Source organism: Bidens hawaiensis, unplaced genomic scaffold, assembly GCF_021521415.1.
Source record: "Bidens hawaiensis isolate Kalapana, Puna unplaced genomic scaffold, B.hawaiensis_p1.1 tig00032833_1, whole genome shotgun sequence".
NCBI classification, from domain to species: Eukaryota; Viridiplantae; Streptophyta; class Magnoliopsida; order Asterales; family Asteraceae; genus Bidens; species Bidens hawaiensis.
The window spans coordinates 93,127-165,215 of record NW_027505267.1 but is presented as its reverse complement, the minus strand read 5'-3'; the positions used below and the strand labels follow the sequence as shown (position 1 = coordinate 165,215).

Genomic DNA, 72,089 nt, shown 5'->3' with positions numbered 1-72,089 from the left:
CACGAAGGTTAGGTCCAGCAGAGTAAGTTGTACTTCAAGGAACCTGCAAAACAGACACCGTAAGCTCGTCACTGAGAAGGGGGGGGGTTCCTCCTTGTGACCACCCTCCGGCGTGAGAATCAGTCTATATTGCTCTTTAAATATAAAAGTATATGAATACTATTAGAGCAATCATCAAGTAAGTTATACGAGATAGTAGATGATGAAATGATAATACCATTTGCTGTCTTTTATAGCCGAAGGTGGGTTTCCAAGGGGTTTAGCCGGCCCAACACGCTACCAACTGTAACCTATGCACGTGCCCTACCTGTGAGTGGTGGATAGGTAGCGGCTGACACAGAGCAGGCGTGCCGTGCACTCTTCGTCTTCTACCAACTGCAGGCTAGGCACGTGGTCTGGCAGGAGTTGGTGGGCAGGCGGCGGCTATTGGTCACAGTGCTGTGGCGTGCTGTCTGCCACGCTGCTGTCAGTGAGCTGTCGCATTCTTGGTCAGATCTTTTGTCTTTACCTCGTCAGGTATCACGCAAAAGATCCTCCATCATAGACTGGCCCATTTTGGCGGGAGTTTTCCCCCTCCCGCCTCTGCTCATTCTTTCAGGTGACACTGAATATTTGTAAGTGTTAAGCCTTATGCGTGTAGCTATGCTGTGCGGGTAGCCTTCCCTGATGGCTTGTATCCGCAACTGCGGGAACAGGCGGGTTACTTTACCATTGGGAGGCTTTTCCCTGCGTATGCAGCTTGCATACTGCGCGTAGGCTTCTCTGAGCATGGTGGGTCCTGCGGGAGTAGATGGTCTTTGCGCAGACATCCCTGTTCAAGGTGAGTCATGCGGGACCAACTGAGCCCTGCTGGGACCTACCTCTTCACATGTAGTGTGTCAACTTTCATGATTAACATTAAAACTTTGGGTTCTTGTTAACGTTTGAAAATGAGTCTTCTAACTAAGATTTCTTAGTGAATGCATAGAAGGATTGGGATCCAACTACTTCAATTGCCAGATGAGATAGTTGTAGTTTTAACTCGTCATATCTTTAGGGGGAGAGAGAGAGAGAGAGAGAGAGAGAGAGAGAGAGAGAGTGGTGTCGGACGGTGTTGGCATACAACAATCGAGTGGAGGCAGTCGCGAAAACAGGGTCTGCGGCGACAACCACACTTGTGGTACGGCAGACCAGGTGGCAGTTTTATTCAAGAAGATATCGGTCAAGTGAAACAACACCTTGATATCAGTTAAGATCTTTGCGGTACAACAGGTTTGTGGCAACAAACGAGACCAAAGATAGATTTACTAACAGTGAAAACAGTTTAAAGTGTGAGATTCTATATTTCATTCCCTTTCTAATTATGAATCGTATACATGCAAAGTAATGATTTGAAAATTTACTAACAGTGATAAAACGGTGAAGTGTGAGATTCTATATTTCATTTCCTTTCTAATGAGTTGTATACATGCAAAGTCATGATTTTGAAAGCATGCAGTGAATGCTTTAAGTTATATTAAATATTATGTGGTGCATAGGGTTTGGGTTGATTGAATGAATGGTTATGTGGATGTTCATCAGGCATGAATGTAAACGGTTTTGTGAAATGTGTTCTCTATAGAAGAAAAAAAAACAGTAAATGGTAAAAAGGATAAATGTGACATTTCAATTGCATCTTACCGAACGAAGTTCTCACATTGGTAATGGATGGACCATTGGTTTGGTGGTGAAAGATCACATTTTGACGAGATATACTATAGAACATTACCATTGACGATCCAAAGAGGTTCATGACAGGATTTGCCATAAAACTTATCGAAGCATGCCATGGGGTTTAAGGCATGCTAAAAATGTTTATACGATGTCAAGATTTTATAAATGTTTTATTATGTGTTTTTGACATAATACTATGAAAGTACGAATGTTTTGGGAGTTTTCTTTTAACTACAAACTCAAAGCCACTGAGGCTTTGGCCCAGTAGTAAGAGGTACTACCTCTTTTGGTGGCAACCCAATGTCGACACTTGGGAAGGCGTATATTGTAAATATTAAGGAGGTGGGGTAAAGACAGCGAGTTTTAGCACGTATTTGAGGGTGAGTTGTAGTAAAAAGTAAGGTCGTCTTGGGGATCATCGGGCTATTCTGGTGCAACTGTAAGCTGGAGTTTTAAGTTTTTGAAAGACTTTTCATTAGCGTGTAAACCCAACAAAAGCCACTTTAGTATGGGATAACAACTTTCAAATCTATTAGGCGTGACAACTTTTAAGTCTATACCTTACTGTAACTATAATCTAGTTGAAACAAAACATATTAAATAACTAAAATGGTAAGGCCATCCATATGATCCATATGATAAGTCAACGCAAATATATATCATTCAATCTTACACAAACAAGTTGACAATTTCCTACATTTAGATATTCAGGGTCCTTCATTTTGTGCCCCTCTCTCTCATTTCACATTTTCATTTATGGGACAAATCCTAGGCCCAAAAATGAAGATCAAGAAACTGAGGGAAACATGCTAAACACAAGGACCCTTAACATAATACATATTATTACAAACAAAAGAGTTTTAGGAGTCTTACCTTACCTGATACAAGAAACAACATTCACCTTTACTCTTCATTTTCAGCTTCCACGCCATCATCATCGACTTCATCACCATCGTCATCGTCGTTGTCGTCGGCATCTTCATCTTCATCTTCACTATCATCATCAGTCATGTTTTCATCTTCTAGAAATATCCATTGCTCTAGTTCATCAACTTCCTCATAATCATGCATATAAATATCATCCAAGTTATCCCACTTATCCGTCCCGAGCTCTTCCCCACGAGTCATCAGGTTCAAAAACGGTCTATTTAACGCTAACGAGTCAACCAGCTCATAATTGATAGAATCAGCTACTCCCAACCACCTCAACCCAGGAAAATAAGGTTTCTTCAACCACTGAAAAGCAAGTTTAGAAATCCCACCACAGTTGAACAAATCCAATGTTCTCAAACTACTACCATGCCACCTGTCACCATCCGCCATTGTCATTGACGCTAATGCTATCACCGACGTGTCACCAATAAGCGGACACTGTCTCATTCGAAGATCAACAAGCGGGATCCGATTCTTTGTAAGAAAAAGCACCCCACCGTTTGTGAGATTAGGCAGATTAGACAAATCCAATTCTTTTAACTCTCGGTTTGATCCCCCATTGAAGATAGAAGAAACACACTTGCTTGTTAACCGTTTACACCCTCTAATGGATAACTTAACAAGACTGCTTTTTGCACCCTTTTGTAAATATGATAAACCGAAATCGGTTACATCTGTTCCATCTAACAGCAAAGTCCTCAGTTTTGGAAGGTTGCTAATCGCTTGTAGTGCTTTATCACCAATATTTCTAGAATCTCTAAAATCAAGCATAATGAGATCCGTGTTTAATGCTAGTTGCAAAACAGCAGAATTTGTAAGCAGGTTGCAGCTTCTTAAGCTTACAAAAGTCAAAGCAAGTGAGGTGGCATACATGTCATGGAAGACAAGATCGGTCATACGGGTCCCGTTAAAGATTTTTAACTTATATAAGTTTGTGCAGGCATGAAGAAGAGTTTTGAAACCAGTATCTGTAACCTGGCAGAATCCTGCAAGACATATGCTTTCCGTGTTTATACAGCTGTCAGCCATAAACAGAATGCCCTGATCAGTGACTCGTCTGAAGAATGCTGGGCTAAACTCTTGGCTGCGAATAAGGGAAAGGTGTTTTAATCTTCCATGTTGGTTGACTAACTGAAGACCTTCATCTGTGAGGTCAAATGCAAACCCAGGCTCGATGACGGGCTGGTCGCGAAGGTCCAAATGGGTTAAATGAGGGAGTGTGTTTGAAATTATGTTGATCATGGTGTTGGAAATGTAGTCTACTGAAAGGCAGAGTTTGTGAATGTTTGGAAATACAGGTGGAGGGATATGATTGGGTGATTGATTTGGTGGCACAGTGGGGCTAAGTAGCTCTATGACCATTATTTGGGTTATGTACCCAATTTGAAGATAAGTGAGTTTCTCAGAAGCCAAAGTCCACACACGAGTAAAATCAAGGCGGCGGAATATTGAGGCGTCAAACATTAAGACAAGTTCCTGAGTAACAAAATAAGGTTTTAAGAATCATATTAAATAAAAGGGGAGTGAATACTAAGAGTGTCAATAATCATAAAAATATATAAAAATGAGAATGAATTAGAAATTTGGTCCTTGAACTTGCATCCATTCTGCAGATTTAGCACAAGACTTGTTTTCTTTTCCACTAACACTCTTAAAACCTAACTAATTCATAATAATCAAGACCATTACTCTAAGTCTCTAATGCTATAAGTTTGAGCCATTAAAAGTTAATGTGCTTGTAAGTTGCAACACAGCACTATAAAAGCGTAAACATCCAAACATGGGAACCTGAATCTATGTGATAACTAATGAGGGGGAGATATCTACATAAGCTGCCAACTTAATTGCCTAAGGCAGCCTTCGTGTTAATGTGCCATTAATGTCATATTATTGAACTGATTTCTTCATACATACGACATCTTCTCAAATCTTTGAACCCTCTCAACTAATAGACATTTATAAGAAAAACCACAGGTAAAACCCTTTTCTTCTCTCTCCTACATATTCAAACAAGTATGCCTGCATACATATATAGTGAGCCCGCCCATATATAAGTGCTAAATGGAGTCCTGATTTCATCCACCTTACTTACACCACCAATATCTGTTGTGATGGTGCTTACACACTATGGGAAAGGATTTACCTCATAATCAAAGCAAAAAAGTAAATAACAAAGAGACATCAAGCTAGATATCAATAAACCTTATTAAGAAAGGATTTAATGAGTTGACGAAAATAATCCTTATTTTCTACACTTGTTTAGCTTCAGTCAAAGCAAAAAAGTAACTAAGAAATAGGCATCCAGTTAGATATCAATAAACCACCCATGTCAAACATAATAGGATTTTTAGAATTGTGTTTTTGTCAAGTAATATATTCCTTGCATAGACTCAAGCCAATGCGTTGAAATTGCAAAACCAAACAAAATTTGGGTCATTTTACATATAAAAGAAAAGTTAAAAGCATAAATGCAATAGGATGCATCCAACTTGGCTACACTTTCACTTAATACAAAGATTACCAGTGCCAGAAGCTTCAACCTTCCTTTACCAGGACTACCAATATTTCTAGTCTTTGTATTTCAGTAAAAATGCTGCCAAATTGGTAGCATCTTGATGAAGATATATTTGTCCAAATAAACAGAGTAAATGATGAATTGCCCTATATCACATGAAGAATTATATGCCACACGTGAGCAAAAGATTCAAGATGCATTAGCTTGAAGTATTCAAAGGAAATGCGGTAAGTTTTGCTCTCAAAATAAACTACATTTTCCCCTTAAGAATGAATGAATGGTAATCAACTTCAGACCAAGATGGAACGCGATAAATTCTTGACACGTCAATACTCAACAAAAGCTTAGTTTTTTTTAATTGGGAACAGAACTTTCTTTAGGATTTTTGAATATCAAAAGCCGCCTTTAATGAAAATAATAAGTAAAAAAAAGAACAAAAAAGACACCCCTTGTTAACTCGAGTATTTAAAGGCAAACACTTATTAAGCCCATTACTTATCACCAGCCATTCTAACAAGTAATAAAACCTTACTTCCAACTGAGTGCAACCCCGGAGTAACTCCTCAATGTCACAGACATCATGTAACAATCCTCGATTATCGGCTACAGAACTCACATACAGCGACCTGGAGAAATGTAAGTAATGCTGCTAATTATATGTATACACTTAAAAGATTCAACATTACACACATTCGGATTCTGGAGGATCTAGCACATGATACAAAACTGAAGCTTAGAGACTGAGAAACACTGAAACCTAAAGCATAAGAAACACAGGTAATTATGGCAGTCTGCCACGTGCACGGGTACAATAGATTAACTTCATTAAAAGGTGCCACAAACTCATACAGGGCCTATATGGCACTTATCTAGTTACAACACCTAATCACCTAACAGGGTATCTAATCTTATGATAAAAGATATATATCCATTGAAAACATGTTCTCGTTGTAAATTTTCTCTCCAAAAAGACTTACGACTCGGTACTCTTAATTACCTTAAAGGCCAAACAAACTAGTTTTCCAGTTCTGAATTGATTTGGATTTTGTTACAAGCTGTTCTATTCAGAGAAAACTCGAAATTTTTATCTCAGATTCAGATGCAAACTCGAAATCAATTCAAACAAGCTATACAGAAAATTAAAATTCTTTAATCAAAAAGTGAAAGCCTAGATCTCTACCTATTCAGGTTGCATACAGATGACAAATGAGAGGATTAATAGTTTAATACCTATGCAGTTGATATCGCTGATATATCACCGATATACCAGTGATATATCGGTTATCGGTCCCTTGGTGAAATATCAGTCAAAATATCGGCCAGAATATCAATACCGATAATATCAGCGATATTGACCGATATTGATCAGATATTTGACCGAAATATCACCGATATTCCCAATATCAGTGTTTTAAGTCTTAATTATCAACTTTTAGTGTTTAATGTTAGTTTTTTTAAGTCTTAATCAATTCTTACTTGCTATGATTGCTAGTGTTTTGCAAGTTGCAAAAGGTTAATCTGTTAATGGTAGGAGACTATATTGAATTATTAGTGTTAAATTGCTATATATATGAATTTTACATGATATTAAAATTACTGATATCCCACGGATATCTCACTGCGATAACCGATATCTCAAATATCGGTCCCGATATTTTTCCGCATCGCATTAACTGCTTAGTTTAATACTGAACCAAATCCTTATAAAAAAATTCTCTGTCAATTTATTAAATGAACATTAAAGCAAAACCTAGAAAAATGTAATCAAAAATGCAGAAACCGTAAGGTAAGGAAACAGACAACAACCTTAGGTCTTTGCACCGCGCTCCGATCGCCGAAAGCAGCTTCCCGCTAAACTTATAACAATTCCGGAGCGACAGGTGAACCAATCCAGGCTGAGTAATGCAATCAATCGCCGATTCATTCAGCCTCCTGCAATCTAGCTTTAGGCTCCGAAGCGAAGCGTTCGGTAACAACAATCGCCGTAACCGATCGATCGAAGCAGCAACTTCCTGTCAATCAAAGCAATGAATGACGTCACTCTACAAAACAATTAATTAATGCATGTAAAGTTATAAATTGATTACAAGGAGGTGGAAATTAGGGATGAATTTGAAGATGTCTTGAGCGCAAACGCGGAAGGTTGTGCAAGTTAGGGTTACGGCGCAGATGGACGGAACGTCGAGTTTGGTGAGGATTGTGGTGAGGACTTCCGACGGTAGTCGATTGAGAGTCATATCTCCGGCGGTGAATTTGGGCTTCCGATTGGAGGATTCCGCCATTTTAGCAGACGGGTTTCTGAATATTCGGGTGGGAATGGATTTAGGAGACTGTATTGTATTATTATTGTATTGGATCTCAGAATTTCATTAATTATTTTTACACAAATGGATTGAGAAAGCCTGAGGATATAAAAGGGGAAGTGAATCCGTGCTTCGTGTAACCTTACACGTTAAACCTATCAAAATTACGTAGTTTTGATAAAAATTTAAAAGATTCCTAAAGTCCAATCCCTAAAACATAACAACGTCTGATGCTTCTTCTCTCTGATGCTTCGCGCAAACCCTGGGGCTCTCAGTTTACGGTGATCGACAAGCAAGAAGGACGAAGATTGATGAAGGAGGGCACAAAGCTATTAATCGTGCTCATTAAATCCTATGTCGTTTCGATCAGGTTCATATAGCAAGAAGAAGATTAATCATACAGAGACGTAAAGGTATTTCATATAGCTCTTTAATTGGCCAGGTTCATGATTATGATTGTATTGTATCTCCTATTTCTCTCTATTTACTAAATCAAAAGGTGATGACACATAACATCAGCAAATTTGTTAATAACATATATTGCGTCTTTGTGTTATTGAGAAATTCATGTGTTTTTAAATGTTTAATGATTACTTGTTAGCGACAAATGAAAAATGGATTTAAAAACGTTCGTATGTTATAAAGTCAAGTGTGGTTTATTCCTATAATAATGTTTTAACTTTTAATCAATCATTATAATTTTCTTCAAACAAGATTTGATTGGCTACGAATGAAAAAGTTGTGAAACCGGTATCTGGAACCTGACAGAATTCAATGGTTCTCTTGTTGATGGACTTCGGCCTCCAATGAAATATTAACAAGTGCAAAGCACATGACATACCTTGATGGTTTTCTATTCAAATCTATCTACTCCGTTAGTTTTGGTCTGAAAATCATCTCCGTGATGTTTGGTCATGTTTTCGTCTCCGTCGTGAGTTTTCATAAAAAGTAGAAATTCGTGTTTTTTTTAAATTCATCTGACCAGATGAATTTCAAGTGTTTTGTCTTCGGAAACGATTTTCAAAAAAACATGCATCACCACCACCATCATCATGATCTCCACTTTCCGGCAACTGGCACCACCACCACCACTCCACCGCTGGCAAAACCCACCTCAAAAAACCCATCTTTATTCTGTGGTTGTGATTGGATGAATAAATAAAAGGCTTTCTTCTAATGTAAGCTGAAACCGTTGTTTATCTTTATTGACTGTGATAACGGGGCGGCCGAAACAGGTTTGATTCAGAAGCTCGATTTGTTCCGAGTTAGCCGCAAGAACAACGCTGCAACCCGAGAGTACAGCTTGAGAATTGAAATTGATTAAAGAAGATTGAAGATTTGAAATAGAGATTGAAATGGGATTTGCAAATGCTTGTGCTTCTGACCCTTTTCCTATCCATCTTGGTGCCATTAAAATACAACCTTAAGACAAAATATAATACAGCCAGATCTTTATAATTATGTTCAAATTACAAACAACAGAAGTAAGAAAAGATACAATCTGAAGGGTTATTAGGGATGGAGATGAAGATGATGATTTGGTGGATTTTACGTGAAGAGACGAAATTCACGTGAAATTCGGTCAGACGAATTTAAAAAAAAAACACGATTTTCAACTTTTTTGAAAAACTCACGGCGGAGATGAAAACATGACCAAACATCACAGAGAAGATGGTTTTCGCGGAGACAATTTTCACACCAAAAATAATGGAGAAGATGGATTTGAAGAAAATTATCAAGTAGGGTCAGACTCTTTATACGTGTCAATATTTTAGTGACCGCCGAAATCCGTTGGGCTGGAAACCAAATGCATCGACGGAGATGGTTTTGATTGGATTATTTTTGGAAATTTTTTGAAATTTGACATATTTTGAGTTTCTCACTCATCATTTAGCCTATTTTAAGAATTTTCCCTTTTATTAAATACAAAGGAGATGAGATATGTGAAGGTGGCTCAGGGATGGCAATAAGTCTAGGTTTTTTTCTCTTGCTTCAATGAAAAAAACTTATTTATCAAAGAAGTCATCTTTCATTTAGGAATATCTTGGATTGGAATTATTGGAGTCCCTTTAAAGGTAATCGCTCTCGCTTGACGGACTCTTCAAGATCAGTTGCCTACAACCGATAATTTAATAAAGAGGAAAAACATTTTGGGCTGAGTATCTGCAATTATTGTATGGTGTTGGGCAATGTCGTGGATCGCGTATTTACTTCATGCTATGTAGCGTCCGTCATTCGGCAAAGCATTAGTTCTTGGTGCGATGTCCCTCCGATTTTTGCTTTCTATGTTACTGACATTTTGATGTCCATAAATACATCCCAGAAACCAAGCATAAGAGAAAGATTGTGCAATCTATTTTAATGATTGTGTGTTGGTGTATCTAGAAGGCGCAAAACAATTTAATATTTTTCAACCAACCCATAAAGATCGAGAATATGCTCGGTGACATCAAAGTGTTAAAGCTTCTTTGGATTAAGAATAAATCAAATTGTTTGTTGGATATAGATTTGAATAACTGGAATGATTTGTAGTTTATGTACTTATTTTATTTTTTATTTTTTACTTTTTAGGGAAACTAAATGTCACAACAATAATAAAACTTGGGGCCTTGTAATTAAAAAACTTTAATAAAATAATGATGAAATGTAATTATTATTTTATGATAGCATCTCTTAGTGATTTAGTGGATTTATATATACTTTTTGTTTATATATCACAACTATTATATATAACAATATTTTACAAATTTCTTATAAGACTCATATTTACTGTTCATTAAATTTGCTGCTTCACTTGATAATACCTTATGCTTCGTTGTTTGTACCATACTAATATTATAATATCTTTTCATGGCTTCTTTATAATATAACGATGGCAGTGGCACCGCCCCTTCACTTGATGGCCAGCTTCTCTCTCTCTACCGGTAACACTACCCTGGCTTCTCTCTTCCTTTATACCGCCGGCCACCTCGCCTCACCGTCCACACCTCACCTGCGTAGCCTAATCGTCACTGTCTCTTTCTCTCTTTTGATCCACCGTATGCGGCACCAACCAGATCGTAACAATTGTCTTTAATCGTGGTCATCCGCATGCGGTTGGGGATGTCGGGCTTCGGTGGCTGCATGGTGGTGTAGTCGCGGTGCGACATCTTCAATATTTGAAACCCCTTGATCTTTTAATGTTGCAGTGGGTTCGGGGGAGACGGCTGACCTACTGTTGTTGGCTTCCAAAGGAGTTCATTCAACTATTGTTTGGTTCCATGACATTTGTTTGAACTAAGAGGCCCTCAATTTGAACATTGACTTTTTGAAAGCATGTCTGTCAGTTTTGAATATCAAGAGGTGCTATGTTTTGGTGTTTCTTAAGTGAACAGGCCTGCTAATGTTTGTTATAATAAATGTTATAATTGATGATGGGTTTGGGGTTTAGGATTCTCCCTTTGTTTTTACTTGAATCTATTGTGTATTGCAGCTAAATGGCTTTCGGTTAGGTATTTAGTTTACTTGACTGATAGATAATTAGCTAGATATTACTTATGGCTGATATTTATTGTTGGCTTCATGGCAGGAGTTGCTGTTTTCATTCTTTGAGATTAGCTTTTAGGCAAAGTTTGTAATTCTTTTGTTGTGTGCTACTTTTATAGCTGCAGTAGTATGGTTGATTACTAGCTTTGTGTTTAGCTTTCGTTGTTCATTTGAGGCCTACAGTAATTACACTCAGATTACCATTGACATTGTTGTGTAACAAGGAGATTTTTGGTAAAACTTCAGTCTAAAGTACTATGAAGACAGTTTACTATCTAGCTCTGCAGTCTATGTTGCAACCATGGCGGATATCTGAGTCTCGAATTGTTTTCTTTTGGTTTGTGCTTTTGTTATTCTTTTGATTTTTGGATGTTGACGATACCTTCTTCAAAACCCAGCACCGCACGCGGGTCTAAATTCTAGTTATATATAACAATCAATGGATAAGTTTAGTTATGTTAAGCTCTGATTGGGTCATTTGACGACACCGTATTTATTAATTGGTTTTTTTTCAATTCCCATTATTTTTTTTTTGGTTCTAGTTTATACCATGTTTGAAATCTATGCATTGCACGAGTAATTGATAAACATAAAAATTGAAACACAAGTTGGTTTTTACTTTTTAATAACACCCATTAGTTCTCTAAAAAAATCACTATTTAACCTTCTTAGTCACAGCATTTGCATAACTAAACAATTATTATCCTTTTTGCTTCAAAGAGTAGCACAACAATTTAGTAATTATCTAATCTTGTTCTACCTAAAACATTCATCAAAAAGAAAAACTTGGGCCATGATCCAATCCCTGGTAAACCATCACAGATTATGTCCATTCACTATCAAAATCAAGAATCCATGGCTCTAACATTTCCATAAATCATTGAAACCTTAAACATCCAAACATTTTCCAGTTTCAACATGTTCCATAACAAAAACTAGAGCTGATCAAAAAAACCGGTTCCTAGAGCCGAACCGGTGGACCTGAACCGGAACCGAACCGGTTCCTACCCGTTTTTGGTAGGAACCGGACCCTATCTGATTCAACCCGATGATCCGTGACCGGTTCTTGCGTTTCTGAGTGGGGGCGGGTAGGAACCGGAACCGAACCGGAACCGGTTCCTAACCGGTTCCATCCGGAACCGGTTAGGAACGATTCTAGCCGTTGGATCGATTAAGCCGTTGGAAATCGTTTTTTTGGCCGTTTTTTGACCGTTGGGGTCAAAAATAGCCGTTTTTGGCTCCCCCAAGCACCCCACTACTAGTATAAATAGGTATTTGGTGTCATGGGTTCATCACAACACTCAAAACGCAAACCCGAACGCAAAAAAATACAAAAAAAACGCTATTACAACGTTTTGAGTTCTCTAATCTCTTGTTTTCTCTTCTTCTATATTCATATTTGTTGTTATGGCTGCCTCACAATCATCGGTTGGTCAAGGTTCCAACGCCGAACCAAGTTTCGTTCGTATTGTACCTCATAATCGTAATCAAGAGATTTGGTGCAATTGGGATTTGGTTGAATTGAGTGACCATTCATTGAAGGCTCGGTGCAAGTTTTGTGGGGTTTATTTAAACCCACTTTCGAATTCAAATTTGAAGAAACACATCGAAAAACCGTATTGCAAGGCGTTGAAAAAGAACGTCGATTCGCAACAAACGCAAATGGATAGTGAAGGCGGAATATTTACATACCAAATTGATCGAGTTCACATTAGGGATTTGGTTTTAGGGCTATGGAACCACATTATGTTCGAATCGAGACCTGATTAAGGATTAATACGTAGATTCTACAGAATTGCACATATGTATATAATGTTTGAAGAAGCAAGTAGATTATAAAGATGATTTTGTGCCTAAACTTTTAATTTCCTGTATTATAAAGATTCGGTCTGTATCTGACGTTTTTAGGGCTATGAAATTAATAGCATTGCGTTTGTGTCCTAGTTATGGATAGGCCTGTGAACGAACCGAACAAACACGAGCAAGGGTATGTTCGTGTTCGTTCATTTAACTTTAAACGAACATGAACACTTAGTTGGACAGATATTTATGTTCATGTTCGTTTGTGTATGAAATGAACATGTTCGTGTTTGTTTGTTTAAAATCTAAACGAACAGTTCACAAACATAGATGAACATAATTGAACAAATATATATGAACAAATGTAGATAACTGAAGATGTCTTCTACTTCTAATGTTGTCCCGCTAGATATAGAATTTGAAGGTAACGATGGACCACCTCCTACTCCCTGGTTTAACTTTCAGAAATGGGCTATAATAGGAGGGATCATTATGGTAGTCATGTTGATGTGCTACCTGTTGGTAGCAGTCGGCGTATTCAAATACGCAAAGCCGGCAATAGAAACCGATGTTAAAGAGGTAACTGTGAGAGATGGCTTCCATGTTGAAGATGGGCTTGGAGTGGGGTTCCACTTGCCTAGGCAACTGAAGCTCACCCCGAAACAGGCTATGTTTAAGCTCACAGCAGAAGTAAAAAACCAAACCTGTAGCTCAGTCACAAGTTTGAATTACACCATCAGCAAGGATCAAATTCAAATTTTGAAGCTTGAGTTCAAGTTAACGCCAGTGGAGATGTCATTTAATAATGAAATTATTTGGTTTAGGTTGACCAGGGGGTTCAAGATGTTGGCTGCTATCCCATCGTTTCTCCAAAACCCCATCAATCCCAAGTTTGAATGCGGTTTTGGGATAGTGCCTACCGAACATGACAATATTCATTCTAAGAGTTGTTGACCGATTGGCGAAGAAAAATAGCTACTTGATCATTTTTCTATTAATATATATATATATATTATTTTTCTTATTATATTAAGTTGTTTCAAATATCTGTGTTATCATTTGTTATAATCAAAATTCAACCTTAAACACTTGCTTTTGATTATAGCAAACAATAACACAAATATTTGAAACAACTTAATATAATAAGAAAAATAATATATATATTAATAGAAAAATGATCAAGTGGCTGTTCTTCTTCGCCAATCGGTCAACAACTCTTAGAATGAATATTGTCATGTTTAGTAGGCACTATCTCAAAACCGCATTCAAACTTGGGATTGAGGGGGTTTTGGAGAAACGATGGGATAGCAGCCAACATCTCGAACCCCCTGGTCAACCTAAACCAAATATTTACATTATTAAATGACATCTGCACTGGCGTTAACTTGAACTCAAGCTTCAGAATTTGATCCTTGCTGATGGTGTAATTCAAACTTGTGACTGAGCTACGGGTTTGGTTTTTTACTTCTGCTGTGAGCTTAAATGTAGCCTGTTTCGGGGTGAGCTTCAGTTGCATGGGCAAGTGGAACCCCACTCCAAGCCCAACTTCAACATGGAAGCCATCTCTCACAGTTACCTCTTTAACATCGGTTTCTATTGCCGGCTTTTGCTTATTTGAATACGCCGACTGCTACAAACAGGTAGCACATCAACATGAATACCATAACGATCCCTCCTATTATAGCCCATTTCTAAAAGTTAAACCGGGGAGTAGGAGGTGGTCCATCGTTACCTTCGAATTATATATCTAGCGGGACAACAGTAGAAGACATCTTCTCTCTTTGTTTTTGAGAAATTAACTACTAAAGATTGTATGTATGATTTTTGGTTTTGTTATCAAAGTTGTGATTTTTGGTTTTGTTATATATATATAACCAATAAGGATTTGTTTTAGATTGCGTAATTAACATCATTATTTCATTAAGTGATTATAGCTGTATTACATTGAATGGAAAATGTTGTTGCGGGCAAAGACACACTACATTTTCCATTGAACGAAACTTGTTCGTTATGGGCAACAAGCTACGCCTCTAACCCTTTTTAGATAGCAAAACTAAAGATGATTGGAAAATTTTAATTGATGATTTTGTGCTAAAACTTTGAATTGCGTGTATCATAAAGAGTTGAAGTCAGTTACTATTTTGTAGTACACAAGTGAAGATGGATTATGTTTGCTGTTTCTTTGATTGGTTAAAACATTGATATTTTTTGCACTTGATTTAGCGGCCTTTATGCGTGCTCGAAGTTAGGACTCATTTTTTTTGTGTAAGGCCCCGTCACCGCTAACCCTACTTTCGTATTGGATTTACTCATAAACACAGTTCTAAATATCAGAGTTAATTAAAAACTTTACGCGGAATATAAAACTTTCATAAAACATTACATATCAATTCATAATCATGTCTTAAAACATTCCTCTTGTCTTTCAAAATCAAAACATAACTTATAAAACATATCAGATCTTCAGATGCCAGGCTTTAGTCTTCTGCCATGTGTCCTCCACTCAAGCCAGCTGTCCCATCCTACTCACCTGCGTGCATACTAAAAGTCAGCTACGCTGAGTGAGTTCTAGTTAATCATACAATACCATACAATACCTTATTACATACATACGTACTTAACCTCATAAGTTTCTTTCATACACACATAAGTACTCATACCTTCATTCTTACTTACATACTTTCTTTCTTACTTACATACTTTCTTTACATTCATAATCATACGTTTTAAAGAGCCTTTCGCCCTATAACCTCACAGATATTATAAGGGTCTGGTCCCTAACATCACAGATATTATAAGGGTCTGGTCCCTAACATCACAGATATTATGAGGGTCTGGTCCCTATCCTCACAGATATTGTAAGGGTCTGGTCCCTAACATCACAGATATTATAAGGGTCTGGTCCCTAACATCACAGATATTATAAGGGTCTGGTCCCTTGTTTTCGAATATTAGTAGGGTTCGATTCCCTCTTCGTTACCATACAACCATACATCATACCTCGAGTATTATTAGGGCTCGGTACCCTTTTCGTAACCATACAACCATACAACCGTCATTTCCTTCTTTTATTAACTTTATTACGTTCATACACATAAACATACATATCATACTTACCATATTTATAACGTTACAACCTGACAGTACGTGCAATATCCGAAGATCGTTCACGTACCATCAAGCATTCATTCATACATATCACATATATCACATTTGGCATACACTTATCTCTTAGGATAAATGTATTAACAACACATCAAGTATGCACACAGCCCCGAAAACATAACAAGGAATGGGGCTATAAACTCACCCGGATCCTGTTACGCTCGCCGTTGATCGTAATTCCTTTCCTTAACTGGGCTCGGCAAACTGTATAATATTTACACATATCAATTAACTACTACTACTCGTTTTGTATTTCTATCTATATATGACCCACAACGAACGGGGGTCCGGGGGCAGCGCCCCTGGCAGCGGGGTTCTAGGGGCGGCAGCCCCTAGCGGGGTCCAAGGGGCAGAGCCCCTGGCTGGGGTTAAGCTGCCAGGTCAGCTTGGAAAAATTTTATTTTCGATAACTGCCTTAACACATTTTCCATTAGGTTTTTAATTTATTTTCTAAACGAACTTCACTTCAGGCGAAGTTAAACCTCGGGCGAACTTGGCTTCAGGCGAAGTTAAACCTCGGGCGAACTTGGCTTCAGGCGAAGTTAAACCTCGGGCGAACTTGGCTTCAGGCGAAGTTAAACCTCGGGCGAACTTGGCTTCAGGCGAAGTTAAACCTTAGGCGAACTTGGCCGTAGGCGAAGTTATCCTTAGGCGAAGTTACGCTTGAAGGCGAAGTTACGCTTGAAGGCGAAATTCATCAGGCGAACTTAATCTTGCAGGCGAAGTTATCGCGTTGCAGATCTGTTTGCCCATAAATCCTTCGTTTCTTAGCCAAATAACTCGATTTTGGTACCCACGGAATCGTATGATCGGCGCCTACAAATCCCAACCATCAAATCGGCCTAAAATCGACGTTTTAGGGGTCCGATTTGGGCAGTTTGGGTTTCGGGTCCGGTTAACCCATCCAATCCTAACCATTTTCAGTAATATTAGCTTTGGTGGATTTGTTCTTACCTTACCAACTCAGATCTATCAACAAAATCTCGGGTCTCGGCTTCGAATCTTGATCAGTTAAAATGTGTGTGTTTTGAGTGTGTGAAGAAAGAAGGTGGAAATGAAAGATTGGGTTTGGGATGGGATATTTATATCCCTCTAAGCCCACGGACCCGGGGCCCATTCTCATTTAACCCATCTTACGCAATCTAAGCCCAACTCCCTCCTTACCCGACATTAAATAATTAACAACGTGAAATCACTAAACATAACTTTCTTTATTTATAATTAAAACTTTAGGATGTTACATTTTGTTAGTGCGTTTTAAACTATGGTTATGTTATTATTGTATAGATAATATAATGGAGCATCTCTCATATGAAAACTAGGTTTCTCTTGCATCATATATGGTACATTAGTGATGGTGAAATTCGTGTTTTTACCTATGATTCTGGAAACTACTTGATACATTGCTAAGAAAGGAAAGCCTTTTGAAAAGTGCAAACGTTTTGTTAACTATCATTATCATTTTTTAGTGTGGGCTGATTATGCACTTTTGTGGTTGTGTCGTTATGAGTTATGACATCTGGTTCTGGCACTTTTGTGAATAAAGTAGCCTGTAATCATTTTTCTTGCTTTCATGATCACTTTGTTGCTAATATTTGGATTATATTTTGGAGTTCTTGAATTTTCTTATATTTTTATGTGTAGATGGCAAGATCAAGGAAGTTTTGCTTCGATTTGGGGAGATGGTGGGTGAACAACTTAGCAAAGAAGGTATGGAGGCTCGTGAAATCTATGAAAAGGTTAGTGATGAGTTGAAAGCTTTACCAGGTATCACTACGAAAAAACGGTTCAAAGCAGCTCATTTGATTGGTAAAGATGTGGATCTAGGACGTTCTTTTCTTGCGTTGACAATAGAAGAGAAAATTGAGATGGTCGAGTTGTATACCGATGGTTCAATGGGATAGTTGTGTATGGTTGAAGTATGTTTTGTATGTGAATTGGTTTTAACTATGGTTGATGTTTTTTGCTTAAAAACTATGTTTTGTATGTGAATTGGTTTGATCAATGCATATTTTGGTTGGAATTTATGCATCTTTTTATATGTTTTTTATTTTTTAATAAATATTTGTTATGAAAAAAATACTTGTGCTAATGATAAAGTTGATATAATTCACTGTTTATTTTCTATGTACCAAACAAGAGAAATGATTCTCAGCTATATTTCTCTACTGAAATCTCTGTACTACCAAACAGAACAGTCAATTCTCATTCTCCAGACCAATTCCCTTTCTCTGCAATTCCATTTCTCTATTCCATTTCTCTACAATTCCATTCTCTGTACCAAACACCCCCTTGGATCTTAACTTCGCATTGTAATCGGGAAGGGAGGGTGGTGATCTATTGTTGGGCTAGGCAGTGATGGACCCAGGTTTTTTATCCAACCGGGTCCCAATTTTTTGTTGTTTGGATTTTTCGGGTTGGGTCGAAACAAGAAATATAATAAAAAACAATATAATAATAAAAACAATATATGATCAATACTTAGTACTAAAAAACACACAAAATACGATGTCATTTAAAACGAGAAAAATAAAACATTACAAATTTTTAAAGTTGTTCCCGTCGACATTTATAGCTTGTTTGGGCCATCCTTTACTAATCACATTTAGTGTTCTTTGCTATTTACTTTTTGCTCAACAATAAAAAAATCACATTTAGTGTTATGGTTGAGTAACGTTATTAAACTGTTCATAGTTGAGCTTCATCATCTAAATAATTATTAAATAATTATTCATATAATTAAAGAAGTACCTAAATAATTATTAAGTGAATTATTCATATAATCAGGGCATAGTCGTACAATAATCGCGTGATTTAGTGTTATAATTGCAATAATGTGGATTTAGTTGTTGTATCGCATGTACATTATTATATAAGTAATTTAATAATCACCCCAAATGTACGAGTGAAAACATTATGTAGTATTATTTTAGTTAAAAATAATGATCTTATACACAGTTGATTGGTATAAGTTGTTTCACTAATATTGGGTAGGAAATTTATAAAAGAAAATAAAAACCCAAAGCCTATGAGAATAGAACATGTGGCACTCCATACGGAAAACAAGAAACTTACCACTCCATCAAATATTCACTTTCAACCGGTAATTTATGTGAGGTCCTTAAAAAATTTAATATACCGATTTTAAAAACCTTTTAAAAAATATTGGTGTTCTGGGACCCCATTCTCCTATACGTGGGTCTGCCCCTGGGGCTAGGACATATTGGTGTAGTTGTTTTGGTGGTTGTGTTCTTGTTGTTACTAGTATCTTGCTAGTATCGTTTGTTTGTTTTAATAAATTTTGCTTTGATTGGCCGGTTTGAAAAAATAGATATAATAATAACTTCATTAATATAATCATGACAATTAATTATTATGTTACGATTTTATCTCTTATTTAATTATGACAATTAATTAGTGGATTCATATATAACTTCTTATTTAATATAAAGTTAAAATGTAAAAGGAGATAAAAACGAGAAGTGTGAGAAGAATTTATGGTCACACAAAAACATCTTTAAACAAATCATAACTCAATATAAATAAAAATCAAAAAAATTTAAAAAAAACTAAAATGTTTTCCCCATCATTCCCATTCCAAAAAAAAAGATACAATACTTATAAAAAAAGACATAATGACAAAAATAATCAAAAACCACAATGATTATAAAAAAGACACAATAGATCGCAAAATATAAACAATGCCGAACAAAATATAGCACAATGTTAAATAGTATAACATAATATCAAGAATAATAAAGCGCAATGTCAAGGAAAAAATACAAAGTTAATGACGAAAATAAACAAAAAACACAATGGTAAATAAAAAGAAACAGTGATCTTTATCCTCAACATTTTTTTAGAACGAGGAAGACGGTGGAAACATTTTTGTGTTTTTACTTTTTTCTTTTTTTTATTAAATTTTGAATTATGATTTTTAAATTAATTTATTATTATTTTTTAAAAAGTTTTTTTGTAGCGACAAATCCTTCTCATTTTTGTCTTTCTTTGTAGAATAACATGATCTATATTAGTTTTATTGGTTCTATTTCCTATTTTTTATGAAGAGAATGAATCTTTTTATCGAAGGATTAGAGAAAAAAAAAGGGTTCGGATCTCCTGCGGGAATGATATGGAAGAGCCAAAACAAAAACATAGTGGTATTTGCTAGCAACAACATAATGGAGGCAGTCGATCAATATAGATTAATCCGAAATCTGGTTCAAATCCGACATAGCACCCATAGGTATATAAGAAATGTATTGAATCAATTCTTTTTAATGAATAGATCCGATCGCAACTTAGTTATATATATTTCAAAAAAGTATGTCTTTCACCTACTTTGTTTCGCTAGAAAATCGTTACAAGTGGATATCTTTCACCCTCTATCTTACCTCTCTCTTACAAGTTGGAACCACAAGTAACAACCCTCAACAGATAAAAAAAATCACTGGAGATGCTCTTAGATTATTTATAAATTAGAAAAAATCACTATTAAAGTTTTTGAGTCACAGCATTACTGCTATCTAGGGGTGGTAAATATGACCCATGGGTTGAATGGGTTGTAATAAAATATATATAATGGGTTAGAATTGGTCAAGCTAAAAAAAGAAACTGATTAAAATGGGTCAAAACGGGTTGACATTTTTTTATGGAACGAGAAAAACGGATGAAACTTTTCAGTTTTTTTACTTTTTAAGTTTTTTATATATATTTCGAGTTATGATTTTTTAATTATTTTTTTTTGAATATTTTAGTGAGGGGTTTTTGAAATCTCAACCCATTTGACATATTTCAAAAACCCCTCATTAAAAAATTCAAAAAAAATAATTAAAAAATCATAACTCGAAATATAAATCAAAAACTAAAAAATTAAAAAAACTAAAAATTTCTTCCGTTTTTCTTGTTCCATAAAAAAAATGTCAGCCCGTTTTGATCCGTTTCAATCATTTACTTTCTTTAGCTTGACCCATTCTGACCCACTGTATACATTTTATTACAACACATTCAACCTACGGGTCGCATCTGCCACCCCTACTGCTATCATCAAAAATCAATAACTTAGCAACTAATATCCTTTTTATTCGAAAGAAATAGAACACTTCATATCCGAACAAAGCTTAGTAACAATCTAATCTTGTTTTACTTGTATGTTCATCAACATTCATCGACGACCGGGGCATCCCTAATCATCGACCACTTGTGCTACCTATTCCCTCATCATGGATTCACCCCTAATCATCTACGCTACTGCTACTGATACATGTTATTTGTTCAATCAGTGAGTTTCTAGTTTGTTCGATCCATATGGGTTTAATTATACTCTGCCACTACTAATATGGGTTGAATCCTACTTTTTATTTTTTGCTTGTAGACTTGTAGTTCATAATTTGAAAGTAAATATTGTTATTGAACGGAACAAATGTACACAGGGAAAAAGTTATTTTTGCATGTGATTCTTTTGCATGCGCTGCTCTGAGTCCTTTCACGATGATAACGCATAATGACTATAATAATGTGATTATGGTTTGTAACTATGAAATAAACATTTGTAACATCACTGTTCTTTTATCCAAAATATCTTATGCTTTACGTGTTAACCTGAAAATATAAGGGTGCTTTAGTGTTATATAAGTGTGCTTGATATTAGTCGCGAATCAAATGCTTTAAACTCTGTCAACAATTCTAAGCTACCAAATCCATTGTTTTTAGATGTTTTTACATATTTAGTTTCGTATATACATTTTTAATGTATGTGGTAAAACTTTTGATACACTAAATGTTGTTTTGGAAATTTTTGTGTTTAGGTTTGAAAATTTGGGCAATTTAAGGATGGAAATTGAAGATGCAAGAAGAAAGTCCATTCGGAACTCGGAATTGATTTTAATTGATGTTATGAATTGCTTTTGTAATTTTGTGGATTTTTGTTTCATATACGAATTATGCATCATTTAAAACTTTTATGCTCGTTATAACAATCTTTGTGTCATTACACATGTATATTTATTGTGTCCCTAAACAGGTTTTTAACGTGTTAACATGCTTCTAGACAAGTTTGTGTTCGTGTTTAGGAAAAAATGACACGATTAATATTCGGTGTTGTGTTTGTGTATAACACCACATGTGTTCATATCTTATTGTGTCGTGCTAGCTCTAGATTGAGGCCCAAAGCATGTTACAAGATATGGTTGGTTAAGGTGACCATCAACCCGAGATTTGAAACCCTAAAACACCAGCTGTGTAACTGTGTTTCCGGGTTCCACTTAAAGAAATAAAGAAAAGGAAAGGGAGGGAAAGAAAGGAATGAGTGTGTTGCCGAGTTTTTTGATGGAGAGAATAGAAAAAAAAAGATAAAAATGTTATGTTCTCGAGTTTCATTAAAGGGAAGAAAAAGAGAGGGAAAGCGAGATTTTTTTCGGAGTGAATTGAGAGGGATATGTTTCCATCTAAATTGGAACATGAAGGTAAGGAAATAAAGAGAAGGGTACAGAAGAGGAGAAAGGGAAGGCTTTCCTTTCTCTCGTTAACTCATTAAGTAAACTCGAGAACAGTTGCAAACGAGCAAAAATAAGCATGAATATTAAAACACCCGTCGATTTTAGCACCGAACAATTCTCTAAAATAAGTTCACATGGACGGCCAAAAACGTCATATGAAAATTAACTTAGATGATAGATGAATCCGAAGAAATCACTATTTAACCTTTGCATCATTTCCAAAACCAGACAATTATTAGTCTTCTTGTTTAAAAAAAATAAATACAACTAATAAGGATCTAGCTATGGTTTACTTGTATATTCGTCAACATTATCACAAGATAAATAATATTAGTTTGGCTTTCTGATACTAGAAAAACATTTGGCCCGTAATCAAATCCCAGGTTAACCATCACTGACTATGTCCAACCATCATAAAAAAATGTTCTTGTATTAAAACCTTAAAACAACCGAACATTTTCAAGGTTTCAGCATGGTCTTTTAAAGTTCCATATCTAAAATTCTAAATCTGCATCAACATAAATAAAATAACTAGCCTCACTTCTAGAGAGAGCAAGTAATGCTTCTTTGATGGTGTGACCACATTTGTGCTCCAGGCATCCCACAAACCGGAAGCAGATGACTTCATTCTCTTTCTGCAGCAGCAGATTTTTTCTTAGTAATATTTTCAGTAAACGCTTCAGCAATGGAGCCAACAGCATCAGAATTGATGCAACTATTCTTTTTCGTTTTGTTTGGCCCCCTTATCAGTAATTAGTAATATCTTATATATTTCAGCCCGAACAACTTCAATCTCACCAGCAGACATTTTTCCCAGCCGACCACATCATCAACACCAACAATACCACCTTTACTAACCTTACCAATATCATTGCCATCAACTTCAACTTCAACTTCAACTTCATCATCATCATCATCATCATCACCACCACCACCACCACCACCACCACCATCCTCATCCTCATTACCAGCATCATCATCATCATCATCATCACTATCAACTTTATCATCATCATCTTTATTACCATCATCATCATCTTCATCATCACTAGTATCAAACATCTTCTCGGGGTCAAAAACGCTATCATAATCAATCATGATAATATCATCAAAGTCATCCCACCTATCCGTCTGGAGATGTTCCCCACGAGTCATCAAGTTCAAAAACGGTCTATTTAATGCCAACAAGTCTACCAACTCATGATTTTTGGAACCCCTTACTCCCAGCCACCTCAACCCAGGAAAATAAGGTTTCTTTAACCACTGAAAAGCAAGTTTAGTAATCCCATCACAGCCATACACATCCAATAATCTCAAACTACTACCATGCCGCCTGTCACCATCCGCCATTGTCATTGACACTAACACCATCACCGACATGTCACCGATAAGCGGACACCTTCTCATTCGAAGATCAACAAGCGGGATTCGATTCTTTGCAAGAAAAAGCACAGCGCCGTTTGTGAGATTATCCAGACCAGACAAATCCAATTCTTTTAACTCTCGATTTGACCCACCACTAAAAATTGAAGAAACACACTTGCTTGTTAACCCGTTACACCCACTAACGGATAACTTAACAAGACTGCTTTTTGCACCCTTTTGTAAATATGACAAACCCAAATCGGTTACACGAGTATAATCTAACAGCAAAGTCCTAAGTTTGTGAAGTTTGCTAATGGCTTGAAGTGCTTCATCACCGATATTACTAAAATGTCTAAAATCAAGCACAATGAGATCCCTATTTAATGCTAATTGCAGGACAGCAGAGTTTGTAAGCAGCTTACAGTTTCTTAAGCTTACAAAGGTCAACCCAAGTGAAGTAGCATGCATGTCATGAAACACGAGATCGGTCATGCGGGTCCCGTTAGAAACCTTAAACTCATGTAAGTTTGTGCAGGCATGAAGAAGAGTTTTGAAACCAGCATCTGTGACATGACAGAATCCTGCAAGTGATATGCTTTCCATGCTTGTACAGTTGGCAGCCAATAACAGAAAGCCCTCATCAGTAACATATCTGAAGAACGTTGGATTATACTCTTGGCTGCGAATAAGGGAAAGGTGTTTTAATCTTCCTTGTTTGTTTATTAACTTAAGGCCCTCGTCTGTAAGATCGGCATCACAACTAGTTTCAAGAATGGGATGGTCTCGAAGGTCCAAATGGGTTAAACGAACGAGAGTGTTTGAGATTATGTTGAGCATGGTGTTGGAAATGCGGTCTACTGTAAGGCAGAGTTTGTGAACATAATACAGGTGGAGAGATATGATTGGGTGATTGATTTGGTGGCACAGTCGGGCTAAGTAGATCTATGACCATTTCTTCCGGAATGAACCCAATTTGAAGATAAGTGAGTTTATCAGAAGCCAAACTTAAGGCAGAAGTAAACTCGGTGTCGGTGAATAATGTAGCATCAAACATCAAGACAAGTTGCTGAGGAATAAAATAAGGTTTTAAAAATCACATCAAATTAAATGCAGGCGTTCTAACAAGTAATAAAACCTTACTTCCAATTGAGTACAGCCTTCGAGCAACTCCTCAAGGTCAGAGCCATCATGTAACACCAGTTCTCTTTTATCAGCTATAGAACTCACATACAGCGACCTAGCATATAGTACAAAATCAAAAGCTGTGAAACCAAAAGCATAATAAGGTAATAATGGCAGTCTGCGATGTGAAATAGATTAACTTCATCAAAACGTGCGCCAAACAAATCAAACAAATTAGAGGTACAAACAATACACAAGATCGTGTTTTCAAATTAAAAAAAGTTCAAAACTTAATATCTACAATCCTCATTCATTGGACTATAAGAATTTGCAAGACACTAAAGCAAAACCTATAAAAATGTAACCCTAAAGTTTCTATTAAAACTAGCTGTATAAATTTACACACAAAGAACATGTAACAACCTTAGGTCTTTGCACCGATCTCCGATCATAGAAAAAAGCTTCCCGCTAAACTTATAGCAATTCCGGAGCGACAGTTGAGTCAATCCAGGCTGAATAATATGATCAATCGCCGATTCATCCAGCCTCCTGCAATCTAGCTTTAAACTCCGAAGCGAAGCATTCGGTAATAGCAGTCGCCGTAACGGATCAATGGGAGCAGCAATTTCCTGTAAAAACAATCAGTTAAAATAGAAATGAAACTCCTATAGCAGTTATTATACAAAAGAAGATATAATAAAATATATTACAAGGAGGTGAAAAGTAGTGAGAAAACTGAAGATGTCTTGAGCGCAAACGCGGAAGGTTCTGGAAGTTAGGGTTACGGCGCAGATGGACGGAACGTCAAGTTTGGTGAGAATTGTGGTGAGGACTTCTGACGGCAGTCGATTGAGAGTCATATCTCCGGCGGCCGGAGAGTGGTGGTGGTTCAATTTGCGCCTCCGATTGGAGGATTCCGCCATTTTTAGGGTTTCAAATTGTTAACTGAGTTGAGCGAGGGAATGAAGCTCATATAATAGAATGATAACTTACAATAGCAAACCTTCAACCATTGATGACTGCTAATTACACGCATACTTAAGAGGATATGAGACGGAAAATAAAATGGGTGTTATAATATTAGCCTTAATTACAACAAGATTATCGAAGTGATAAAGAGACAAAAGGATAGGAAAAGTGAGAATGTAATATATTTTGGGATGCCAGTACTCGTTATATATACACTCTATTTATAATGTTAGAATACTATTTAGGAACACTATTTAGGGAGACAAGTGCATATAATTGGTTTGAAAATTTCATCCATTATTTGCAAGTGTCTTACCGACACTTTTATAACACTCCCCCTTGGATGACACATTTTCAAACTTCGGGGTCTTGAAGTACTGCCTCATTAAAAACCTTGCTAAAGAAAAACCTAATGGGAAAAAAACTTTAGCTAAGGGAAAAAGAGTGCAGCATATAACTCCCCCTCAAGTTGCAGGCCGTTACATCGTTCGTACATGGCGCATGCCAATATCATGGACATGTTTTCTGAATGTTGTTGTGGGAAGTGCTTTTGTGAAAAGATCAGCTGAGTTGTTGCTGGATTGGACATATCTCATCTCAACCTGATTGTCTTTATAAGGTCTCGAGTATACTCAAAGTATCTTGGTGGTATATGCTTTGTTCTGTCACTTTTGATATATCCTTCCTTCATTTGCGAGACACAAGCTGCATTATCTTCATAGATAGGAGTTGGAATTCGATCTTTCTCTAGTCCACAAGAAATCAATATGTGTCGTGACATAGATCTTAACCATACACATTCTCTTGAAGCTTCATGCAATGCAATGACTTCAGCATGATTTGAAGATGTTGCAATGAGTGTTTGTTTCTGAGAACGCCATGAAATCGCAGTTCCTCCATTCTTAAATACATATCCAGTTTGAGATTTTGCTTTATGGGGATCAGATAAATAACCTGCATCTGCATAACCAACTAACCCTTCTTTTGAATCGTTAGGATAAAATAAACCTAAATCAACAGTTCCTTTTAAATACCGAAAAATATGTTTAATGCCATTCCAATGTCTTTTAGTAGGGGATGAACTGAATCTTGCCAATAAATTAACTGCAAAAGAAATGTCAGGTCTTGTACAGTTAGTAAGATACATAAGTGCTCCAATTGCACTGAGGTATGGTACTTCGGGACCAAGAATCTCTTCATTATCTTCGCAAGGACGAAATGGATCATTGTCAACATTGAGTGATCTAACAACCATCGGTGTGCTTAAAGGATTTGCTTTGTCCATATTGAAACGTTTTAAGAGTTTCTCAGTATAAGTTGACTGATGCACAAGTATCCCATTATGCATATGCTCAATTTGTAAACCAAGACAATATTTGGTTTTTCCAAGATCTTTCATTTCGAATTCTTTCTTTAAAAGAGCAATTGCTTCATTAATTTCTTTTTGTGTCCCAATTAAATTTAGATCGTCAACATACACAGCTATGATCACATATCCTGATGTTGTCTTCTTGATGAAGACACATGTACAAATAAGATTATTTGTGTATCCTTTGCTAATCAAATAATCACTCAAACGATTGTACCACATCCTTCCAGATTGTTTCAGTCCATACAAGGATCTTTGTAATTTGATGGAATACATTTCCTTAGGCTTTGAGCTTATTGCATCGGGGAGTTTAAATCCTTCGGGAATTTTCATATAGATGTCACTATCTAGTGATCCATACAAGTAAGCTGTTACAACATCCATAAGGCGCATCTCTAAATTTTTAGAGACTGCTAAGCTGATTAAATATCTAAACGTAATAGCATCCATGACAGGAGAATACGTTTCTTCATAGTCAATTCCTAGCCTTTGAGAAAAACCTTGAGCTACAAGTCTTGCTTTATATCTTGTAACTTCATTTTTCTCATTTCGTTTTCTCACAAAAACCCATTTATATCCTACAGGTTTCATTGACTTTGGTGTAATGACAATAGGTCCAAAAACCTTTCGATTGTTTAGTGAGTTTAATTCAGCTTGCATAGCATCTTTCCATTTGTTCCAATCTTGTCGATTTTTACAATTATCTACAGATTTTGGTTCAGGGTCATCATTTTCTTCCATGATATCGCTTGCCACAGAATAAGAAAATATATCATCAATATTTTCCATTTCATCTCTGTGACACCCGGTAATTTCCCAACCCTATAAACTAAGTAATCGACCTAATAATTAGGTGATTGTGAATATTATGCGCGCTAAATTAGAATCAGCGCGGGCACGTTATGTGCGCCATGCGCGAGCGCGCTATGTTAGAATCAGCGCGGGCACGTTATGTGCGTCCTGCGCGAGCACGCTAAATTAGAATCAGCGCGGGCAATTGTTATGTACGCCCTGCGCGAGCGCGCGATGTAAGAACCAGCGTGGGCATATGTTATGTGCGCCATGCGCGAATGTTTTGGCTTTATGTTTTCATGTAACTTAACTTTATGTTGTCTGATGGGTTGACCGTCCCGCATGATGCTAAGGCGGGTGCATCCTAAATCGTTTATGCGCGTGCGGAAGGAGAACTAACCTCCCCGCATGGCGGGAACATTGAGAGTTAGTTTGTCTGAAGCTCCAAGATGGAATTGACTTCAACATAACTGATCACTATGTTGAAATACCAAGACCACCTGGAGAATCTACAAATGAAACTCAATGTCCCTGACTGCGAGAAGGTTACGTACCTACCCGCAGCAAAGAAATGTCCTTCACGCAGAAAGCTACGCGCACAAAGCTATACGCACAGAACACTTAGCCTAATCTCCAGATATAAGGAGATTATTCCCGCCCAAAAAGGAAACAGTTGCGTGTTTCAGAGATTTCTACTTTTTAACTGTACACTGACAAAAGCACCTGAAAAAGCATACTGTAACATGAAAAGTCAACTGTCAGCCACCCTACTCTCACCAACCACAGACCTGCATGTCCTGTCCAAATCAAATCAGAATCTTTTACCCACTCCTCCACTTTTAAATAAATAATAATAATTTCCATACTTTATCATCATTACACCTAGATATGAAAAGATTACAATCCCCTAAAGTAAGGGATTGTGTTCCCTAAATCTTGCCTATAAATATGTAACCCAAATTATCACCCAAACACACTTCAAACTTCTCTCTTAAAACTGCAAATTGCACTAATCATCGTCCAAGTATCCGTTTGATTTTCAATTCCGTTCCTGTTACTAGGTAAGCCGAGATTATAACCCTGAGATCTACTTTCCAACCCTTATATTCTCCTATTTCTGGATCTTAATATATATATACTTGTTATTTAATCGTATTCTAGACCTTCAATTCCGAGGCCAACACCAAGAAAACCCGAATCTCGATTAATCCCTTAACAAGAACCACAGGTGAGTCTCACAGCCCCTATTTTCACTGTTTTCACTATTTTTAAACTGTTTTCGGGGCAAGGGACACGTACTGAAATAATGTTTTATCATGGTATACTTACAAGCTATGCAAGCGATTATGTGTTTAAATTATGTTTCATGATGAGCAATGCAAACGGTTATCTATGGTTTTCGATGTTAGTGCACCAGATTCGAGCAAGTGATCACTTTACCATTGGAACTCTAAGGGTAGGGACTGCTGGTTTGATCCGCCCACTCGTAGGGGTCGCACCTCTTACACAGACGAGTGCCTAGCATGTCACGAGGCAGTACTATGGGTTTGAGCCCGCTCGTAGAGGTCGCTCCTCTTACGCAGACGAGCGCCTTGTTTTCCGGCACAACGTCCGCGCGTAACCCGCGGGACGGTATTATTCGCTCGTAGTGGCAGCGCCACTTACACAGACGAGCACGTTTTTCAGAAATGTCCGCGCGTAACCCGCGGGACGGTATTATTCGCTCGTAGTGGCAGCGCCACTTACACAGACGAGCACGTTTTTCAGAAATGTCCGCGCGTAACCCGCGGGACGGTATTATTCGCTCGTAGTGGCAGCGCCACTTACACAGACGAGCACGATTCTCAGAAATGTTCGCGCGTAACCCGCGGGACGGATTTATCGAAGGAAACGTTATCAGAACTATGTTTTACTAAGCATGTGTTTCAATGATGCTATCAGAATTATGTTTTAGAATGATTTTTATCAAGACTATGATGCAATACGATTTATCAAGTTACTAAAACTTGTGAACTCACTCAGTTTATACTGATTCAAATATTTTACGTGTCTTTCAGGAGATAACTAGGTAGCGCATGGAGTCACACTTAGAGCACCTCACGCTGAACATCTAAAACTAGCTTTTTGGAAGATTTTAGTTCTATCCCTTCGATGCGCGCGGTTGTTCCCGCCACGCAAAAGGGATATGGCGTGGAAATCTTCAACAGTTTTTATACTTGGATGTTTTTATGTAATCTTTAAACAATGTAATGTATTTGTATTAAACATTTCATGCGCAATGAAAATCTTACTTTGAATGTTTGCAATGGCCCGTGCTTAATTATCAATCCCCACTCGCGCGCGCCCGGCTGTTTCCGCCGTTCAGGGCCGGGTGTGACAATCTCGATCCCACATTATATGTGATTTACCATAGTTTATTGACAATTCTTTATTGGAATCATTTATTTCTTCCTGAGGAAATGTTATATCATTTATTCTTTCCTGAGTGAAGGTTTTGTCAATCATTCCTTCCTTAGGGTCAGTATCCTTCTCAGAACCCTTTCTTTTTCGAGGATTTTTATCCTTTGAACCGATTGGCCTTCCACGTTTTAAACGTTTTTGAGATTCATGAGGTGCATTATTATGGTTTTGCTTGCTTGGAATCTCAACTCGAGCTGGAGCATTAGCAGCTGGTATATGAGATTTAGTGACCCTGTTTATATCAGTAAATGCATCAGGTAACTGATTTGCAATTTCTTGTAGATGTATTATTTTTTGAACCTCTGTCTCACTTTGTTTTGATCTTGGGTCTAGGTGTAACAATGATGGCACACACCATGATATATCTCTTTCTTGCTTTTTCATTTCTCCCCCTAATGTCGGGAACATTGTCTCGTTAAAATGACAATCAGCAAAACGTGCTGGAAATACATCACATGTTAAAGGTTCAAGGTATCTTATGATGGAAGATGTTTCATATCCAACATATATTCCCAACCTTCTTTGGGGACCCATTTTTGTGCGTTGTGGTGGTGCAATAAGAACATACACAGCACAACCAAAAATTCTAAGATGAGAGATATTTGGCTCATTTCCAGAAATAAGTTGTGTGGGAGAGTATTTATGATTTGCACTTGGTCTCACGCGGATTAATGATCCAGCATGCATAATTGCATGGCCCCAAATAGAAACAGGAAGTTTTGTCCTCATTATTAATGGTCTAGCTATTAGCTGTAGGCGTTTGATCAACGACTCGGCTCAGCCATTTTGTGTGTGTACATGAGCAACAGGGTGTTCTACAACAATCCCCACAGACATGCAATAATCATCAAAAGCATGTGATGTAAATTCTCCCGCATTATCAAGCCTTACTCTTTTAATGGTATAATCCGGAAAATGTGCACGTAATTTGATAATTTGAGCAAGAAATTTTGCAAAAGCAACATTACGAGTCGATAATAAAGAGATATTAGACCATCTGCTGGATGCGTCTATTAAGACCATGAAGTATCTAAATGGTCCACATGGTGGATGAATTGGTCCACATATGTCACCTTGAATTCTTTCAAGAAACATTGGTGTTTCTTTATCGACTTTTAATGGCGAAGGCCTTGTAATTAATTTTCCAAGAGAACAAGATGTACATTGAGGCATTTTATCTATTTTATGGATCTTTTGACCTTTCAGTGGATGCCCAAGTGTATTTTCAATGATCCTTTTCATCATTGTGGATCCTGGATGGCCTAATCTGTCATGCCATAAGTTTATGATACCAGAATCGCAACAATTTTCTTTGACTGCCATATGTGCTTGAGGCACATTTATATATGTATAATGCAAACCAGAATGGAGCATTGGCAATTTTTCCAATATTTGATCTTTGCTTATGATATGCAAATATTTTTCATTACTAACAGTCCTTGACTGAGTATCATATCCATTATGATATATGTTTCTGAAACTCAACAAATTTCTTGTTGATTTTGGGGAAAATAAAGCATTTTCTATTTTGAGCTTTGTACCATTTGGTAATGCTAAATTAGCTTTTCCCACTCCTTCTATCAAGTTTATAGGACCTGATATTGTATTGATGATCCCTTTTGTTGGTTTCAGTTTATAAAAATATTTTTTAGATCTAAGTATAGTATGCGTGGCTCCACTATCCGCTATACATATATCTTCTTCATTTGTTTGATCTTGTGCTCCGGTGATTTTCATTTTAAATCTTGAAAAATATTAAGAAAGAAAAAATAAGTGTATAACGAAGACATATGATATTTTAATAAGAACTTTATTTAATTGAAACACAAGTAGTACATGAAAGAGGAACTACATAATTAAAGATAATGAGAACACACTTAATAACTGCATCTAATTATAGTAGTCAAGCAACTTTGTTTCAAAGTTCTACCCCAAAGTCTTCAACGCTCAGCTCAGCATTGATATTATTAAAGTTATCAACATGGTTCACTTCTTTCTCTTTTCCTTTTAGAGAGGCTTGGTACAGTTCACACAGATGTGGAGCTGTGCGACAAGCCTTTGCCCAGTGGTTTGTACTTCCACATCTAAAACATGAAGTGCCATTGTTTTCGGACCTACCAGCTTCATTCCATTTATTTTGGTGGTTGGAATTGGTATTGTGTGGGACATGATAATTATTGGCTCTCTGGTTACGACCACGACCACGGCCACGACCACGACCGTAAGAGTTATTGTTCCATTTGAATGGATGCTTACGATCATTAAAATGCATTTTGTCAAAATGACCACGTCCACGTCCACGTCCACGGCCTCGTCCTCGAATTTGTTCCCATTTATGATCAGAATTTTTATGAGAACTTTTGTGAGCAACATGTGCTTCTGGTATGGCTAATGAACCCGTGGGACGAGATTGATGATTTTTCATCAATAATTCATTATTTTTCTCTGCTACAAGGAGTAATGCATTTAGATCAGAGTATCTCTTAAAATTCTGCAAACGATAATGTGTTTGCAAGTTTATATTTGATGCATGAAACGTGGAGAAAGTTTTCTCTAACTTTCTTCCTCTGTTACGGGATACCCACAAAATTCTAGCTTTGAACAAATTCGGTATAAAGCAGAGGTGTAATCATTTACCCTCTTAAAATCTTGGAACCTAAGACTGTTCCATTCATCTCTAGAAGTAGGAAGTAAAACTTCCTTTAGATGACCGAATCTGCTTTTCAAATCTTCCCATATCATATATGGGTTATCATAATTAAAATACTCATGCTGTAGTAATTCATCAATATGTTTATGGATGAAAACATCAGCTCTTGCTTTATCCTGGTCAGAGCAATCATTGTATTCTTGGATTGCGTCTAACACATCCATAGATTTTAAATGTCTTTTGACATTTGCTGTCCAAGACATATAATTTTCTCCAGAAATGTTGAGTGCAGGGAATTCGAGTTTTGCTATATTTGACATTTTGTTGCTAAACATAATAGAGCAAATAATAAGATAAATATTAGAATCCATATATATCAATCAACAATGAGATACAATACATTGGTAGAGCTATAAACATATAAAAGAAAAGGAAAATGCCGAAATCTTCAGATGGGAGATTAAAAATTAGAATGAGAAGTAGTATAAGCATTATAGTGACCAACATCAAAACCGGGTGAATCATTTTGAGAATTTTATCTTGGATAAATTTAATAAGAAGAATGTTTGTTGTAAATGAAATGGGGTTAATGATTGGTTATTTATAGTGAAAATTTATAACTCTTTTATAACGGTTATATTACCGTTTATAACGGTAACATTACCGTTTGTGTGTGTGTATATATATAATATATAATATTAATTATTTAAAGTAAGATAATAAATAAGATATTAAATACAGTTTATTTTATAAAATATATAATTAGTATGCACAATAATAAGAATAGAATTGTTAGTGTAAATAAATCTAACTTCTAAATGAGATATTAGTGTGCATATATAAAAAAAAGTTAGAATAATTATCAAATTTTAATAACAATGTTTATACACATTATTGCTATTACTCAGTATATTAGTTAGTATATGTATATGCATAGATATATATATCTAATGTACATAATTAAAGAAGTGTTTATGATGCTTATGTAGATACCTTTGTGTCTATTACCTTTCTTGGTTATGATATAAGCGGCTCGTGCTGATAACGTGTTATAATATTAGCCTTAATTACAACAAGATTATTGAAGTGATAAAGAGACAAAAGGATAGGAAAAGTGAGAATGTAATATATTTTGGGATGCCAGTACTCGTTATATATACACTCTATTTATAATGTTAGAATACTATTTAGGAACACTATTTAGGGAGACAAGTGCATATAATTGGTTTGAAAATTTCATCCATTATTTGCAAGTGTCTTACCGACACTTTTATAACAATGGGTAGTTTGTTTTTCGATTTGAATGATCTCATTGTCACAGTACTTGAAACAATACACTTGATGCTATAAACTAATTAACTTACTTCTACACTTCTACTAACGACTCTTACTAATATCATAGTAACAATATAGACACATATCATGGCACCCCTCCCCTCAAATTCTTAATAAATACGGTTCGAACTCCTTTTTTTTATTTTTTAAATTAACGTATTTGAATTTTACTTGAAGAAAAAACCATTTTTAAACCAAAGCGAATTAGAATTACAAACTCGAATTCGATTTTCAAAAATTTGATCAGGGCAAACAACAAATTCTAAGGCAATCAATTCTTTTTTGCCAATGTAAATATCTAATTATATGAATCATAGAACTATATTATTTAAAGTACGGGACAAGTGAGGGGTCATGTGTGCCCAGCCCAAAATTAGCAAACTCACAAGCATCTCCTCTATACAACTTATCTAGTGTTTAAAGATATAAAGTTAAGTGTAAAAATCACTCGTGTGTTAGAGAGGCATTTTGCAGGAATCGACCTCATGGTGGCAAATTACATATATCACTCATATGGTGGACATTTTTTTTTTGCAATCGACTCTGTTGTTAACTAACTGTCTCCTAGATCTGTTAAATCCAGAGGCAAACCCGTCATTTCACCAAATTATCCCAACCCGTGCAGGAACCCCCCCCCCCCCTTTTTTTAACAAGATACAACCTTAATGTCGTCGTATTCTTAACGATCAACCACTTGAGACGATCATCTTGTTCAAGCACCACGATCATCTGAATTCAACAATGGCTTGTTTAATCAATGTTTTGTGGACATGTTGGCACACACACAGACACATACACACACATGTATCTATCTAATGTGTGTGTTGCTGCAATGGTGTTATGATCAACTGAGTGAATGTCTATATGCATGTGGTAGTCAAACTGAATCGTCTTCGTATAGTATGCAGTTAGTCCATCTTGTATGCAATGTGGTTAGTTTAGTTAATAAGTTAGTGTCAAACTGTCAATCATAGTCAATCTGGTTAGTTAATCACTTAATCATGTTTAAGGTTAATCAGTTACTTCTAATTTTGGTGAAAGTCAATATGGTCAAATAAAGTTAGTTAAAAAGTCAATAATCAGTTATGTTTGAATTTGGAAGGAAAACGTTTAAAGACATCGAGGGTTGGAAAAAAGTCTTCAATCTCTTAGTCTAGTGTTGCAATCCCGCTAAGGCCTAAGACTGATGAGAATTCATGCTATGTTACACAACCACTGGGTTGCACATTGCAAGGGCATAAGAGTCTTTTTACAGTATTTTAAACGTTGGGACTTAACGGCTAAACCCGATTGCAAAAAAATGTTCACCACATGGGTGATATCTGCGCTTTTGCCACCACGAAATCAATTCTTGTAAAACGCCTCCTACCACAGGAGTGATTTTTGCACTTGAACTCAAAAAAAAAATTATCAAACAAAAGGTGAATATAAAATTTAATAAATAGAACCAATAAAACACTAGAAAAAGAAATTAATATTGAACTAATAGCATGTTTAGGATTGAGTTCGAAAAATGCTTATCGACTTTTTCAAAAAGCCATTTTGAAAAGGCAGGATTTGAGGCTTTTAGGAAACTGTTTTTTAACTTTTTCAAAAAGCTAAAATAAAAAAAAATTGTGATTGCCAAACACATTTTAGATTTTTGGCTTTTTGAAAACACCAATAAGATAATAAGCATTTTTCAAACTCAATCCCAAATGCTCTTAAAACCTACAAGGAAATTGAAAAAAATACAAAGACAGAAGACATCATACACAAAATATAGAATAAGTTAAGCTTTAAGCTTTGAATCATCACAACACCAAACGTTACTTTAATGAAGGGTCCTGCTTTTCTTATCTTGCTTCCTGCACCCTTGCAGTATACAGTTAATGGTAAACTGCAGTTAACTTTTATAGAAGAAAGCGAACTATTCCTTTGTGACGGTAGTTTACATGGTTTCAAACCCCAAAAACACCAAATTTTGCATGAGTAAAAATAAAAATCAAAACTGAAAACACCAATTGAATTTAACACCAACAAATTCTCACGGAAGGCCAAAGACATCCTACTGAGAATTACCTCAGATGATTTATGAATTCAAACGAATTACTATTTCAAGAGTCACAACATTTCCATAACTTAAAAACAATTATTATCCTTTTTGTTTCAAAAATAAATTACAACAATTTAATAAGAATCTAATCTTGTTTCACCTGCATATTCATCAACATTCATCTCAAGATAAGTAATATTAGTTAGGTTTTCTGAAACTAGAAAAACATTTGACCCATAATATTAGTTAGGTTTTCTTAAATATCCAAACATTTCCAAGTTTCAACATGGTCTTTTACAAGTTCCAAAACTACATCGACATAAATAATATAACTAACCACATTTCAAGCGAGAGCAAGTGCTTCTTCTTTGATGGTGACAACATTTGTGCTCCAGGCATTCCACAAACTAGTAGCATATGACTTTACTCTCTTTCTGCAGTTGCTGATTCTTCAGTAAATGCTTCAGCAATAGAGCCAACAGCAGCAGAGTTAATACAACTTTTCTTTCTCATTTTGTTTTGCCCCCTTATGAGTAATATCTTATATATGGCAGCCCGAACAACTTCACTCTCATCAGTAAACATTTTTCCCAACCGACCACATCATCAACAACAACAATACCGCCATTACTAACCTTACAAACATTATCATTACCATCAACTTCATCATCATCATCATCATCATCATCTTTATTACCATCATCATCATTATCAACTTTATCGTCATCATCTTCATTATCATTATCAACTTTATCGTCATCATCTTCATCATCATCATCACCATCACCATCACCATCACCATCACCATCATCATCATCTTGAAAAAACTTCTCGGGGTCCTCAACGCTATCATAATCATGCAAGATAATATCATCAAAGTCATCCCACATATCCGTCCCAAGGTCTTCCCCACGAGTCATCAAGTTCAAAAACGGTCTATTTAATGCTAACAAGCCAGCCAACTCATGATTCTTACAACCACTTACTCCCAACCACCTCAACCCAGGAAAATAAGGTTTCTTCAACCACTGAAAAGCAAGTTTAGTAATCCCCCCACAGCTGTACAAGTCCAGTGATCTCAAAGTACTACCATGCAACCTGTCACCATCCGCCATTGTCATTGATGCTAACGCCATCACCGACATATCACCGATAAGCGGACACCCTCTCATTCGAAGATCAACAAGCGGGATCCGATTCTTTGCAAGAAAAAGCACACTACCATTTGTGAGATTACGCAGAAAAGACAAATCCAACTCTTCTAATTCTCGGTTTGACCCGCCACTAAAAATAGAAGAAACACACTTGCTTGTTAACCCGCCACACCCCCTAACGGAAAACTTAACAAGACTGCTTTTTGCACCCTTTTGTAAATATGACAAACCCAAATCGGTTACATCAGTATGATCTAACAGCAAAGTCCTAAGTTTTTGAAGTTTGCTAATGACTTCAAGTCTTTATTTAGTGCCAATTGAGAAACAGCGGAGTCCGTAAGTAGTTTACACATTCTTAAACTTACAGAAGTCAAGCCAAGTGAAGTAGCATACATGTCATGAAACACGAGGTCGGTCATGCGGGTCCGTTAAAAACCTTAAACTCATATAAGTTTGTGCAGGCATAAAGAAGAGTTTTGAAACCAGTATCTGTGACATGGCAGAATCCTGCAAGAGATATGCTTTTCATGTTTGTACAGTTGGCAGCTAGTAACAGAAAGCCCTGATCAGTAACATATCTGAAGAACGTTGGATTATATTCATGGCTGCGAATAAGGGAAAGGTGTTTTAATCTTCGATGTTGGTTAATTAACTGAAGACCATCATCAGTAAAGTCGTCATCACGACTGGTTTCAAGGATGGGATTGTCTCGAAGGTCCAAATGGGTTAAACGAACAAGAGTGTTTGATATTATGTTGATCATGGTGTTAGAAATGCGGTCTACTGTAAGGCAGAGTTTGTGAATGTTTGGGAATACAGGTGGCAGAATATGATTGGGTGATTGATTTGGTGTCACAATGGGACTAAGTAGCTCTATGACCATCTGTTCGCGTATGTACCTGATTTGAAGATAAGTGAGTTTATCAGAAGCCAAACTCATCGCACAAGTGAAATCGGGGTCGGGAAATAATGTAGCATCAAACATTAAGACAAGTTCCTGAGGAACAAAATGGCTTTAAAAATCACAATAAATTAAAAGCAAGCATTCTCACAAGTAATAAAATCTTACTTCCAACTGAGTGCAGCCCTCAAGTAATTTCTCAAGGTCACAGCCATCATGTAACTCTAGTTCTCCATTATCAGCTATAGAACTCACATACAGTGACCTGAAGAAATGTAAGTTATACTTAAAACGATTCATCAGATCTACCATATGGCAGTCTTCCATGTGCATGAGTATAATCAATTATTTCATTAAAAGGTTCCACAAAAAAGTCAAAACAAATTAGAGGTTCGAATTACTTTAAAAGCCAAAGAAATTAGCCTTCAAGTTCTGTTCTGAATTGTGCTGGACTTTGTTACAAACTGTAATGTTGAGAGAAACTCTAGAAAGTTCATTTGTCAACAAACAATTTATGTGACAATCAAAGTTTTTATCTCAATACTGAAAATAAAAACAAGTTTGTTGTCTGCTGATCCTCAAAACTCAACTTTCTCTTTCAGCCATGAAATACCCTCTTTGTTTCAATTTATCTAGAAACCAATTAAAAGCTATAAGACTGTGTAGTGATTTAACTAAAAATAATAAACGTCCGCCACGTCACTGCCACACAGGAACGGAGGCTCTGGCTCTCACTAACTTGTCACTCAAAAACGCGTGACGGTTTAACTGAACACAAATACTATTTAATCTTCTTTATAAAAAAATGTGCGCGCAAAACAGATTGGTTGGATTAAAGATGTGGCCACACCTATAAAGCCCCTTGCCCCGTTGTTCGCTTAGCGCCCAAAGAAGCTTTGGATGCCACCCTACAACACTTGGTCTAACAAAATAAAATTTCAAACATCACAAAAGTAAAACCTACAAAACTGTAACCGAGAACGCAGAAACACTAACTCTATGAAATCGGGTTTATTTAGACACAAAAAATGGCATAATAATATCATAAGGAAATAGACAACAACCTTAGGCCTTTGCAGCGTGCTCCTATCGTAGAAAAAAGCTTTCCGCTAAATTTATAGCAGTTCCGGAGCGACAGCTCAATCAATCCAGACTGAATAATATGATCAAGAAGTTAATATCCAAAACATAAAAACAAAAACAGTCCCTGTAGTTATTAATTAAAAAAAATATAACCTACCAGCTTCTTATCTTCTGCTGCAAATCCGCAACCCGGAACTCAACCACTGTCGTAGGCAGCTTTTGAGGTACGCCATACAAATTTCCTTTTAAGGTTATATGGAAAAATGTCTTTTTAATTGAGACACATTTTATATTTATCCTCGTAAATAAAAGTTCCCAGAAATATCCCATATAAACACATTTTTTATGACATGTTTGGTCTCAACGCGTCTTTCATGACATGTTGGCCAACGCGTCTTTCACGACCCGTTGGAGGCTAAACATGTCGTGAAAGACGCGTTGGAGGCTAACAGATCGTGAAAGACTAGTTTAAGGAACTTTGACACACATTTTCTCTATCTTTGTCTTTAAATGGCCCAGCGACAATTGATCATACCCTGAACATGAAGTGCTCGTATCCTTGGAACTTGAACCATCCTAATTTCGTTCGGTGCTCGTTTAGGGTTTCGAGCAATGTTTTCATAACCGGATCGGGCAGGGAACCAGGCAGGCGACCGGTTCAACCGGGCCGAACAACTTTGGTAAAAAATAACGGGCAAGGCTGGAAAAAAATTTTATCAAAAAAAAAAGCAAGTAAACCGATTCAATCGGTATGGTTTTCCGGTCGGACCGGTTAAACCGGCCGGGCCAGACTTTCAACAACATTGGTGATACATCCCAACCCATTGTTAACGGGCCACATGAACAGAGGAAGACCAGCCCAGAAGAGGAGCCCATGACCCGACCCAGGAGAGAAACGAAGATTCCTAAAAAGTTGCTAGACTAAGTCAGCTAGCATGTGCTATTTGTTCCATGTTGCACGTTTCCCATTTTTAGCATGCATTTAGGAGAGTAAAACCATGTTTACCATTATTTCCATGCATTTAGGATCATGCATCCATGTTTGCCATTTATTTCTTCATTGCATTTTATATTTAACTTGGATTAGTTTGCAATGAAAAGATCAGAAAATTTGATCAAGGCTTACTCTTTCTCTCTAGATTTTCTTGAGTTTGATCCACTTACGGATTACATACCATTTGGTGCTTTCATTCCCGACTCACCTCCTAGTATGCCGCCTCGCCGTGATAACACCGGAGACGACCTTCCGCCCACCATATCCGATCAACTCTCCCAGTTGATTATAGCCACCAACAATTCATCCTCCCACACCAATGCTCAACTCTCAACTTTGATCGAGACAACAACCAACCTGGCAAACAACAATTCATCCTCCCACACCAATTCATCCGGTTACAATCCTTGTTGACAGTGGGAGTACCCACAGCATCCTTCAACCCCGTATAGCTTCTCAACTACAACTGGAATCCAAACCCATCGTGTCGTTTTCAGTAATGGTTGGGAACGGGCAATTCATTCAATGCACAGGCTACTGTCCGGAGGTAACGTTTCACATCAACAAAAGCCAATTTCAACTACCATTTTTTATCCTTCTAGTGGAAGGTGCGGGTGTCGTTTTAGGCATCTCATGGCTGAGCACCTTGGGTCGCTTGTCGGCTGATTTCTCAATCCCGGAGATCTCCTTCATCAAAGACGGCAAGCCTTGCACTAGAACCACTGACTCAACAAGTTTCTAGCAGTTCACTTTCAAACATGATTCAATTGCTTCCTTACACACCATGTTTATGTTCCATGAACCCCATCTTGTGACTGACCACACAAACCTAACCCATGCAGACCCCACTATTTGCACCTTACTCAAAACCTACACCCAACTGTTCCAACCAGCCCATACCCTACCCCCTAACAGGAACCACGACCATCACATTCCACTCACCAATGAATCCTACCCGTAAATGTGAAACCGTATCGATACCCGCATTATCAGAAGCAAATTATGACGGGTTTGATTGAAGAAATGTTAAGTGATGGCATTATTCAACCCAGCTATAGCCCTTTTTCCTCTCCGGTGCTTCTCGTTAAAAAAAGGACGGATCATGGCGATTTTGTGTCGATTACCGAGCATTAAACGTCGTCACCATTCGAGATCGTTTTCCCATTCCGACGATTGATGAGCTTCTTGACGAATTACACGGTGCTAAAATCTTTTCGAAACTTGATTTGAGAGCGGGCTATCACCAAATCCGTGTGGCAAAAGAGGACATCCACAAAACCGCCTTCCGAACTGCCGACGGCCACTATGAATTCCTCGTAATGCCCTTTGGCCTCACAAACGCGCCGTCGACCTATCAGGCAGCTATGAATGACTTGTTTCGATCGGTTTTACGCAAGTTCGTTCTTGTTTTTTTTTGATGATATATTGGTGTATAGTAGTTCCGCCGATCAGCACTACCAACATCTTCGCCATGTTTTTGGCACCCTCTTGAAAAACAACTTCAGGGCCAAACCGTCGAAATACGTCTTTGCCGTCACCGAGGTCTCGTTTTTAGGCCATAAGATTTCCGGTCAGGGGTCGAACTGGAGCATGACAAAATCGAGGCGATACAGAATTGGCCGATTCCAGATTCGTTCACAATCCTTCGTGCATTTTTAGGGTTAACGGGATATTATCGACGCTTTGTCCGTCAATATGCTCATATTGCTTCCCCGTTGACAGATCTTTTGAAGAACAAGGAATTTGCTTGGAATGACAAGGCCACCAAGGCATTTGAAGACTTAAAACAAACCATGCAACGGTTAGTTACTCTTTCCTTACCAGATTTTACAAAGTCGTTCGATGTAACAACGGATGCATCAGGATATGCAATCGGGGCGGTATTGTCACAGCAGAACCGCCCAATCTCGTTTTTCAGCAAGAAGCTCTTTGTTACCATGCAAGGTCAATCAACTTACACGAAGGAATTATACGCCATAACAGAAGCGGTAAAAAAGTGGTGGCAGTACCTCTTGGGTAGGCGATTCCGAGTACACACCGATCACCCAGACTATACAAACACCAGAGCAGCAAAAATGGGTCACTAAATTGATGGGTTACGATTTTGAGGTTCACTACAAGCCAGGAAAGGAAAATAAGGTAGCCGGTGCAGTCAGTAGAGTTCAACAACCCATGAATTTTGCTATCTCCTATCCAGTCCTACAGCCGAATGGTTACAAACCAAATTTACGTCAACAACTATTGGAGGAGTTCCATTCCTCATTTTTGGGAGGCCATGCCGGAGTAACAGCAACAATAAAGAGGATTACAAGCTCTTTTTCATGGCTGGGAATAAAGAAATATGTAGCTGCGTTTATCAGAGCATGTCCAACGTGTCAGGTACCCACTCATAAACCTTATGGTCTGTTGCAACCCTTACCAACGCCTGAAGCCCCATGGTTTGATATTTCAATGGACTTTATCACAAGTCTACCATCCACAAAGGGGAAGTCGGTGATATGGGTCATTGTTGACTGATTGTCGCCACATTACACGGCTCTCTCGTTAGCTTCTATTTTCATGCGAGAGATTTATCGGTTACACGGGTTGCCCGAAACCATAGTGTCCGATCGTGACCCACTTTTCATTAGCCGTTTTTGGAAAGAATTGTTCAAGCTCATGGGAACTAAGTTGTTGTATTCTAGTGCCTATCACCTTGAAACTGACGGCCAAACCGAAGTAGTGAACCGCTACCTGGAAGCCTACTTACGAGCATATGTGATGGATGAACCAACAACATGGCAGAAATACCTCTATTTGGCAGAATTTTCCTACAACACTCATTATCATTCGGCAATTAAAATGTCACCTTTCAAGGCGTTGTATGGATATGAGGCTTCTTCCATTCACGATTACTTTCCAGGAGCCACTAAGAATGCATCGATCGAGACGTCACTCATAAATCATCAACGTATCATTGAATCATTGAAACTTGCTATTGAGGAGGCAAAGGCTAGGATGGCAAAACAGGCTAATAAGCATCGGCTGGACAAGGAGTTTAATGTTGATGATATGGTCTACTTGAAGTTACAAAAATACCGACAGTCTTCTGTGCAGCACAGGAAGAATCACAAGCTATCGCGACGGTTCTTTGGGCCCTACAAGATCGTCCAACGCATCGGGAAGGTGGCATACAAACTGCTCTTACCAAAAGGATCAAGAGTGCACCCGGTATTTCATGTTTCATTACTCAAACCGTGTTTTGGAGATACTACCAACTACAGTGGTGATATCGATGCCTTTAGAGAACAAGATCTACACGACTTAAAGCCAGAAAGCATCGACGATGTCCGGGTTGGTGACTTTGGACAAACTGAAGTGCTAATCAAGTGGCGACAACAACCAGTCGAGGACTCAACATGGGAGGACTTGGAGATACTTAAACAACGTTTTCCTTCCTTTAACATTGAGGACAATGTCATTTTTCAGCAGGGGCAGTTGATACATTCCAACCCATTGTTAACGGGCCATATGAACAGAGGAAGACCAGCCCAGAAGAGGAGCCCATGACCCGACCCAGGAGAGAAACGAAGATTCCTAAAAAGTTGCTAGACTAAGTCAGCTAGCATGTGCTATTTGTTCCATGTTGCACGTTTCCCATTTTTAGCATGCATTTAGGAGAGTAAAACCATGTTTACCATTATTTCCATGCATCCATGTTTACCATTTATTTCTTCATTGCATTTTATATTTAACTTGGATTAGTTTGCAATGAAAAGATCAGAAAATTTGCCCAAAGCTTACTCTTTCTCTCTAGATTTTCTTGAGTTTGATCCACTTACGGATTACATACCAATTAGTGTCGAGTAAACCCAAAAAACCTGTTATGCGTTTGATACCTTGTAACAATTAGTGTGCAACACGTTCAATACCCAGACTCTTCGATTTGCATATTGTTTGTTTTAAATTCTATGACTATTCTACTTTTGAGTTATAATTGCTTATATATTTTACTTATTTTACAAATTGATTTCAAGTTTGTTCGATTCTACATGTATTGTTCGATGATTCTACAGGTGTTGTTCAACCTTTTAGTTTCACTTTGTTTACAGATTGTCTTGGATTATCTTGGTTTATTATTTGCATATTTATGTTGCTAAGTGAAGATGATAATGTTGCTTTAATTTTAGCATCTTATTTATTTTTTAGGTCAAATACTCAAACCCAATTAACCTAACCCGATAAAACCCAAACCCGACCCGAGAAACCCGAAAGTATAACACGAAAAACACCCAAAGTGGTTATAATAGATTTAGGACTGCAACTACATCATATATGAAAAGTTAAGGGTATTTAGGACACTCAAGTACGTTAAGCCAAAATTAATTTCACATAAATTTGAGAAAGCAAGTGGATATATTGCATCTTTTGGTTGTAAACGAAGCAATCGTTCATGAATTGTTCGGCGGAAAGTTCATTTATTTTATAAATAAACAAACATGAAGACACATTTTATATAACTTGTATGTTCATCAACATTCATCACAAATTTGGTTTTCTGAAACTAGAAAAACATTTTGCCCAAAATCAAATCCCTGGTAAACCATCACAGATTACTTCCATTCACCATGAAAATTAAGAATCCATGGCTCTAATGTTCTTGTAACATTGGAACCTTAAACATCCAAACATATTCCAGTTTCAACATTATCTTTTCCAAGTCCCTTAACAAAATCTACATGCAACATTTCATCAAGAAAACCATTAATCATTCAGGATAACTTTCTTGAGCTTTTCAACTACACTCAAAAGTGTCGAATTCCCTTCACAGGCTTCACTCAATATTGTAAGCCTCCTTGCAATTTCCAAACCCTGCAGTGACCCGTTTTCAGCTTCTTCCAGTTTTTGATAACTTGCTGGCTTCTCATATTGTATAAGTTTTACAATCATCCCCTATCATAATAAACATAACATTTATTATATCTTCAAAATCTATGAAACAAGATAGAAGAAACCTTTGACACAGAAAACAAACATACCTCATGGTCTGATTTTCGGGAGTAATCACGAAGGATAGATTTGGCCAATTTATTTCTTAATGAATTCTTGTCACCAGAATGATTACCAAAGATGAAATACGATAAATGATGAACGACCAATGTGAACGCAACTGAATTTCTAGTTAGTGATCTGTCGAGGGAACCGGAAACCCATGATTTTACATATGCTTCCAGAATAATTTCATCATCCTGTTAATTAACAAATTTCCCACTAAGTTAAAACAGAAATGAAAGTTTTAACTTCTTGAAAACCATTTTATTTAATAAACATAAGATTGTTAATAAATAATATTTCTTACTTCCAAAGGTTCTAGATATCCTGCTTCTTGGGCTAAGCATTTTTCCAGTGGTGGCAAAAGCTCGAGAGCTCTAATATTTGATAAGGCGTTCCAAACCGCAAGTCGGACCTGAGCTCCAACACAACGGTGCAAATACATTGAAATTTGCCTTCCGAATAACAAATCACCATACGATGCACCAGCAAAATTCTCCACTAAAGTTTCTATAAACGTGGAGTAACTGTCGTGTATCTCCTTGTCAAACTTCAAAAAGCCAACACTATTAGTCAATCCAACTTCCAACAACTTTTTATCAAGAATCTGCCCATATAACTCCTGTAAATTACTGTAAATGTCTCGAGTCTTCTCGTCTTCAAGAATATCCATCCCGGAAAATAAGGTTACAGATAAAGCATGCAGTTTCCAAATTACTGGCACGTTCAGGATCGAGTAGGAATTAGAACTGTGACTGGATATTACTTCAAGACCTAGAATAAAGAACAGCCCACTTTTGGAAACTTCCAGGAAGTTAGGGTTGACCGAAAGGTTGACCAATTTGGTGTGGTCAACGGTTGAGATCGGACTGAGAAACCAATGATCAGGAAGTGGTAGCCTTTGATGAGCCCATTCTGTTACCAAAGAAGTGTTTGCTGACGGGTCAACGTCTTCTTGAATGGTGTTGAGAGAAAACTGGCTCTTTTTTGAGGCTCCGTGTTGACCGTCTCTAATTTTGACTTTTGACTTTGACTGCTTCACATGCAACCATCTGTTTTTAAAATGAGATATTAGATTCTCACTGAACATTAAGTACTCTTCTTCTGTATACTTCCATCCAAATGTTAATGATCGGCGGATACCAAAATCAAGATATTTGAGATTTTGTGGTTGTAGCAAGATATCTAGCACCTTTTCCAATATAAATACATCCATGGGGCCCACGAGTAAACATAAGCCAAAAGTACAATTTAATCTTTCCATATTTATGTTTCTCTCTTCAACAGTAGGGTTTTCTTTCTTTTTAACAGACTCAACCAATAAGATCTCAAGCAACTGAAGGACCAATCTTGCATCCATTTGGGCCACAAAAATGTTTAAAGACCAGAACCCTCCACCAGCAGCCCCCCATCCAACACCGACACCTGGTGCAGGACCACCTCTACCAAACATCTCAACAGATTGCATGAGTTGACCCAAAGAAGTCAACTTCATGAAAGCTGTCAGTAACGCTGCCATCTCAGGTATAGAACGCTTGAGTATACCATCAGTAAGAATACTATCAGCATTTTCCGAACTCTGGTGGTCAATCGATGAATCGTTAACCTCGGTTTTAGCTAGCTTTATCAGTTTATTAACTGTAATAACAGTCTCTAACAGCCCGCTAAGACAACAGACAGAGGCTAATGATGTTTCTTGATTACTTTGATGTCTATATTGACTCAGAAGCTCGAGAAACGAGCCAACATGATTAACATCACTTCTGTTAAAGCTCAAAATCCGATTTGTGATTAAATGTAATCCAATCTTTGGGATGAAATCAGGTAGCCATGGAAGATTCCCACTTAAAATGGAGTTATCCTCTGGAACCACACTTTTTAGAACACCAAAAAGAAAGCGAAAAACAGCAGATATTACCCATAAAACATTAGTCAAAGTCGGCCCTTCATTTTCCGCACATCCAGACAGCGATAATAAGCTAGATAAATAAGGATCAGTTTCCAAAGATACCCACTGAAGTGCTAAATCAATCATGGGGCCCACATGTGTCCAACACCAAGTCTCTGTGTCATTCATGGGCTCGTCTGTTGACTGGTCAACCTTCTGTGAAGAGTAAAAATTTGGGAGTGTTCTGGTCAAAGCCTCCAGGACCAGATATGACTCCTTACTGATGGCAGTGAATTCTTGAATTATATTTTTTCCCATTAATTTTTCAAATGTGGGAATGTCTAACCAGATGCAAAGAGCTGGAAGCAGGTCTGAAAAGTGAGATACACAACACCCGTATTGAATGCAGACCTTCCAAAAACGTAACTGTTCAACCAGTAAAGCTGATAAAAGTTTGAATTTTTCTGTTTCAATATTCATCCAGTGATCTTGAGGAAGTGCACAACGGTATAAATGCCACGTCAGCTTCTGGAAAGTTCCATTGTTCACAAATTCCACACACGTTTTTCTCTCTGATCGAGCCAGTACCTTTTTAACATAAAAGATTTAGAAAACATTTTTGGCTTCATAACTAATCCAAACTGCTTAGAATAATAGATGAAGATGGTGTAGATGGGTCATACCTTCATTAAGATAACAGATTTTATCTTTGAAAAGTCGACTTCGGTTTGGTTTTTTGTAGTGAACCTGTGAACAATAACTTGAACTAGCCTCTCACACTTCATAATTGCATTTGCACATGTAGGAGAATGTCTTGCTATTGCAACGAGTATTGAAATTAGGCTTTCTTCCAAAGCTGCTGATGGGTCAGACTGAGAACATACAGAACAATTTATTGGTCATGTAGCATTTGACCAAAAAGTCAAACTAGAGTAATTTAATCATTCTTACCTCCAACAGATAACGAATTCTTGGAAGAATTCCCATTCTAACTAAGCCTGCTGCAACATCTTGTGTTGCAACCACCATGTCATCTTTTATTGTGTGCTCATCTTCGGCATCTTCTTCATCTTTAATAATCTTATCAAAAGGAAAAATGTTTGAGGGTTTAGTGTTGTATTTCCAAAATCCACCATGAAGAAAACCAACATCAATGTTCGGTCGACTTCTAAATATGGGAGCTGTACAGACATTCTTCTCAAAGATTCCTGTTTTCTGGAATAAAAAAGTGTATCTTGTGAGAAATTAATTATGACAAAAATAACTGATAAGCTGAGTTGAGTAAAGAAAGTAACTTTACCTCAGAGATATCAAACAAGAGTTCATTGAAGTTGTAGCTCAGGGCACACTGAATGACTCTTGCACAAGCAATAACCACAGAATTATGGTTATCATCAAGACACATCCTACGAGTCACAAAACATGAGTTATATATGCAATATATTATTCTCTATGAAATCAAAAGCATGATAATGAAAATGAATTTGGCTTGATTATTATGTTGAACTTCATAACAGATGGCAAGAAAATCCATATTTAGATTGAAATATATGAAGTCATGGGTTGAATCCTTCCAAGAAAATCTTGAACTTAAACTTACCTGAGTGCTAAAGCAAGTTCAGGTTCTGGACCTAGTGCAAAAGCCCAAAGAGCCTCCCAGTCAACATTTTTGTTATGATTACCAACTTTCAAAGTTGACCCTGTCTGGTTCTTGATAATATTATCTTGTGCTTTAAAAAGAACAGATGCCAGAAGATGCAAAGCAAGAGCCCTTTGTCCAGGAACCTTATATACAAATAGCACGAGAGCAAGTAAGAACAGTATGGGTTTATATCGTTATGTCAAGGTGTTAGAGAGTATAATATATATGCATTGAACAATTTAGATAGTAGAGTATAGCAGCAAGTTATCCCTGCAACTGTCTCCAATAATGTTGCAACTTGTATAGTATTATATTAGTTTTCATCTAGTATAAATATGCAATGAATGTTATAGTTCAGTGAGTGAAATACAAGTGCATTTCTCCCAATTCTCTGTTCTAAATGTTAACTGATATACACAAGGTTAATGAAAATGACCATTTTTCTCTGTGGTATCAATACCAAACAGACAGCTTTTCGATTACATACGATGCATGAATATTTTGCAAGTATTTGAGAAACAACTTAAAACTACATTGAAGGTTCAAAAGATGATATAATGGAATAAAGCAGTCTGCTTGACAGTATAAGTGAAAAAATTAAAATGATTTTTAGTGTGTGTGTGTGTAAAGGAATAAATTGAGTAATATAACTAACCACGCTTCTAGTGAGAGCAATTGCTTCTTTAATGGTGTAACCAAGAGCACCAGGGTCACCCTCGGTTCGAAGAAAGTCACGTTCAGAAGCATTTTCAACACTACCTGGAGCAAGATTCGTTGTATGGAAATTAAATATATTTTGGCAGATAAACAATAATCTCATAAGAAAATGCAAGTGAAGGTAGCATAGGTACCTGACACCTGACCATAATCATTTACAAGATCTCCATCTAAAGAAAATCTCAAATCCCTTGCGGCCTCAACATTTGTGCTCCATGTATCCCACAAACTGGTAGCGGATGACTTTACTTCTGGCACGTCTTTATTCTCTAACTCTTTCTGTATTTGATCTGGGTTTGTAATAATCATGCTATGAGCATTATCAGTCATTGATTCCTTGCTTTTACTTTCACTGAATGCTTCAGCAATGGAGCCAATAGCAGCAGAGCTAATAGAACTATTCTTTTTCATTTTGTTTTGCCCTCGTTTTTGTAATATCTTTATTAATTCAGGACTCATCTTCTTCATTATCTCAGCCTGTGCCTCTGCAATCTCATCAGTTGACATTTTTTCCAACCGAGCACGATTCTCAGCATCAATCTCACTCTCAATACTTGTAGAACCATGTTCAATACCTGCAGATACATGAGAAGGATTCGAAGTTGTGTTCTTTGACTTGACGGTTGACCGTGTACCATTGCCAGTATTACTCTGCACGCCATCAATACCAGCATTGCCTGTGTTATGCTCATGGCTCTTCACTACTTCTGATTTTGCACTGTTTAATTCCTTTTTAACATCATGTGATTTTGCATTACCATCAGATTTGTGTTCTTTCTTGTTATACAAACCGGCATTGTCCTCATTATTTACTATCTCTTTCCGCTGTCTGAAATCCAAAGCTTTTTTCTGTTTCCTTTTAATAGGATTAGCCTCGGCTGCAACTAGATTGAAGTTTGTAAGATCTTCTTCTTCTCTATCTTCTTCCTCGTCATCTTTACCATGGCTGCTCAAACTGGTAATCCTTGGAGCCCAATGCTTTCAAACATCAAACATATATACACATCAGATAACTATGAGTAGGGGTGACAGTTCAGTTTAAAACCGTGAAACCATCCATTTGGTTTCATGGTAGGTTTTTTTCTTTAACTTTTGGTCAGTCGGTTTCAAAAACTTCAAACCGCATAAAACCAAACCGGACCGTAAGATTGATAATAAAATTTATTTTTAAAGTATCTCAAAATGCATATATATTAGGCATTTGAGCTAATTGAATTAAAACTCATTACTTGGATTATGTGGGTTAATTAAAGTACAAAACTACAAATCAGTGGGCTAACTGGCTAAGTACTTAATTGAAGTGCAAATCGGCAATGAGTCTTGACCTCCCATGTGACAGACGCTGAAGTTTATGACTTTCGGTGACAAAATAATCAACAACTTAAAAATTTGAGGATTATAGTTAGATCATTACCTCTGATTATAAATTCTGTTTTCGATTTTGGTTTTCGTGTACATGTATATGCAGCAGTATATATCCCTCACAGAGAATGAGTTGTCAATATAAAGTTAAAAACAACAAAATGAATAAAAACAGTAATAAGATCTTACAGGTCCATGAGAGCGGTGGCGAGCAACAGGAAACGGAAGAACAGTAAGCCGAGGCTGTGTCACCGCCTGATTAACCTCCTTCTCAACTATACCGCCCATTACACCTGACGCCATGTCACTCTCACTAGGTTTCATCGTCGTCTTCTTCCGTCCAGTAGACGAATTCTCACCCTTTCTGTTTGATTTCTTCATTTTTTTTTACCTCAAACTAAAGTCTTATCGAATTAGTTGTTGATTGAACTTTTGGTTCGTTCGTTATTACGGAGCAAACTGAATTGGGGGCGAAGACGAGGGTTTTTACTAAATGGGAACTGAGAGTCGACCCAAACGCCCGCCAAACGGCACAATAGTGAGGAGCCAGTAAAACCGGGAGAGATCACGACTCAAACCCTGATAAGCAAGGGTCCTTGTATCTCCAATATAAATTGTTAATATTGAGGTTTGAAACCCCCTACCTCTCACTAATAGAATGAGTGCTCTACCATTGAGCCACATCCAATTTAATTTGAATTTGAAATTGAAGGTTGGAATTCGGTTTTAAAAACTCGAACTCAGTTTGCTTCAAATTTGATTTAGTAATTGAGTTTTGAATCGAATAAGAATTTGTTATTTTAAATTAGATACGAATTCAAATTATATATGCGTGTAGGTCTATATGGAAACATATTTCTAATTACATTAATCATATATGGGCTAGTTATTTAATATTAAACCCAAGCCCAATGTCAAATAAATTTTTTTTTTTGGATTCGGACGATTCAAATTAAATAATTGAGTTCGAATCCATGTTCAAAAAATCAAAATTCGAATGACTTGATTAGTTTGAATATTCAAAATTTGATTTGTAGAACACCTACAGTTGGGTTGCTTAATAATTTTCAACAGTACCTCAATATTATTATCTTCATAAATGGTTCTCATGATAAGAATAGTCAAAAGTCATTTTGGTCATTTAAAAAAAAAAAAAGAAACGGTGACATGTCAATGGTGGAAACAACAAAGCCGTCAGACCCTAAGATATGGGTGCAAACAAACCGAACAAACACGAATAAGGTATTGTTTATATTCGTTCGTTAAGAAAATATTGTGTTTACGAACACTTACCGAACGAGATTTTATGTTCGTGTTCGTTCATTAAAAAAATTAATGTGTTCACGAACGGTTCAGGAACACATATAAAATCGGCAGAGCCTAGAGATTGAGACCGATGTATTCATCAATAAGAATAATGAAAGCCTGTAAACGAATCGAATGAACACGAACAAGGGCATATTCGTGTTTGTTCATTTAACTTTAAAAAAACACGGACACTTAATCGAATAAATATTTATGTTCATGTTCGTTCATTTAAAAATGGACATTTGTGTTCGTTTGTTTAAAATCTAAACGAATATAATTGAACAAAGATAAACGAACATACATGAACAAATGTAAATTACACAAACAAACATAAACGAACTTAAATAAAAAGACTTAATGAACGCAAATTCACAAATATAAAACCTTTAAGCAGATAACATATCTAGATAATATTTAATTATTTTATATTAATACATAAACAAACATAAATAAACAGACATAAACGAACATAAACAGACGTTCATGAACATAAATGAACGAACGTAACATGTGTTCATGCTCGTTCGTTTAATTAAACGAACACAAATATTTTGTTCATGTTCGTTCGTTTATTAAATAAACGAACATAAACGAACTTTACGTCAAACGGTTCACAATAGTTCACCGAACGTTTAGTTCATTTACAAGCCTACCCTAAGAAGAATAATTTGTGTAATTAATGAGGTTTAAGGACAATAGTTGAAATTTGATATACACAGTGTAATGAAATAATGTAATTTGTTCTTTTATTAGCATTTCAAAGTCTAAAAAACCTTATTCTTATAGTTGTCCGAATGTTGATAATGATAAGAATTCAGAAGAGTTGGGCATGCATGTGGTACAAAAAAATAGAGATTTTTTTAAGCTCTCTTATACTTCAAAGTAATCAACCAACATCAACAAACAAGTGGGGAAAAAAATTGATGTGAACCGTTCTAGAAATGATCATTTCCATCGTTAAAGCTCGACTCGAGCCATGCTCAAACCTAAAACAAGCTTATTTGATAAAGGAGTTCGAGGCTGAGTTTTAAACATCGATCAAGTGTAATAAATACATAGATGGTTCTGATTCTAGATTTAGTCAATACGGAAACCATAGTGAATAGAATTGCGACATTACCTATAGAATAATACATAGTCGTAGTAAGGTTAATTAGTGGTACCAGACTGTTAAAACTTAAAACAACTACTAGTCTTACTAACAAGAAAACATATTATGAAAACATCAAACAATGACGCAAGCTAACATGCACAGATACTAAAAAACCACCGGTCTTATGTATCACTAACTTAATCACGCTCTGGAGCATTAACAGGTACTTTCCCGGCAGCATGTGTCCATGGCATATCCAGGTCAGCAGCCTTAAGATGATTGTCATTGTTAGTGGGGCCCGGTGGAGATGAACAAAGAGTTGGAGTGGCAAATGGAGATGAAAAAGGTGAATGCTTGACTGAAAATGGACTAGGGGCCATTCGCTTTTGAACAGGAAGGCCGCCACCTCTGTTGAAAATTGACAAAGATTCGGTAGCAACACAACGTTTGGTAGCATCGTCTACAAAGATGACATCATCGATTCTTGCCATTATGTTAAATGCCAAACTCTCCATCACCCTTGAGTAGCTTTCGAGAATCGACTGCCCAACATCCTGCAACCAACAACAATTTCAGAGATTACACAAGGAAATATGTCAAAGAACTTGATACGGGTGGCATAATTGGGCATGTGAGATTGGTTTTGTAATGGGTTAAAAGGGTAATGTGCAGTTGGTTTTGTAATGAGTAAATTTGAGAAAAATAAACCATGATTATAATTTATTTTTCATGATTATAGTATAAAGCAGTCATTAAAATAAGTGGATAAATAACTAAATAGAAAACATATGTTCTTTGCAAGGTTTTAGAGTTTTGAAATTTAAGGTTAAAAATGGACAAATGTGATTTTTTTGAGAAATAGGTCGAGTGGCCATAGTTTAACAGTTTTTAATGAAATGGCTAAATAAGATATTTCAGTTAATTTCTAGGGGTATATATGATATTTTAAATTTGGGTAGGCATATATGACTTGTGAAATGTGATAGTTTGTAGAAATACACATGAAATTTTCCCTATTCTTTATGAGCATTACTCAGTCAAATACGATTACATAAATTAGGATTTCAATAATAATCTATTTACAAAATAAGCTTATTAAGACGTTCTATGCATTTAAAAATGCGCTTTGGGTGCCTTTGGAACCCCTTAAATCTGCATTTAACCAGCCGGTTTCAGATTTATAATTTAATTATCGATAGTAAACTATATGCATGCTTCGATCTAACATGACAAGCATTTGCAACAAAAAAACTAAGGGTTGCATAGAAGACGAATTTAAATGCGTATTAAGCATACTTGCATACCTTGTTATATTGAATTTTGCTCATATCCAATGAGGTTTGTGGAAGGCCAGGAAAACGAAGTCTCAAGCTATGTAACAGGGTCTCTGCTCTTTGTGATAAGCAACTGTTCTTATCACCGTCAGCAACTAAGCCTTTAACCTTTGAACTCAATGATGAACGCTTACTTTTTGGATGCTTTTTATGCTCTTTAATCCTCCATGCATGGACAGCTGCTTCAATCCTATTGGCTATTTCCAGAGTACGGTGTTCTGATGACAAATCTAGGCAATCAAGAAGACATTCTGGAGAGAACTTTTCTGCGGTTATGTAACGGTACATGATTTCACCTAAACACTCTTTTCCATTCTGCATTAATATTGAAAAAAGAATTAGAAAAAGACTATAAAATCAATTCTTGCACTATATACATATAATGAAGTAATGAACAATACGGAAACTTATTTACCACAAAATAGTCTTTTACAAGAGCATACAACGCTCTCTAACAGCTTAGGAAAAATAGGGATATCATATTAACACTGTTTAGCACAAACTAGACCAAATGAATGTATCATACACTTCCATCCTTGCCAAAATATTCTAACAGCAAAACACAACTGCAAATATATGCAAAAATGTGTATATATATTAATAAAACATTCAAAATTCGTCAATATCTGCTTGTCTCGTTGAAGTTAAAACTGATAAAATATATTTATTAAGTGATCAAATATAGAAAAACATACCACCAACAACATTATCGAGTAATGACCATATAGAACTTAGAATCTTAGATAAATCATCATAATTGAAGGAGGAAACAAGAAAGTATAGCAATTTATGATGCTAAATGACTAACATGCAAAGCCAAAAAAACAGAGCATCCAACATTAAAAGAGAAAATAAAGTCATGCATGTCAAAAGAAGGGAGAGGGATTATTGACTGAAGTTGTGTGACAATGTCCAATGAATACTTTTTTGCAAAGATTAAGATGCATATGTTGTAGGCACGTGATTCAGTAAATTTCTACAAATCTGCTATCCAGATATATTATACACATTTAGGCAGATAAAAGATGACATGGATGGATATATTTGGCCAAATCCCAACAATGGAAAATATCAACATATCTTATAAGTTATAATTCACTTGAAGATAAAACTTTGGGGAAATCAACAGCTTGAAAATATACCTTTGGCAATGCTTCCAAGTAAGCACTTGGTATCTCCATTTCAGCAAGCACGTTACCATTTATTGCTAATGCAGCCTTGAGTATCTGATTTGTACAGTCCCTGTACTGCTGCAACTTCTTTCTGGCATCCTCTGATAACCCTTTTGTAGGAACCTTAGGATAAGGTAACCACCACTTCTCTTCCTGCCTAACTGAAGGTCTTCCAGATGGAACATTTGATGAATATGCATCACAACCATCACCTTGAGGTAGAACTATCCCACGATCAACATAACAGAACTCCTTATTGCAAAATCCATCTAGTATACTAATTAGCATAGCATCAAGCTTCTTCAAAGCTGGAAGATTCATCTGCATATCTGACCGCTGATGTGGGACCATTACTTCATACGTGCCTCCACCTGGAAACTGTTGTATGGAAGGCACAAGATCTACAATGGAATCACTCACAGATAAAAGCCATTCCATTTCCCTCTGCCACATTACCTTCTTCTGTGGCGCCAATGGCTCCAACCGCCATAATTCTCCAAACACAGAAGCTAACGTTTTTTAATCAAATTCTAATCAGAAAAAAGATAGTACGGCCAAAGGTAAATTAGGCTTGGCACATTAGAACTGAACATTCACTGACCAGAAAGATTTGTAATGGCATTTGAGATTGCTGGGGCCGTACAGACTCCTTTGCCTCCACCAGACATGTCTTCACCAAGAAGAAGCTTAGCAAACCGTTCCTTCATCATGTCAATCTCTGCAAACCAATGAAAAATAGACACAGCGTTCACGAGTTTGGTTTTAAGTCTCATTGTGCTAATTTTATTTTTTTTAAATGAGAGAAATTCACATGCTTCAGAGGTTTCTAGGAGAGAGATGAAAATATTCTGGTTTCCAGGCGATCCCTAACAATGTTGCAGACCATATGAACTTTTGTTCCGCCGTTTCAAATGGAGGAACGAACCACTATGAAATAGTAAAATACTCAAGATTCGTCATTTCAAATGGCAGATCGTGAACAGTGCAAAGCCAAGTAAGATGCTCGATGGGATGTGATGTGTACAATCTAACTATTACTAGTGGTCCCTCCATATGAAATGGCGGATTAGGCGTGTTTTATAGTGGTTCCTCCATTTTAATCGGCGGAGCATGTGTCCATGACATAGTCTGCAACAATGCAAGGATCCAGATCACCTAGAAACCAAAACAAATTCATCTCTCTACTACTTTCAGAAAAAAAAATCCTAATTTTGCCCTATATATGAAGGATAGATGTAGAAATTCATCATCTCAAGCTATACAGAAGCCCTAATCACTGATTACACCGATGCTTGAGTGTTCAATTTCAATTAAATTGTAACCTAACAGCATAAAAAGCAACAATTCATTTATTCAATTCTATCTAAACTTAAATAAAATAGCAGTAAGAGATGATGGATACGAACCAGAGATATCGGAATCAGGCTGCTTTCTAGGAAGCTGCTTCTTTTCCCAAAGCATCATCATGTCCTTCCCGCCAAACGAAGGAAAGATGCAATCCGTGACGGAAACTGTACGGAAGCCATTGTGCGGAGGAGAATAAGTCAACGAGCTACCGCGGATACTGATGCTGCTGGAGGTTTCAGACTCGCTGACGTCAGCACTGAGACTGTAGCTCTGATCGCAGCATCTCTCGCTGCTACTCCTGCTGTCGTTCTCTTCTCTCCCACTCCCAACCATTCGATCAGAAACCCTAACTTAACAACCAGATCACATTTTCAGATCAGTGAATTCAATTGACGAATTACAGATCTCAGGAGACGATAGCGGTGTCGGTGACGTGACAGTGGTTGTGGCGGAGAGTGAGAGAAGATGAAGATGAAGATGAAGATGAAGATGAAGATGAAGATGAAGAATGAACGGACAATATAACACATTAACACGTTACGCTCAGAATTACCTACGCATATAAGAAATATGAAATATCTTCATATACCACCCCTTTCTTATTGTACACATGACATATTATGATAGTTCTTTCAAAAACTCCGGGCTCGTGGCTCGCGACTTGCTCAATAAAAGCTCAAATAAAACTAGCTATAAAAAATTAATATGAAACACCCTTAGCTGATTTGGATCATTTTAATAGCCGAACCAAAATCGACCCAGGCTCAGCTCGACTCGTTAGCTCGATCTTAAGCTCGTTTAACTTCAAAATCGACCTAGAGCCGTCAACTCGACGTCGTCGTCACCTGCAAGATAAGGCCAAAAACTTGACTTTACTAACCAAGCGAGAAAAGCCCTTTCTATCTTCTTAGTCAAGCGCGCTAGCTTCAATCAAACTAAAGCGCACACTAGAAAAGAAAGGGCTTAGGCTTCGAAAGGCGCCGGCTACCTTCTTACTGACAGCACAGCTACGTGCTGGCACTCAATTAGTAGCGCTGGCACGTCACTCGGCTCCTCGGCTGAATGATGTAGTGGTGAACCTCTCTTTCTAATTCAGTGCTCTCCGAACCGTGCGGGAAGGTTTCCCATCACACGGCTCATCAACTTGATCTTCCGGGGGAACCGTATGTCCGAACAGGCCTGGAAAAAGAGGTAAGGTCTCGCTTTCCTTTTCCACTCAAGTGTACGGCATCTGCCGTGCTTAGGCCCCTTCTTCCCTTCCCTAATAAAAGAGTCCACCGCCAATTCTAAAAAGAAGCTTCCGGAAAGATATTCTAGTAAATAGAAAACTCGCCATTCATTCATGAACTGTCTTGCCCGTGCCATCAAGAGCTCCAGCTGCAAGAGGATAGGATCTTTTTAGGCGGAGAAAGGGTGAAAGCTAATAATCACTTTTTTCCATAACTTACTTGGAAAAGGGAAACTCATGCCTTTCCTTAATTAGTTACTTGCCTCCTTCTGCTACTAGTGATTCAATTCCAAAGATGGAGGAAGTGTTACCCAGCGTCGAAGTGAAGTTCCTTGTCTCAGCGTCCTTCTTCCTATTGGAAGGGCCCCATTACTTTGGCAAAGAAGGCCCTACCTCAGACATTCAATCAACCGGTTTAGACAAAAAGTAGGGCAAGTCATCAGGTATCGAACTAGGGCATCGTCTCTTGGGCTTTATTCAGTTCAGGTACCGCAGCGGTCGACGACTTGGCTGGGGCGGATCTTCACTCATTATCCTTCTTCGAACCTTTTGGTATGTATTGCCCCCTAACTATAGATCAGATCCAGCAGACGAGAAAGAAAATTCCACACTGCTGCTGAGTCGTCGGACTTATCCACCAAGGGATTCGTGGAATTTCTGTGGATTGCGTTGGGGGAAATCTATCAATCGCCGTTACTCGATCCGAACAGGAACTGACCTGGAACCGAACTACCACACTATGTCCTGCTGCTTCCCTGGTCTGACTGGAACTATTACTAAATGAGATTTCCTGGACCACGTTGATGGTACCAGCTTGAGTGAAGGAAGTTGGAGTAGAAAGAAGAAGGCATCGTTGCCCAACCAATCAGATCAGTCACCAAGGAAAAACGTGGCAAGTCCTGATCTAAAGATGTTGCTTGGTGAAGGTGGCTTGCTTCTCTGTTCACGGGGAATGAATGTAAACCAATTGTTGACAGAGATGCTTAGCTTGGGAAGCTAGACTTTCTTCTCTACTCATTTTGGAGAGCTAATCAAGTTGCCTTGTTTAATTTTGAGCCCGAGCTTGAAACCACCCAGGCTTGACTCAGGCTCAACTCGTGAACAGACCTAATTATACCTATCAGTCAAACCAACATAAGAATGTGTACAAGTCAACTCAGTTTTGGGCAAAGAGTCGTGCTCAAAATGAGTTTTTTTTAATAAATTTCGAGTCTCGGAATACATCTACCGGGAGTAGTTTTCATTGTCAAGAAAGATTGTAGTAGCTAAAAGAGTATGATTAATAAGAAGTTGGATCAGTTAGAGTGCTGCTAGAAAAAACCCAAGAACTTAAAAGGGTACTTCGAAGACCAATAATGGGAAAAATCAAAAGATTGTTGGAAAGCTCATTATGTAGCAACTGTGTAATCAGGCGCGGTAGTGACTACGTAGGCCAGTAGAAAATCTAGCAGGTTAGTAGTGAAACGGTAGGCGATAGCAACTCGACATCTTGGCCACACCTCATCGGTAGCAGGCCAATAGCTTGGTAGAAACATAGAAATTTTTTATTGAGTGTCAAATTTGTTTTTATGCATATTTTAAAATAATTTAGCATGCATATTCAATGCATTTAACCCATTCATATAAAAGCATTTTGTAAATATAAGTTTTGATAGGATAAAATCTATTTTGGACTACTTTCGGTTGATGTTATAGGTGTAGAACGATTGTGACAGACGGCAATGCACTAAGGACAAAATATAACCCTGAGGCTGGACATAGAGCTAGGTGTCCATTATGCTTGATTATTCTTGTGGGTTTTTGTTATGCCCCAATCCTAAACCAACTCAAACTCAAACCAGAGTTAGGGAAAGAATGAGCCTGCGACCATCGGTTTTCCGCTTTAAAATAATTATTTCAAATGCTGCTAGCTGTTTTGCTACTTCACCATTGGTGTTCTATCTCACAAAAGCGAAATTGAATTTCAAAGTCAGGTAGGTGCACTTTTGGTAAAAAAAAATAATAAAAATAAAAAAGAGCTTAGTTTAATTATCTATAAGACTTTTTTTTTCAAATATTTTCCATCCAATGATGTAAATGCTCAAGTTTCGCCGTTATAGTGCACTCTGAAATGATATAGAAGAGCTCAAGAAGAAGAAGAAAAAAGTCATTGATCGATAAACGAGCTAAATAAGTACATATGTTGAAGTTGGTTAAATTAAAATTTCTTGATGTAAATAAGGAAAGAAAAGGATAAAAATTAAAAGAGAAAATTACTGTTTGCGTCCCTGTGGTCTAAGGGTGGAGTCACATTGAGTCCCCGAAAAAAAATTAAACTGGTTAAAACCTCATGATTCCAAAAGTGACCCGAATGAGTCCCTCTGTTAACTTTCTGTTACTAACATCATTAAAATAAGAGACAAACCGGTCTTTTCACACATTAAAAGATAAAAAAACCAAAAAAACAAAAACAAAAGACAAAGAAAGAAAGAAAGCATCGTTCTTGTGACCCTACTCCCTGTAGTCTTCAATCTCCAACCTTTGTTCAATTCCAATACTCCAATTCCAACTTTCGCTGTAGCCTCGGAACCTGCTGCTGTTGATCCTTCTGCCGCTGTAGTCTCATAGTGCCTCGGAACCTGCTGCCGTTGCTACACACCACCAAACCCTACTCCCTATAAGATTCTTCAAATTTGTTACCACCATCATGGTTTATACTCAATTGTGTTTTTGAATTCTAACCCTCTACCATAACCAAAATGGTTTTTTTTATCACCATTGCTAGATTTTGTGTTTATTTGAAGTGGGTTTTGTGTGAAGTTGGCGATGCCTACCAAGTGTTCGACGAAATGCCACCGATGATCGAATTATCAAATTGAGGGCTTTTGTAAGTTTTTGTTATATGATTGCCCGAATCGATTAGTTTTTTTTTAATAAAGAATGGTTCAATGTATTTTGTTAATAAAGTTTAGTTCGATCAGTTTATTTAAAAAAGTTCTCTTCGGTTAGTTTTGTTGAAAAAGTAGTTTGGTTCGATTAGTTTTGTTAAAAAAGTAGTTCGGTTCGATTTGTTAAAAAGTAGTTCGGTTCGATTAGTTTTTGTTAGAAAACTAGTTCGACCCGATTAGTTTTGTTAAAAAAATAGTTTGGTTTGATTAGTTTTGTTTAAATAGTAGTCTGGTTCGATTATTTTTGTTAAAAAAAGTAGCTCAGTTCGATTAGTTTGGTTAAAAAAGTAGTTCGGTTCGATTAATTTGGTTAAAAAAGTAGTTCGGTTCGATTAGTTTGGTTAAAAAAGTAGTTCGGTTCCATTAGTTTTGTTGTAAAAGTAGTTCGGTTCGATTAGTTTTGTTAAAAGAAAGTAGTTCAGTTTGATTAGTCTTGTTAAAAAGTAGTTCAGTTCGAATAGATTTGTTAAAAAAGTAGTTCGGTTCAATTTGTTTTTGTTCAAAAACCAATCCGGTTCAATTAGTTTTGCTAAAAAAGTAGCTCGGATTGATTAGTTTTGTTAAAAAGTTGGTCGATTCGATTAGGTTTGTTAAAAAAGTTGTTTCGTTCGCTTATTGTTTCTTAAAAAACTATTCAGCCCGATTAGTTTTGTTAAAGAAGTAGTTTGATTCTGTTAGTTTTATTTAAAAAGTAGTTTGGTTTGATAAGTTTGTTTAAAAAAATAGTTTGGATAGAAATTTAAAATGAGGGACGTAAAGTGAGCACAATCACAAACCATATGAACTCATATGAATCTTATAAAAGCGCATATTGGTAATTTCAGCTTTTCTATGGATGGAAACTTAATAGTGGGGACTCATCTAGTTTATTTTTTAAACCATGGGTATTTAACCTGTTCAATTTTTTTCAGGGCCTCAACGTGACTCCACCCCCAGATTACGGAGACGCAAAATTGGAAAGTTCGATTATAGCGTTGGATTGCACATTTGCACATCCATAGAAAATAAAGTTGGGCTTTAATAAATCAAATGTCAATAAATAAGCTTGATATGTGAATTAGTTGGGCCTAATAAAATGTGATGGGCTTCCCGATAAAGAAACGAAACAAATAGAAATTTTGTTTATTTTCTTTCCGTTTTTGTATCCTCCAGCTTGCCGCTAATTTGTTCACCTATATTATGATACTACTTTTAGTGCCCGTTATACACGGAATTATCTAAATTAAAAATTACAAGTAAAGCAAATAATTAAATAACGTATATAAAAAATGTATTACATCTATGCTTGTATCTATGCTATGTGTACATAAATTAATTTTATTTATATCATAAAATGATTTTTTTTAAATGAAATTAATAAAAAAATGTACGTGCAGACATTTACCCGAGAATGCTCTTTCTATTGAAAATTCCATTATCAGTGTCATATATGTATAATTGAAATAATTTTGGTTATTAACCAATTTCAGGAATAAGTTTCTCATACCATAGTACTTTTAACCACTCAGCTTAAATACAAAATAAGTGTTACCTTTATTGATATATTTATTAATTTACCATCCATCGAATGAAAGGAGAACATTAAATTGTAATGACAGATATTCTTAGTATTGATATGTCTAAGAGCATTTTCATCTCACCCCTATCTCCAAACCAAAAATTACACTAAAACTCACTTTATTTTCTCTCTCTATTTCAATTAAATAATACTTTTTATACATTTTTTCATTATCTATTATCTTTCTTTCACTCACAACCACTTTCAAAATATATTAAAAAATTATCGGGTATGAACAATAACTTTTCAAATGTACAGAAAAACCACCACTTTTTCTAAAATATAAAAACTCTTCACTCACAACACCCTGAATCACTCTCTAAATTATAAAAACACCACTCACATAATATAAGGGGTTGGATGAGAATGCTCTAAGGGTGGCATTGTATAGATTTAAAGCATAAATTTATAATTTATAAATTTATATGATAATAATAATAATAATCATAATAGTAATAGTAATAATAATAGATAAATTGATTGACTTTTAAAAAATGGATCGACTTTTAAGCATATAATTATAATTTAATTATTAAAAAAATAACTTTGTAAAATGAGCATATTCGAGTTTTGTTTTTCTTTACAATCTTCTATAATATACATAGTATAAAGTACAATATGTTAATAATAATATTTGAAATTATATTTTTTTTAATATCTGGCAAACATGGTTTGTTGTTGATTTTTGAATTTCATCAAGTATTTTGGAATATATAGTAAAAGAATATGTTAGTATTTATTTTTATAAAAATGTATAGATATAATATAAATAGGGTATTAAAAGAAAGTGAATAATTATTAATCTATTACATATATAAAGGGTTAATTAGGATATTAGTTTTGGGGGAAAAAAAATTGTGAGAATTAACCAAAAGATGACAAATGTCCACAATTATTTTAATTTATTAGAATTGGTAGATAGTTGTTCACAAAATAAAAAATATGATATAGTTATGTTGTCGTCAGAAAGAACCTAGAGAAAATCATGTGTTGCCACTAACACTGTAACACCAATTCGATTGTTTTGAAGAATGCATTGACATTGTTTATAACATTTTCAAAACTCCAGGGTAGAAATGTACATGCCTATTTATTTATTAATCTTGAATAATAGGAACAAATAAGTTGATGATTTCCTTATATAATAGTTAAGTTAGCAACTTATCTTTCAAACTATGGTAAAATAGTAATTTTTCATCCAAGCAACAAATGTCACTAATACTCTGAAGATGGCAACAAAATAACTTTTTACCAGTACAGTATTAAACAATGTTAGAATTTTTTGTATGGTTGTTCGTGTTTTTACATAGAAAAATTGTTTTTTAGAAAGAAGATATAGCCGAAAACAAATTTATATTTTTCTTTATCAAGTAAAGCTGCGTGCCAAATAATTTATTATACTTTTGTCACATGTCAAGTTATATGAAAACAAACGAGTGTATACATATAATTTCTTTGAATTTTGTTTTTAATATACGGTTATTTTGGTCCATGTGCATGCATAAAGTTGATATCAAAATAGATGTTATAACTATAAAGAAAATTGGATACGAAGAAAATGAAAACCATAAAAAGTTGGATATAAGGGAGAACAAAGTTGGTTTAGGATGAGATTGGTGAGGGTTCGGTACCGATGTAACCATCACCCCCATCCATATCAATACCAAAATTTTTTGTTCCCGGGCGATATCACCGAAGCTCCCCAAACACAATGTCAACATATTTTGTAAATTTGGCCACTTATTGTTGTTATTATTATTATTATATAATTATTGTTATATTATTATTATATTTCTTATTATCACTATTATAACATAATTTAAAAGCGAATGATTTCTGTTTATGTTTTTTCCAGTTTGAAGCAAACATATTTACAAAACACAGCCTTTAGAAAAAATTAATAATAATAAAATTTGAAATTATGTTTCTTTTTTCATTTAACATAAACAAACCAAGTTGTATTTACAATAAAATATCTTTTACTTTATATATGTATATTAGGTTAGATACCCGTGTGTTACACGGGTCGGATAAATCATACCACATACAAAAAGTAAAAAAGATGTTCAACAACTTAGATACTCATCTATTAAACGGGTAAAATTATATGAAACAAAAAAAGATAAAGGTCCTATTTGGTACAGATATATAGTTAAAAAATGATATAAGTTCAAACTAATAAGATACGCTTAGATCATCACTTCCACTTTGAAAAATAGTGGCATATATAACACATAAAATAATCAGAAGAAAGCTTACAATTGAACAACAAAACAATGAGCGAACCAAATCATCTTTAATATCATAGTATTTTACAACTCAACTTTCAAAAAATTTACATTCAGTGAGTTATCTCTTGAACTATGATGCTTACTATTTAGTATTTGGTACCCAAACTCACAAAAGACCTAAACCTGAGGTTCCTGCGTTACCTGAAAGTCATGCTCAAACGTCTTATCAAGATATCAAGTGATGAGAATGTTGTTGATGTTAACCCTAATAGAAAAGTATTTAATCTTAACCAAATGTGCTAAAAGATTAGAAAGTGAATACTCAAGTATAAAAGATATAATAATGAATTGCATAGCAATGGTGGCTAGGTAATTACAAATGAAGATAAGCAAAGAAAGTAACTTAAACAGTTGGATCGGGTAACAGGCCATACCGGGTCAGAATGGGCCAAATTAAAGTCATCTTAGTTCGGGTTATAACATGTCAATTTAAAGAAGAAAGTAACAAAAAGACTATATCATCAAAAATACAACAAAAATACTAAATGATAACTGCATGATGTCTCCATCTCCTCCCTATTTTCAGGCTTTTGCAAAGGCGTAAAATGGCTCGATTGGGTAATAGGTCAAAATGGATCATTTTTGTCTAAAAGTCATATTAACACATCACTTGCATTTGAATGACCAAATTGGGTCAGGGCTTTAAAACAACCAATCTAATGAACTAATGGTTTTTTTTATTGTACCTTTGCAACAATTAGCATACGTTGAATTGTAGACCATTTAAAACACAAGGATCCTCAATGGATATTTCTTCATGTTGCGTCAACTCACACCATCCAACCAAAACAAGCCTAATTGTAAGATTAAAAAACATAAAACATACAAATTTTGTTAGCAACATATCTTAAATGAATCTGAAACATTAACTTACAAACACAAAATTAGACAATAATATTGTACTTGTATCCAGAAATTAAAATATTATGAAAAATGTCCTACTTTTGAATGGGTTTTTCGGTATTATGTTTGTTTGAATGAACTCGTTGTTCATTAACTGCTTGTGCCTAATTCAAAATCATTTGCTGATATAAATATAAAGAAAAGAGTTACTGAACTAACTTAGCATTAAGTTGATCTGAAGGCTATTGAATTGGTTTGGATGTTACAAATATTAAAAAATAAGGGTACCAAAGTCCAAATTAGGATTCAATAGTCTGACTATCAATTAGTCAAACTTGCATATTCATTTTAATTTCCCACAGAAGGGTATTTTTGGAATAAAATCAATGTGATTTAAGATGTCGAAGATCAAAATCTAAAATCTAGTGACTATAAGTCAAAGTAGATACTTTTTTGTTAAAAGTTTGGTCATCTGTATTAAAATTGTTAATGCAGATTTTTTTTAAATCTGCAAATGGTGAAATATCATTCAATATATAATGACACTGAATGTTTCAAACAATGCATGTCTTAATTCTGTCATTAGAATTCAGTTTCAATGTACAAGTCAAAATTGGCGACATAAGTTTAAAGCCAAGTATTACTAAAAATTAAGTTAAAAAAACAATAACTTGAATAAATACCTTATTGATCGACATATGTGTCTGTTCTAACTTCCATGCCCCGTTCATTAAATACTAATGATAAATTATATAACTCTAAAAAAATATAAAAATGATGCAACCATAGAGACAAATATGACTTATGAGTACCGGCTGAGAAGATGTTGGATCAAGTAAAACCTTACAAACCGAGTCCCCGATCAATAAGGTTGTAAACGAAGCAAACGTCCCCAATCAATAGGCGGGAGGTTCGTTTATAAATTAAACGAAAGAGCATGAATACACACTTTGTTTGTTCATTTTTGTTTATTTATATTTTGTTTTGTCAACAGGTTAATCACAAAAGCTTACAATACTGACTATATGTTTGCTGCATATAAAGAAACATATGTAATTACTACTACTCTAGAATTAATATGTGCAATCAAAAGACAAATTTAGCTAATGTTGGATCTACAATCAGCCAACCAATCAATTTGTAATTATGTAGTTTCCAACTTGCCTTCTAAAACTCAATGTAACCAAAACTTAACATTTTGTGCAAAGTGTATTAAGTATCAAACAATAATGTCAATAATATATAGTCAAAACTGTAAACATCAAATTGAAGTAAGCTCACAAACCAATTACTCCAAACATTCTGATAATCATAGCCCAATTCATTAAAATAATAAAATTGAAAATCAAATAACATACCTTCCATATTGTGAATCCTTAGATGAATTGAATCAATACGGAGTCGATTGTTCATTTATTCATGCATATGAATCCGGCTATTACAAATCAGGGGTCGGTGAACCATCAAAAACTCTTCATTGAATATGAATCCGGAGCGATGGTGAACCCTAAATGTGAAAAAGGTTTTGCTGGAATTGAGGAATGTTTGTAATATTAATAACCCGTGGAATTAGAAAAAAAAAAAACCCCTTAATGTAGGAATGGGCGGGAAAATAAAAGCTCCTGATGATTGTGGATGTGACAGCTGGCTTATAATGATTTCATTTATTATAGAGTTTAGATTTAGATTAGATATGCTGTAGTTGATTTATTAATAAATTTTAAGACTACCTTCATTCGTAATCTAACCTAATCAAATTATTCACTAAATTATTAATTTCTTCCTCTTCTAGCTACACAACCAATTAAATCCCAAATTTTAACTCAGATTAACAACCCAACCAAACAAACTTTTTCATAATTAAATATAATTTAAGTTTTAATAGAAATTATAAAAAAGAGGTCTTCAATTAAAAATAAAAAAACAGATTAAATAAAAAATTTAATTAACAATAAAATTTACTGTAAAATAGAGTCCAATAATACCAACACAGACATGGAATTGAATGACTCGTTTTAAGTTTTAAATTTAATTATTCGCTAACTTTGATATTAATATATGGCCGTAGCAGGTTTTTTAATTAGTAGTTCATAAAAAGAAAAGAAAGTTCTCAATTAATAATGCCAATTAATAATGGTGTGTTGGTGCCAAATGGCCAACCGACTTAGGTTGGTGCAGCAAACAGATCGTTGAACTTGATTGCCACATAAACCAATTTTTATTTTCTTTTTAATTCCAAATCTGCTAAACTAATTGACCGACTGCACCGATGGGTGTAGCCTAAGGCAAGGGTAGTGGGGCGCGGCCACCTGGCTTGTGAACACCACTATCACGTTGGCGCGGATGGGGGGCGCGGGGCAGTCCGCATGGGGTTGAACTACATGTCTGACGAGGCCTTTCAAGATCTAATGGCATCTCAAAACGCGACTTTTTTCAACTCGGATACACAACCTGAGTTTTCCGTTCCAGAGACACAACCCGAGTTTTCTGTTCCGGAGACACAACCGTACCGGATAAACCCACAAAACGCTCTCACAAAGGTAAGAAAACAAATAAAACCGGAGAAGCGAGCGGTTCATCGACACCGGTTGTGACGAAGCGAAAGTATACTCCTTGGAAAAAGGATGAAAAATTAGCGTTGGCTAGAGCTTGGATTGAGATATCTCAAGATCGAAATGAGGGTAATTATTTTTTGGTGTATTTTTTTTAATTTAAATTTTTAGTTTTTGTTTGCAATTTACTAAAGTTTTGTTATTTTTTTTATAGCCGACTTTCATAAACGTCGAGTATTTTGGAGCAAAGTTTATGGAATTGTTTTATGAGCAAGTGGGGAGTAGGGACCGAACCGATAATATGATATCGGGTCAGTGGTCCGATATTCGTAAGTTTGTAGGATTATTTACCAACCTACACAACCGAAATGCAAACCGAATGCGACAGAGTAGGTCCGATGATCTTCAAGTTTTTCAATTCACTTGCGACGAGTGGAAAGCGAAGGTGTTAAGGAAGTACGGGATGGTGAAGACGTTTGACGAGCGCTACTTGTGGGACGTGCTCAAGAAGTGCTTGAAATGGATTATGTTAGTTACTCTGGATGCGGATGTCGGAAAAGAATCGGCTAAACGTACGAAAACTAGCGAGTCCGGCTCCTACGTCTCTTCTAGCGGCTCGGAGACTCAAATTAACTTCGACCTAAACTTGTCCGAGGGCGATTTGAAAGAGCAAGGCTCTAGCCGCCCCCCGGGTAGGGAACGTGGGAAAAGAACCGCTGATCACGACTTCGGAAAAGAGATTGCTAGAATGTCAATTGGTCTCGAGTCGATTGGTCAAGCTAAACATAATAGAAACCGGATGAGGAGTTTGGAATTTATAACCAAGGACTTTAGCCACCTACCGCCATCCGACCAAGGGATAATGGAGGAAGAAAAAGATCGTATTCGGAAGGAATTGACGAAAAAAAATAAAAAACGCTATTTTTATGTATTTTTTTAGAGGTTGTTGCATTTTAAATTTATGTTTTTATTTTCCTTCTTATTTATGTTTTAATGAAATGTTTTAATTGAGTATTATTAATATTTATTTAGGATATAGTATAAAAAAAAAACTCAACCAAGCCCCGGCTCACCTGGACCATTACACCCTTTGAGGCTTGGTCTGGGGTCTTGGTTGGCATGCCTAGTCAGCGCCACGTGTCATGAAGATGTTGGTTCACTTGAGGCTCAACCAAGCCCCATTACCCTTAGCCTAATGGATTGGCATAAAATGATAGAAATTCTACGTGAATCTACCTATATGATTAAAGCAAGGTTATTTCACATGTCATTTAATTAAAGTAGCAAACTAGGATACCAATTAATATTATTACCATTTATATAATTACTAACAAAGTTATAAATGTAACTTTAAATGCTGTATCGAATAAGGTTTTTAGATACTTATGAATAATAAAATTTTATTTATCATTATTTATATCTTATTAATCCAAAAATTATGCTATTATATATATTATTAAACTTATTTATTTTATAAGTTTTTGTATATTTTTAACCACCCGTGTATTAAACAGGTTATACCTTAGTTTATTAATAAATCTTAATGGATGGAAATAGAATTTTAAGTCTATCCGTGTTTATCCATACCTTTGCTAGATTATTAAACTTAAATCGATGGATGTTTGTCTAGGAACCCAAACCTAGGTGCTTATAAAAAGTAGAAACACAAAACAAACACCCCATTTTCCTCCATAAAAACATTGGCATTCAACCGCGTCTCGTACTTTTGAAACCCAACCCCTTCCTTCCTATCAATATTTTCAAACCCAACCCATACCCGGCTGATTATCAAATATCATCAACAATAACAATGCATGTGAAATCAGACTCCGACTTAACCAGCGTGGAAGCGCTCACACCCCCACTCTACTACGTCCAGAGCCCCTCCAACCACGATGCCAACGACAAGATGTCCTACGCCTCCAGCCCCTTCGCCTCTCCAACTCACCCCGCACACTACCACTCCTCTCCCATCCACCATTCCCGCGAGTCCTCCAACTCCCGCACGTTCTCCGCCTCCATCAAAAACGCAGTCGTTCGGGCCAACCATCATGCTGCTCTGTCTCCATGGAAGAGGCTTGAGTACGGTACTGACATGGAGGAGGATGATGATGTTGCTGGCGACGGTCGGATTCCGTTGAGGGTTTATGTCGTGTGGTTTGTGGCGTCGTTTGTTTTCTTGTTTACGGTTTTCTCCTTCATTTTGTGGGCTGCTAGTGTTCCTTACAAACCCAAGGTTTATGTTAAGGTCAGAATTTTTTATATATCTGTCTCTTGAAAAACTTTCTTTTTATTAATTAATTTGCCAGTTTTTTTTAATGTTTTAATAGCAATTAACTTAGTAGGTTTGGTTCGGGTTGGTTTTGGGCTAAGACTGAACTAGAACCAAACCTGAAACTTCAGTTTTTGGATTTTTGAAAGTATTCCATTTTGGCTTTGTCATTTGAACTTGAAAAAAAGAAAGAAATAATTGGACAAAATTAATGAATTAGGCCTAAATTATTTTGTTAAATAATAGTTAATTAAATTAATTGTTATATATTTAGGCTAAAATATATTAGTTATATATTTATTAAACTTTTATCAATTGCTTAGAATAAAAAATGAAAATCTAGAAATAAGTTTTAGTTTTTTGGGGTTTTGTTCATACAAAACCAAACCGAACCTACACCTAACCTTAAGTTCGTTTTATTTCAAACACATAAAATCATGCTGTTGGTTTTTATTTCGGTTAATATTTTTCAGTTTCGGCAGGTGTTTTCGGTTTAACGCGCATCCCTACTAAATTTTTTGATTTAAAATGAGTTACCAAGTTATGTGACTCTGGGTTAAAGTAACCCGGGATTTTAAATAAAAGATACTCGGATAATACTGAGTCAACTCAGTGTTTTAACTATGTAATTCGTGATGATTTACTTTCTGTCAAGTGTCAACAGTTGCAGCTTTAATCAGAATTTAAAATTGAAAACAAAATTAATGGTAAGGCTGATGGGTGTGGGGGGCGCGAGAGGGGGCGCGAGTGGGGACGCCAGCCAATAATATTGTGACGTGTGGCAGAGAGAGAAACTTGATAAGATGGGTGTTGGAGCCCCCGCTCGCGCCCCTGGCCCTGGTGTGGAGGGGCGCGAGAGGGGGCG

At 36.3% G+C, this 72,089-nt stretch overlaps 5 protein-coding genes and 2 pseudogenes across 8 annotated transcripts in view; 2 read left to right on the top strand and 5 right to left on the bottom strand.

Moving 5' to 3' along the window:
• Positions 1-2,313: 2,313 nt before the first annotated feature.
• On the bottom strand, positions 2,314-7,382 carry LOC143611968 (F-box/LRR-repeat protein 10). The gene is made up of 4 exons (XM_077086061.1): positions 7,228-7,382; positions 6,947-7,152; positions 5,673-5,766; positions 2,314-4,101 (listed from the first exon to the last, which is right to left on the bottom strand). Exons 1-4 carry the CDS (start codon positions 7,375-7,377, stop codon positions 2,596-2,598), a joined length of 1,956 nt encoding a protein of 651 aa, XP_076942176.1. The 5' UTR covers positions 7,378-7,382; the 3' UTR covers positions 2,314-2,595.
• A 15,746-nt stretch (positions 7,383-23,128) lies between these two features.
• Positions 23,129-25,840, bottom strand: LOC143611969 (F-box/LRR-repeat protein 10-like; annotated as a pseudogene). Its single transcript, XR_013149872.1, has 5 exons — positions 25,628-25,840; positions 25,341-25,546; positions 24,936-25,032; positions 23,433-24,861; positions 23,129-23,390 (listed from the first exon to the last, which is right to left on the bottom strand). The product of XR_013149872.1 is annotated as an F-box/LRR-repeat protein 10-like (transcript).
• Positions 25,841-37,054: 11,214 nt separating this feature from the next.
• Positions 37,055-39,756, bottom strand: LOC143611975 (F-box/LRR-repeat protein 10 pseudogene; annotated as a pseudogene). Its single transcript, XR_013149873.1, has 3 exons — positions 39,647-39,756; positions 38,751-38,847; positions 37,055-38,678 (listed from the first exon to the last, which is right to left on the bottom strand). The product of XR_013149873.1 is annotated as an F-box/LRR-repeat protein 10 pseudogene (transcript).
• A 3,744-nt stretch (positions 39,757-43,500) lies between these two features.
• On the top strand, positions 43,501-44,208 carry LOC143611973 (uncharacterized). Its single transcript, XM_077086066.1, has one exon. The coding sequence runs from the start codon at positions 43,501-43,503 to the stop codon at positions 44,206-44,208; it is 708 nt and encodes a 235-aa protein (XP_076942181.1).
• A 1,133-nt stretch (positions 44,209-45,341) lies between these two features.
• Positions 45,342-51,680, bottom strand: LOC143611964 (transcriptional elongation regulator MINIYO-like). The gene is made up of 10 exons (XM_077086057.1): positions 51,489-51,680; positions 50,072-50,915; positions 49,876-49,979; positions 49,179-49,363; positions 48,879-48,984; positions 48,530-48,793; positions 48,262-48,450; positions 45,998-48,166; positions 45,678-45,887; positions 45,342-45,591 (listed from the first exon to the last, which is right to left on the bottom strand). The coding sequence occupies exons 1-10, from the start codon at positions 51,678-51,680 to the stop codon at positions 45,403-45,405; spliced, it is 4,452 nt and encodes a 1,483-aa protein (XP_076942172.1). The 3' UTR covers positions 45,342-45,402.
• A 2,111-nt stretch (positions 51,681-53,791) lies between these two features.
• LOC143611965 (rop guanine nucleotide exchange factor 1-like) lies at positions 53,792-57,899 on the bottom strand. The gene is made up of 5 exons (XM_077086058.1): positions 57,613-57,899; positions 56,808-56,924; positions 56,177-56,715; positions 55,005-55,349; positions 53,792-54,254 (listed from the first exon to the last, which is right to left on the bottom strand). The coding sequence occupies exons 1-5, from the start codon at positions 57,884-57,886 to the stop codon at positions 53,898-53,900; spliced, it is 1,632 nt and encodes a 543-aa protein (XP_076942173.1). The 5' UTR covers positions 57,887-57,899; the 3' UTR covers positions 53,792-53,897.
• A 12,863-nt stretch (positions 57,900-70,762) lies between these two features.
• LOC143611970 (uncharacterized) overlaps positions 70,763-72,089 on the top strand; it is a 5,404-nt gene continuing 4,077 nt past the window's right edge. For both annotated transcript variants that reach the window (XM_077086063.1, XM_077086062.1), the window contains exon 1: positions 70,763-71,200. In XM_077086063.1, coding sequence (XP_076942178.1) covers positions 70,763-71,200 — 438 coding nt within the window. The remainder of the gene's footprint in view (positions 71,201-72,089) is intronic.

Bases quoted from the DNA above. Each gene is read 5' to 3' on its own strand.
- LOC143611968 (XM_077086061.1), bottom strand. From the start codon at position 7,377: ATGACTCTCAATCGACTACCGTCGGAAGTCCTCACCACAATCCTCACC. The intron at 5,767-6,946 runs GTTGTTGTCTGT...ACATTTCTCCAG, and splicing joins GCGCGGTGCAAAGACCTAAG to GTCGCTGTATGTGAGTTCTG. The intron at 4,102-5,672 runs GTAAGGTTTTAT...TTTGTTACTCAG, and splicing joins GGGGTTGCACTCAGTTGGAA to GAACTTGTCTTAATGTTTGA.
- LOC143611965 (XM_077086058.1), bottom strand. From the start codon at position 57,886: ATGGTTGGGAGTGGGAGAGAAGAGAACGACAGCAGGAGTAGCAGCGAG. The intron at 56,925-57,612 runs GTTCGTATCCAT...ATTGGTTTGCAG, and splicing joins GCCTGATTCCGATATCTCTG to AGATTGACATGATGAAGGAA. The intron at 54,255-55,004 runs GTATGCAAGTAT...TGTTGGTTGCAG, and splicing joins GCAAAATTCAATATAACAAG to GATGTTGGGCAGTCGATTCT.
- LOC143611964 (XM_077086057.1), bottom strand. From the start codon at position 51,680: ATGAAGAAATCAAACAGAAAGGGTGAGAATTCGTCTACTGGACGGAAG. The intron at 48,167-48,261 runs GTATGACCCATC...TATGTTAAAAAG, and splicing joins AATCTGTTATCTTAATGAAG to GTACTGGCTCGATCAGAGAG. The intron at 45,888-45,997 runs GTAAGAAATATT...GTTAATTAACAG, and splicing joins GATATCTAGAACCTTTGGAA to GATGATGAAATTATTCTGGA.
- LOC143611973 (XM_077086066.1), top strand. From the start codon at position 43,501: ATGTCACCTTTCAAGGCGTTGTATGGATATGAGGCTTCTTCCATTCAC.